Genomic DNA, 72,089 nt, shown 5'->3' on the forward strand with positions numbered 1-72,089 from the left:
GTCAATGGTTGCTCGTTCATTCAGCTTCTGGGTGTTACACGTATAAGAATCATGGGACATGTCAAAAGTGTGGGTAAAAGACTGAAATAGCTTTTTTTCCTTTACACGTACTAAATGGAAAAGGAGTAGATGAAGCAAGTGAAGGAGGTAAAGGAACCAAAGGTGGAGAGAAGATGAGATATTAAAAAAAATGTCGAAGGGAACTGAAAGAAAGGAGAATGAAATTGAAAGTGCCAATGCACACTGGCAGCCTTGCTGCCACCAGGTCTAAGCAGTAAGGCTGCCAGCAGGCATTTGAGGCCCATGAAAGACATTAGGACAGCACTGATGAGATAGTCATGATGTAGCTGCTTTGAACACGTGTATCCCCAGGCACTGATAGAGCACTTAGAGGACATCTGAGGGGCAGATCCATTAATAAGGATGTCTGGATGGTCCATGAGGACATTTGTTGCACTATCTGGCAGAGTTGTATAAGCATCTGGGGAGCTCTAAATACCTCAAATGCTTGGTCCAGGATTTGAACTCTGTCATTTCCTACAACAAGTGAGCTGGAAAGTGCTGCTACTGGGTAGCACCATTTCAAATAACTTTAAATTGGAGACAAGGAGGTAGCTAATGAAGAATGAAAGAGGAGACAGTGGAAATCTGCAGGTTACTGGGGGGAAATGGGGATTTTGACAAATCAGAAAGAAATTTGGAAAGTAAAAGTTTTTGGGAAAAACCCTGAGAAGTCACTTGGCAGGCCGTGTGGCTCTGTGGAGGAATCAATGACATGTATTTCAATCCTGAGAGAAGTTTCTCTAATCTAGTCTTAGAGGCATCCAGTGATGGAGCCTTCACAGACACCCACATAATCTATTCTGACGCTTCACAAATCCTTATGATAAAATCACAGTAATCTTCCTGACTGCAATTCATGTTCATTATCTCATGGAGAACAAATTATTACCTCTTTCTTTGTAACAACCTTTTATATTTTAGAATATCAGTACTGTGCCATATCTTCCCCCTAAAATTTTCTTCTTTAGGCTAAATGACCTAGGCTGATGCAAACTCTCCTCGTGTGCACCCATTTTCCCATTACTTTCCTCTTTACAGTCTTAGTTGTGCTGTATTTTTCTAAAGAATCCAGCAACTCAGCTGCAAAATTGCAGCTGAGACTTTCCAGCGCTGTGGAGTGGGAGAATTATTTCATTTATCTTGTGTGTAAAAGTCTCTCTTCTTCCTGGCATGAGTTTTGCCTTTTTTGCAGTGGCATGACATTTTTCACTTCTGTACACTTTACAGTTCACTTCAATTATCAGATTTTGTTGGGGGTTTTTTTGCTACTTAATTATTACTGTGTTTTATTTTCTTTTATGGGTCATGTTTTAACTTTTCTGACTTTCTGTCTATACAATCTACTAATTTGTCCACACAATCTACTAATTTGTAATCTAACCTAATTTCCACTTTTTTATGCTTCCCTTTCTGTTGTTGAAGTCACAGTTCAGCCATGGTCTCCATGCTTTTCTCTGCTCTGGGACAGCTTGTACCTGCTGTGTCATTTCCTTGAGGAAATGCTAGCTTTCTCTAAAGCTTTTTCCTCTTAGACATTTGTTATGTAAGGTCTCCCAGGAGATCTTACATACCAAACTTCTGAATTCAGTCTTTGCATTCTTTAGTTTTATTTTTCTGTTCTCCTTCATTCCCTTTCTCTTAGTTGGGCACTTTTTCAGTTCACGGTCACTCTTGCTGAAGCTGGTTTCTGCCCTGACTTTTCCCCAGCTGGTAAGACTCAAATGCACAAGAACAGCCCTCCTAGCTGCTTTCACCATTTTTCTGTCAAATAACTGTTGTGAGCGCACCCCAACAGTTAGGCAGACATTCTGGATCTGCTATTTGCTTTTCCTATATGTTTTTTAAAGCCCAGTCCTGTGGTTTAGATAATTCCTTGGGGTATTCAGGAAAAAAAACACATTCAAATGGTGCTTCTGGGCAAGTGGTCTGTATATACAGCCATTTGAATAGTGTTCTTTCTGCATTTTTCACCATGCAGCATGTTTAGCTCCTACCTTTCACACCTCAAATCAAGTGTTTGCATCTTTGATATGTGAAAGAATGCCACTCCCTTATTCATTCCCTAGCCAGCCCTTCTTGGACAACCTATTAGTATTCCAAAAATTGCTACATATCCCATCAAGTCTATGTTACTCCAATTAAATCAGAGTTTTCCTCTGCTTGTTTGTTCCCCATACTTCTTGCAATGCTACACAAACATCCAAGATGTTTGGCAAATAAATTAGTGTTCTTGAGCGACATATTGCCCCAATCCAATCCACCAGATGCCATTATTACATAAGATATAATTATACATAGCATGGGGGAATTGCAGCATTGCAGGCATGAAGATAACTTCATAAGGGAGGAAATGCTGCTGCTATATTCAGGCTTTACTATTGGTGATAGGCTTTTTATGTACAGCAGTTTCAACAGAATGACTTTGTTTTCTTGGAATGGCAGCCCAAGGTGGTAAGTCCACCTGAAGTGACACGGTGATTTGTTGAAATCAAGTCTTGGGTTTTTCTCCATCCCTTTCCCTTGATATCACTAGAGAGCCTTGATCTTATCACTGAACTGCACACAGATGTCCTGTCTCTCTTCCTGAAGTACCTCCCACACCCAAGCTGTTTGTTCTGGTTCAGTTCAGCACTTGGTTCCTCTTCAGTAACATACTTTGGCTTGTGTTCATGTCCTCTTTACTTCAGTAGGAGTTGAGCATGTGCTTAAAGTTAATCAGGTAGCCAGGTATCTGCCTGAAGAAAGAGGCATTTGCAGCCTTGTTTCAACAGCGTGCTATTCTGAGGTGTCTCTGAAAATATTTTAAATTATTCATTTTTTTCTCCAAAATTTCTCTGTCTGCTTTTTCTATAAGGGAAACAGCCTGCTTCTTAGCCTGCACACAGTGGTCTGTTTTCACTAAAACTGCATCAAACTTCTCTCTAACTATTTCCTTGCCAGGCCACAGTGTGTTCACTCACAGTGACCAGAAGCTTGTGATATGCAGGACACCCCTTGAGAAGCACGACAGTATTTCACTCAATAATATGTACTCATTATCCCATACCTTTCTTTCTCTCTGGTAATACACAGCTGAATGGTTACTGTTTTCTATAATCATAACGCCAAACGACCAGAACGATCAACTGCATATGTACCTTACAGTTTTGTGATTGGTATTTTTATGTTTTGGTGCTACTGCTTGGTGTACAGATAATTGAAGCTGACCTGGTTAGATGGTGGCTAAACCACTAAAAATTGGTATCTATTTGGGAGCAACAATGAAAACAAAAGAGTGTACTTGTTCTGAGATTACTCCAATAGAAATCAATTTCCGTAACAACATGTGGATAATGTGGATTAAAGGCATATTTTTATTTAACCTCCAAATTCATCAAATCCCCTAAGTCAAGAATTTTAACTAGAGCTTTAACTCAACATATTTAGGTGATTTTGCAAACTTTTATATCCATGGGATGGCAGTCACACAAAAAGAAACAGCTTTTTTCAAACTTTCCCCCTTGCAGTTTTACGATGCTGCTTGTTAAGATCTAATGTAAAGAAAGTCTAATGTAAGGGAAAAGTGCAGTGAATAAATTGAATGTTTGTTTATGTAAAAAGCCACAAAGTTCCAGCCAGGCTGTGTATTGTACAGCTTGGGGAACAGTTAGGAATTCAGCATTGATTCAGTGGATGTAAAGAAACCAAAGAATATGATCCCCAAAACACAAAGTTCTCTTTCTTTTTGTTGCTGTTGTTGCTATGAGACTGACATACAATACTATACAATACAATACAGAATTGAAATTCAGTAGTATCCATGCATCTGGAGGCTTTCTAACTGTAACAAGATTTATTTTGGGATAATTATATACCTGAAAAATGCAAAACATTTGTGGCTGGTTTTGAATGACCTTTTATTAAGAATTCTCAATGCTGTCCTTTCAGATAGCCACAGTATGTCCCCAAAGCTGAACCTGTATTGCAAATGCATTATGGCATATGTTGTTTCTCACTTTGTCCTCAGTGACATGTTACTTAGTCAATGTGAACAGAGTGATAAGGACTTGGTGCTTATCCAAGACTGGATGACTTCTTCAGGACAACTGCACAAAGTGACAGGAGGGAACAAAGAGCTGCTCTGTATTTGGAAGCACATTGGAGAATGCTGTCTTTCCATACATGATGGGAAAATTCTAGTGTCATCCACTGAATTATATTGCACTGAAAGTATTACACGCTGAAGAAACTCAAAGTATATGATGAACAACTTTTGCAAATAAATAATTCTGTACATCAGTTGTTTACTTACATTTTTTCCCTCCTATTATAGAGCATATTTGTATGGCTGAAAAACAATTTGAGCAGCAAAATTTGTTCATAATTAAATGTTCACTTTTTTTTTTTTTTGTATGTCATTTTATTGTTTTCACTGTGATTCCAGAACTGCAGCTTGAGGTAAAATTTGAAGGAATTGAAGTGAAAGAGAAGTAACTGAAGATATGACACTCCTGGGACAACACTGAATCATAAGACCAAACCAAAATGAAAAAAAAAAAAAAATTCTAAGTTGAATTTGAATCCTTGAAATAGGATTAAATGTTTTTATTTATAAAAGTGAACATCCTCTATATATCAATTTGTCAGTTTTATAGACTATAATTTCATCATCCTTGGAACATGATGGCTGAGAAACTAAGGTATGGTCTCAATTTATTGATTTCACTGCAGCAACCTTCATATCATTTCCCTGAGAAGGTCTGGGCCATTATTTGATGTATCACATCAAATGGCTGAATACACATGCATTGCCTTTGTTTTTAATGGAACTTCTAACATCAAAAAAGATAATGACCAGTGTAAGACTGATAAACAGGTACTATGTGTGCTGAACAAAAGTACCACTGTTGTTAAGTCTGTCCTCCACACTCTTTGTGGCATGCATGTAACTGCTATTCAGACTAACAACAATGATGTCCAAACACTTCCGATTACACTGTAGGACATACTTTTTACTTGGCAGCCAGGTTTTTATGTCTACTCACTTCCATGAGACTCAGTGGAAGTCTATATCTTCAGCACTGGTGTCACAAACAGGAGACTTTGGGTTATATGTCTTTATGTGTTTAAAAACCTTTAAAATTGAACGTACATTCTCAGAAGAAACAACCAAAAATATAATCTGTTAGCATAGGTTGAGAAATTTTCAGTGAATGGTCACACAAAGTTTCCCAGCTTGTGCTCTGCCAGAAAGAGTATAAGCTACAAGCAGTATTTCCTCACCCACACAGTATGGTTAGCAGGTACAGATACGCATTCACATACACAGCACATTTTGTGCATTGCAGAAGAGTTAAGTGTTTCTATGAAGAGTTTCAACTTTTTCCTCTGTCGACGTTAAATTTGTAAAATACATGGAAAAAACCTGCTTCTAATGTCTATTATTTTCATTACAGATTGTTTTCAGTGCTTTTACGTGTAATGCACTGAACAAAGATGACACAATAACAAACATTTAATAGATAGCTTCTTGGTGCACACAACCTTGACCTGTTTCTCTAGGAGCTCAGCAAATGTGTTAGTTATTTATGTCTGTACAAACCACTCTTAGCATTGCTTTTACAGCCTCATTAAAACTTCCACTCACTTCTCTTAGACCTTTTTATCATCTTGTGATGCAGTGGACACTGCAAGTCCATTTTTCATCAGTAACTTAGCTCAGGTATCAAAATGTTCCACTTAATCACAGTGGTAGTTTGTCTTTGCTGAGTAATATTACTGCCACATCCTCAGTTTACTTCAATTGATGAAAAATGGTTTGCATCTTACATGTTTGGGTGAGCACAGAAACAAGTGTTCAGCTACATATGTGATATATTGAACCACAAGAAAGGTAAATGTTGTTTGGCTGGAAGGTTAAATGCACACATTTAAGAGTGAGACATATTTGTTAGGGGTCACGTTATGTTCCACTTGATAGCAAAAAGAAAAAATACAAGCCCTTACTTTTAGTTGTAAACTCACAGATTTTTGATATGTTGGATAGATCAAGAGAAGCAAGAAACGGTTAACAAAAAATCATTTCAATGTCTGAAATGACTAATATGTCATACAAACCAATATGAAAGAGATTATCTTCCTCTTTGTATCTTAAGTTCTCCATATTATATGTATTCATGAAATCATAGAATATTTGTTAGAAAAGAAATTGACATTTCAACTACTCTTCTCCTGCAGTCTCAAGGCAGCATTACTTTACCTTAGGTTGGTGAAATCTGCTTATTTGCCTAAGCTGCTTTTAACGATCTGCAGTGCTTATGACTGCACATCACCCATAGATTACTTAGTCAAATGCTCTATCACTGACACTATTAGAAAGGTTTCTCTTATGTTTCTTTCTGCCACTTCAGGCAACTTTTTTTTTTTTTTTTCCTGCAATCACACTGCACAGTGAAAACAGATCATTTTCTTCCTATTTGCAGCAGCTTTTTCCTTTTACTGGTATTTTTGATTCACTCAGGGAGTCTTCTCCTTTTGTAGATTTACCTACTCTTTGGTTCAGTCAGTCTTTCCCCCATAGGTCATGTTTTTTAAGCTTCTGATCATTCTTGTTGCTCTCTTCTGGAACTTCTTCAATTGGCAAATGCTCTTAAAGTTCTCAAGCTGAGACCTTATTGACACTGAACCAAGTGAAGGGGCATTGCTTCATGTAATTGTAAATTACACTTCCGTTTGCACTCTGAAGTGGTATTTGCCTTTCTTGCCATGTCATTATTGATGTGTTTAACTTGCAGTCAGAAATTACCAATGTCCTTTGCCTTTGAAATGCTTGCTTCCTTATTTATATTCCATCTTTTATTTGTGTTGCTGACTATACCTGCGAAGATACTTTACTTGCACCTATCAAATTCCATAGTATTTAGGTAATTTTTTTCCCTTTCTCATGAGCAAGTTATCCTCTAATATACCTCTCTGCTTTCAAGGATCATGTAATCTGCTAAATCAACAAGCATACTATTTATTCTATTCTTTAGGATGTTAATGAAAATGTGGAAAATACTGGAGATCCCTTGTACACAGCTGCTTGATCTGTCCTTCCACTTTACTAATGAATTATGTATGACACTTTTTTCAACAAAATACTCTGTTTTGCATCCTTCCTGTAGTTATGGGAGCTAGTGCATGGTATCCTAGCTTGATCACAGAATAATAGAGATTGTATCAAAGGTATTAAAGACAAAATATACCTGGTACTCTTTCCACAAAGGCAGTTTTCCTGTTGATGAAAAAAATCAGGTTTGTCTTAAGTTTTTTGACATCAGTCTTGATTTTTAGTCCTCCATTTTATTCTAGTTAGTCACAATTATTCTGTTTCATTCGTATCTTTCTATGAGTTGAGGTAAATTGACTGATCTGTAATTCTTCAGCTCCTCTTTCCCTATCCTTTGAAAGAGGGTCATTGCAAATCCACTGTTGTTAGCTGCTTGCTACCTTACCTTTCTTCCATTATTTCTTGATGGTAACTTTAAATAGCCTTGACATTTAGTCACTCCTCCTTTAATTTTCCAAATATTGCACCCAGCTAGTCTGAAATATTTTGCTTCCATCTGAATCCTCCAACCTAAGTTCATTTACCCTAAGCCAAGAATTCTTTTAAAGGAACTGTCTAAAAATGATTTTAAAGAATCCAGTTTTCATGGCACTATTTTTTGATAGATTTTCTTGTGTGTTGGGTAACCTTTTCCTTAGTTCATACAACTGTTTCTGGATGTCCTAGATATCACCCATGAGATATGCTTCAGTTTGTACCTCGGCCTATTTGATTTGTCTCTGTATGCATACAGTATTTGTCTATATGCTTCATGTGATCTACTCTACTTGCCACTTTCTGTATGCTTCCTTGAGGCTGAAATCATGGAAGAAGACATCCAGATCTGATTCTGACTACACATCCCAATTCTTCCCTGCAGTAGATTAGGTTATCTTTCACACTTGTTTTTTTCCTTGGAGGAACTGCCAGCTTTCTTTAATCCCTTTTGTCATTAGACTTGCCTAACAACTCCCTGAGTTTATTGACATTTATTTTGCAATAAATGTTCTGTTTCCTTTATTTGTAAGGACTAGAAGATCTGCCATTTTTTGGTCACTCCTAAAATTGCTTTAGTTTTAAAACTGTAATTTGTGGAGAGCCTTCAGTCTACAATAGTCTCCCATCTACTTGCTTTCTTCATTTTTCTATGAAAGGGCATCCTGGGACCTTAAGGGACCCGCTGTGTCTGGCTCTGCCTACTCCACAAGTAAAGCTGAAAATTCTCTCTCATTAGTATGGCCTCTTTGTAGGGTGATTCTTCTGGTTATTCATAAAAATCCCTATTTATATTATCTTGTAGCCATGGCAACACTTATGCCTTTCTCAAGCTTTCTCATTACTCTTATAATTCCTGCACTCTGTAATTGAATAGAGACCTTTTCTTGTTATATACTTCCTCCCTTATTGACCTCTGTGGAGATTTAATGACCTTTTGTGTTACAGCATGTAAATAATCTCATGAAGTTTCTGTTATGCCAATCAGACATAAATTTCAAAATCTGATACTCTTTCTAGTCCCTCTCATTCGCCTTCTATTTACTTTTAAACGTCTACAAATTTATAAGATCTTTGGTGGATTGACACACTATCCTATTGATTCTCCTATGAAACTTGTACAGATAATCTAAAATCTCACTCCTACTTTTAATAATCTGTGCTAGATCAACATCAACAATGACAATATCTCTGTGAAATGTGACAAACTGGAAATGAATTCAGGCTTGTTAGCCTGGTCAATATAATGAAATCACGGTGATACTCTGATATGAAGTTCATAGCATAACTTTATGTGATACATTTTTCTGAGAGTGGACTTGACCTAGGGTGAAGTCTCCAAACTTAGTTTACTGTCTTCTTGTGGGTCAGGCATGGACTTGAACAATTCCAAATGTAGAATCAGCCTAGAGTTTCAATAAGTCTATGGGCAGGATAATAAGCACCAGAAAACTTCGTAACACTTTTAAGTGAAACAAAAGCCAGAATGTATTTCCTGGGAAGTAAACACAGAAGAAGCATCTTTTAAAAAGTCCTTGAACACAAAACACCTTTAGTTCTCTGTGAATCAAAACTAATTAGTTTTATAACCGTCAGTTTGATTAAGAACAATGTCATTTGTTTCCAGGAGCTCCTGTAATTTTTTTCTTTCTCTCTAAGCCTAACAGTGTTAATGTTGTACTTATTGTTTCTTAATTTTACTCTCATCTTCATGACACTGACTAATCATCCAAACACTATCTGCTACTGTGCTAGAGCCTCCTGGGTAATAACAGTGCCAGTGCTTGATAAGTGGCTGCCAGATGAAGTGTACATTGGTTCAGGAGAAGCTGTGCCAACTGTAATGGAAAAAGCAACGGATAAAGACAGAAAAAGACTATAAAAATTACTTTAACTTTTGTTTATTGAAACTGCACATATTCAAGTAAATAAAATGTTTCAAGAGGCAGTGCAGCCTAATTTTAATTCCCATCAAATGAGACAGCAACTGAAAGAATGCTATTTTTCTATATATCAAGCACACTGTTGGGACCTGTAGCAATTAAATCTTTGCTATATATTGCTATTTTATTATTTATAAAAGATGAGTTGGTAATAGAAGCCCATTTATGAGTGAAAGAATACACACAATTTAAAAACTTAACACAAAGCCTAGAAAGAAAGAAAGAAAGAAAGAAAGAAAGAAAGAAAGAAAGAAAAAGAAAAAAGATAGATCTAGAGACAGAATTGCAATGTCTCCATGTTCTTGATCAGTGTGGTGGTTAATCAGACAGAACTGCGGTGCAGTTAGAAGACTTGGGTACTTTATTTAAAAAAATGTGCTTTGGAGGGAGGAGGGATATGAAGGGGGCCAGTGAATTGGATTCTGTACATGAGCAGAAGATAACATCATCCACAGAAGCTTATGAATCCTTTTTTAAACAGCTTTGCATAGATTTAATGAGGAATAAGAAGCCTAGGAATGTTTCCTAATTGAATGTATTTGCCTTTGTTAGAGAAGATCCATGAACTCAAAGCACATTGATCATTCTGTACATGAAAGTCACTTAGTGAAGGACATCTGTACAGAGCACGTACAAAAGGTCTCCTGTTTTGACACTTGTTCAGGCCAGGGGGACAGTCATCCTAGATTCCTTGAATATTTAAATTACTGGGTTCTTCAGTAAAAGAAGTAGTGGCATGTACTCCAGGTTGTTCTGGCCTTTCAAAAGTTACTTTTGAAAGATTTACACTAGACTTTTACATTACTCTTCAACATATCGGGCACACTGGTCAGAGCTAATCAGTGTCCTTTTAATAGCTGCTCTGCAGTCTTATCAGTAAAGAGGAACAGAGAGAGAAGTTTCTGCTATAAGCACAGGAAGTCAGAACTAATTCAACAACATCGCAGTTTGCTATGGGAAGGCTGTGTGGCCTTTAAGTGAGGGCTTCTGTGGAGTTCATCTATGTTCTTAGCCAGAGAAAACTAGCTATATTTGTTATTAAAATGTGCACTAATATTTTCTTATTTGAGTTTTTAAATCAACAGATGACGAAGCTGAAACACTGGAGTAGATCAGACTCACTTCTATCTTTTTAAGAGTGTGGAAAAGTTCCAGAAGCAGCATCTGCTTAACTTTTTCCATTGCTTTTGTGGAAAAGGATGGGTTTTGCGTCACCCAGTGTGCTGGGTATTACACGTGTTATAAATTCAGGTCTCCTAATCCTACTTTTCTCCAAAGCAGCCACTCTGATATGTATATTACTAGGTAGCTGGAGTAGTTGTTATGTTGGACAGCTCAGTAAAGTGCAGCGAAGCATGTGACAATAGCCACAGATGTCCATCATTAGATGTTTTATTACTGTATTGAAGCATTTAATTTGTTTGCCTGCAAGGATAGAATCTCCTCTGGGCTTAGCAGATTCTTGATTTAAATGCCTCTGGGGTCAAGTGTATGTCATCGTAAAGTTCAGCAGCTCTATGAAGTCATCTAGTTTCCATCAATCAGTTTGACAGTATGCAGCTCCCTCCTCCACCACTTTTCCATTATAGTCTCTACACATATATTATTAAATGTTCTCTTTCCTTTTCTCTCCTCCGTTAATGACTTTTCTTATCTCATCAAAACTGCAGTGTGTTGAACTTTGTATCTGCCATCTCTTGCACTGAATTCTCTAGGAACAAATCCTGTCAAAAGTGCAGGAGGAAGGGTGTTATCATGTCTGCCTGTAACCTGTCTTTTTCCCTTGTAGTTTTTATTATTACGTTTATGGAAACTTTCATTAGTCACATACCTGTAATATCACTGAACCCTACTGTCCTCATGCTGCATATCCTTTGTACCTTAGCTTTGTATCCTTAGCTAGGCTAACTTCAGGATGGCAAAAGAGTCCCTCAGGGGACATCTTCGCTTGGTGAAGCCCCTTTGTCTGCATGTTCATACTCATGACGTACCCTGGTTCTTTTATGGTTGTGCAAAAATACCTTTAAAGCCTCTGCAACTGAGGTACAAATTGAAGCCAACATCAGGCTGTCTTCTATTCTATCTCATTATAGACAATTTTCACAGTGGTGGAAGGATACCAGCAGGAGCCCCTAAAGTCAATATTAAATCTAATTATAAATATGTATTTAAATACTCTTGAAAAGCAAAAGAAGGGTGGAATGACCTCATTTGTAGGTAATATAACATTTTTCAGATAATGTATCTAAAGCAGATAATGAAGAGAGACATAAGCTTCTTATAACACTGTCTGATAAAATGGCAGGTGAAGTGCAATGATGAAAAATGCAAAGCTTAGGAACACATCCTGTAGTGGCCTATCCATCTATTTATGAATATATACACACATTACATTCACAGCATGGGATCCCAATTTCACTTTCACTGTAATCACTATTCTGTGCTGGTATTGTGGCTATTAGGAACAATATCAAATTTTTCTGATTTTTTAAATCGATAATAGCTTTCCAAATAACACTCAGCCCAATCCTTCCAGAGACTATTTAACTATTAAAAGCATAAAATAAAAATTATTTCACTTTACTTGTGTGGGAAGACCAATATTATTTACTTTGACAAGTAAGGATTTTTTTTTTGTTGGTCTTACAAACAGAATAAAAGTGACGCTATCTAATTTACTGCTAACCAATGCTGACGTAATGTTATACACTTCTTTATACTGATTCTTTCGGTAAAGATTTCAGGACTCTGAATGTTACATTCCTTCCCTTGTTCTACACTATTAGGAGAAACTGAAATACTTTATTTAGATGAAAATTAACAAAGAATAGGTGGTGTTCTCCTCTCTGCTGCATTGTTTTGAATGCAAAGCTACTCTTATCACTGAGTTTGAATACTCCCTCAGCTAAGGCCAACTGAAATAAAGTTGTTTATTAGCATTTAGTAGAACCTGCATAAAATGGAACTGAAGTTCAGTTTCAACTGATTGGCTACTATGCTGCTGTCTAGTTTAGGCAACATTTTTTGAAGGAAACTACTGAATATGCTACTCAAATTAGAGGTCTATGTTACATAAGACATTGTGCCATGATGTGTTTTTAAAGTAATTTCAATGGTTACATCCTTTGCTCTGAATAAGACCTAGGTACTGTAGCCACACAGGAGCAATTTGGTCTCCACAATATTTAGAGGTTCCAGACGGAAGGCCAAGTATCAGGAATTTGGTATTGGAATTGACATATTTTCCCAGTGGCAGCTATCCCTTCTGCTCTTAACATACAATTTTTTACTGCATTTGTTTTATAATACATGATAAAATTTACTCTGCTGACCAGTAAATGCATTTCAATGATTTGCATTTTGGATGAAGTCTCTCCTTGTGTTTGTGTCAGAACACATAAAACAGGGTCTTCACAGCCCGATAAACTGGCACTTGACAATATGCTACTGGATGTCATAAAGTTATATTTTGCTGATTAATCCTCCTACCAGTCAGCATAGAATCATTGCTTGTTTTCTATCTAATTGTGTGTTAATAATCCAAGAAGACTTTTATGATTTCTTTTGGGTCACTTCAATAATTTGTATCTAATGGTACCATTTTTCCCTAATATTCTACCAAAGTTTGGCATTGGTCTTTCCCCATCTCTCATTTTTTCCTCAGTCAGTTGCAGTTTCTTTGTACTAGGGGAACCTTTTTGCTAAATCTTCTAAATGTACCACATGCTGTTCTGTTTCTTTAAAACTACAGAAGCACTCAGAGAGGAATCATGATAGGAAAAGAGAAAAAAACTTTAAAGATAAGGGGAGAAGGGGTAAGTAGATAGTGGCTTTGCAAAATATTTCCTTTATTCATGAAAGTATCTTGTTTGTGAGAGAAAAAAATATCTTTCTGCTCTTCTATATTTTAATTTTTACTAGTATCTGTTGATAATACTGATTAAGCACCTCTTTAAAAGTAAGAAATAGACATTGGAAAATGAGCTGGGTACACTGGTGCATAGCTTTGTTGTGCAGAGCACCAGTGTTATAGGTTTGTCGTACCTATGATGCCTTGTCAGAGGGGATGAAACATTGTAAGCTCAGTCTTACCCCAGGAATCCCAGGAATTCAGAAAATTATCAATATTAAAAAAAAGTCTGATACAGGACTGAATGAAATTTTAATTTAAGATGAACACAGATAGCAAAGGAATGATTCCCATCCAATTAGTTGCTAGGAAGCAAAAAATCTCAGTGCAAATCCCTGTGGCAAATCAGCGTCAGATCATGGTCAGCAATAGCTCTGACAATCTAGAATGCAATGATTAATTTACAACTGAGGAGGTGACATTTTATGTCAAAAGAGCGATTTTAGTATATCAGTGCCTTTTTGGCTCAAATGATAGTAATGGATTCCATTCTCCAGGAATACCTCCAGCTATCACAAGTGAATGCTTGGCTCTTTCAGGAGAAATGCTGGAATAAATCTAAATAAAATATCTAGTTGAAAAGAAGAAAAATGAGTTAGCTCTATTTCAGGTGGGACAATCATAGGGGCTTTAAAGAAAAAGAGATGATCTTGCCCGCTGATTACATGGGTCATGAGATACATAGCCAGAAATTATAATGGGCTTCATTGACATTTGCAATATGCTGTTTAACAAATGTAATGTTCTGAGAGTGTAGCAGTGCTCAAAAGAACATGGTTGTGTATATGCAATATAGAATGTAGAAAAGTAGAAATCAGAAAGTAAAGAAAGGTGGCCATAACTGCATAGAAAATAAGTTGCGGTTGTGTCCATGCTAGGCTCCCATGAGAAAGTGACCTTTGTAAGAAAATGACCTGCCCACAGCAAATTTAAAGAAACACACAAAAAAGTGCACAGCACTAGTTCATGATCATTCTAATCAATATACTATTACTGCTACTGCCCTAGGAGCTGCAGCATAACATTGAAGAGATAGGATGATGGATGTTGAAGAGATCCACAAGGAACATTGCATAATATTGGCCATGCAAATGAATTTTCAGATATTTTAAGCAGATTGTGTATTTGTCCTAAAGGTTGTTTATGTATGGAAGTGTGCTGTTCTATTACCAGAACCCACAGCCAGCAGCCATTTCTGTGGCGTTAGTCAGAGACTGTGCTGTAATAAGATCTGCACTAAGTGAGCTGAGAAAGAGGTCTTTGTGATATAATCTAAGACTGATGATAAAATACAATCGTCCCTTGGATTTGATCAGAGGCACCATATAGCTAAACTAGGCAGAGTTCAAGATTTTAAGATAGAAAAGATTATGCATTTGCTCGAGAAGGAAGATGAGTTTGGTAATGAACTGAGCTTCCTGTATACATTTCCATCACTTATCAGTCTTATGTGTGCTTTGTATAAACCCGTGTCTGCTACCAAATACCTTTCAGTATGTTAGGAGACTCCGCTGCATATTCTGTACAGACTGGAGGATGTAGGAAGAGTGATTTGCTTAAATGTGCTGCAACACGTTGCAATGTTCATGGATAGCTTTCAGACAGGCTTGTAGGTCTAGTCAGATGGTCACCACCACCATAGTTGAATGACATCTATGGTTTACAAATGCCAGTTTCAAGATGGTTATTGACATCCTTTCTCAGATGAACTGATACAAATTTCAATTTCACTTTGATGTGAGTCAGATGTGGGTTCTGGGTAACCGAGATGGTGTGTGCCTTTTGGCAGAGAGGTGTCAGTGAGGCATGGTCAGTTCAGCAGAAGACAACATGCCTGACTGCTGGCTGCCTTCAGCTGCTTCCATAGAAAGGCATCCGGACTTGCTGCTTACCCTTTCGGGCACTAATTCTTCATACAGTATTTTGGTGGCACTTAATGAGAGGTCAATGTTACAGAACTCTTAGCACAAACTGGTATTAAATAAGGAAATGTGTAAGCTAACAGATACTATAGAAAAAAACTTATAGTAGGAAGGACTTTTACCTCCTCTCTGGTTGCTGCCTCAAACCAGGACAGTTGCTAGTCACAGATATAATTAGTTGTCTAAAATATTTCACCAAGTATAATTCAAAATGTCTACTTGCAGCATTACACATCTGGATGTATTTTTCTTCAGCACATGAATGATCAGCAACGCTCAGAATATGGAAACATCCCATTTCTCATCACTCTTGTCTTTTCTATCTTCCTGTCTGCTTTCGTGTGATGCTTGGTTCATCCTGCATCCAAATTAAGTTGAAGCTTAGCCTCATTCTTCCTACAAGACTAACGTTTTTCCAGTAACTACCTCAGGGTTGAATGGCACTGTCACTGGAGAGAGACAGCTTCCTTTAGCATCCATGGTCTCCCATTCTTCTCAGGAACACTGTTATGGCTTCACACTTCATAATTTTTCTGATTTTTTTTTTTTTTCCCCACAGCATTTTAACCTATACACACTGCAACAGTTTTTTACGTAGTGACTACATACTCAGAAATTATCATCTCAGTTTTTTGTTGGACAACATTTCAGTTGCTGAGTTTCACATTATGGGTGCAAATAAGTTATTTCAGTAGTATCAAACAAGGGTATGATTGAAACACCTCCTAAAATCACTCTTTAATGTAGCCTCTAATCAGATGGGCATTTTCTAGAAGGCTGTGGGTATCCTGAATTCCAAATAATTATGGTCTATGAAATCCCAACAGTATACTTCCAGCTGAATTCTGTCCACCATGACACTCATATGGGAAAGTGCTTCAGGCACTTAATAATCAGAATATGTCTGCCTGCTAAATAGAGCTTCTTCAACCCCATGTGTAGCTTTGTGCCCTCTGGTGTCCATGTTATGGTTCAAGGTGTATTTTTTCAGGTAGGAAATGAAGGGTTTTGGTGTATATGGTCTAAACTTCAGAAAATATCCCCCCAGTGTTTTACTGTGATTATTTCCCCGTCCTCCAAATAGCATTTTGCCAATACACAAGGTGGTTTGCAACCCTAATTTTCACGTCCATAGTAAAAAAATCCTTCATTTCTTCATTCCTGCTATATTTTTGTTGACTTATAGAATTGAAAATATTGCTTGAGTAACTGCAGCAGCTAGCGCAAAGCAGTGATTAATTTCTCAGTCAGGTCCACAAACCTGACCAAAATCCATCTGTCAATTAGATATGTGCATGAAGTGTGTTAGGTTTTGGAAGTGCCCAGCCACCACATCTAAATAGGGGAGTACTTGGTTTCATTATGAAAAATACTTGGCAAAGATATAGTTTGATTAAAAGTTTGTGAAGGTGAACCTGTTTCACATTCCAGCAGAAAAGAGACTTCTGAGTGTTTCATTTCTCAGCTGTTGATGCTGAAAGTACAAGGGAAGATAAACGTTGCAGTGGAAAATCTCCTTCCAATTAGAGTATATTTTGTGGCTTGAAACATCATGATGCTTGGGATGTTTTGCTAAGCTGTCCTTATTTAGCCAGGATCCAGCCCAAAATACCAGCTGTGCAAACTTATTAGCACATCCTTTTGCTTACGGTGACTCATTACACATGGGCAACGTATGAACAATTACCCTTGTTAAAGAAAGTGCCATTCTGTTCAGTTTAATTATGTGAGATTTGATGTAGACCGATTATTGTTGCAAATGAGGACAGAGGGACAGCAAGAATCTAAAAACATGAAAGAAATGTATGCATATCCATAGAACTTCTACAGATCATTTTGCTGAATGGTAAGAACATTTCCATATTATTTTGCATATGTATTGCCTACTCTACCTAAATGACAACGTAATTTCTGCTAGCAGTCTATTGGAGCCGTTTGATTGTAATGTACAACATGCACTTTTGTGGTAAAGTTGCATTAAAAAAATAGCTTAAATTGTGGATTGTCAAGGTAACCACGAGAGACCCAGCAATTTCTTTTTAAGAGATGACTAACAGAGTAGGGAAGCTATGCTTACAGTGTCAGTCAGCCTAATTACAAGAATTCACTGCAGGTTTTGCCATGCCAGAGTAGAACAATTAAGTCTCCCATCATGCTTTCGGCAACGGATAATGCCTGATACTTGGGCTGGAGAAAAAATTCCCTTTTTACCTAATCAGTTCAGCAATGGTATACAAACAACCTCAAAGAAATGTCAGGAAGGTTTATCCCTTCCTGAATGAAATTCAGCATGAATGTCTACTTCTGAATCTTTTTCAGCTGAGATTTTCACCAGATCACCCAAGGTTACTGGTTGACTGGGTTGCCTTCGGCTCCTGGCTAGCTAAGTGAGAATTCAATAGGTCCTTCTAATGGCATGCTGCTAAGGGCTAGGAGGGATCAGCTTTCATTCTTTACTACCTAGCACTCTTTATAATCATTCACATCTGCATAAAAGCTTTGATGAGCACACTCCTCAAGATAGCAGTGATTTATCAGTGGTTTATCCCTTATTTTTACATGCACTATGCTATATTAAGTGACACTAAGATGATGAAGAACGATGACCTTTGGTTCCAATGTACAGGCAGTTTAATGGTAAGGAATAGGTAATTTTTACTGCAGAAAATTTCTTTATACATGAGTAAGCATTCAGATGAAATCTCTATCAGCTTGAAATAATAAATTAAGTGAAATGGAATTGTATTTTTATGGGTTTTTTCTACTCTTTTGAAGAGCTGGGCATCAGGAGTTTAAAGTTCATTACCACATTCATCCCACAAATGAATAAAGCTATATAGGAATCTTTGGGCTTCCAACCATTCAAAGTTTCTTTTCAATTATTTTGAGGAGTCTCTATTAGTAAGAGATCAGTACATGGACGACTAATCAGACAGCATATCAGAAAGAACTGAGCTCTTCAGCATGTCTTTTCCTCTATACCTCAAATTGAGTAGCAAAATGGGGAAAAGATCAAATATAATATTCCAGTATACCGAGATAAAACAAAAAATCTGAGCAATGGTCTGTAATGAAATTCTTTATATGTGCTTTAGATCCCACCATAAATTCTGCTCACTGCATTCCTTTTCCTCTATGCGTCATCCTATTGTTACACTTTGTAAAAGCTTGTTCTCTATTAGAGTATATAAGAATATAAGCCCTTTACCCATACTAAGTCCATGGTTTCCCTTAATTATATCTGATCCTGCACAACTATATTTAAAGCAGAACTGTTGCATGTAGGACAATTCTGTCTTTGAGCGTAAGGAGAGGAATATATTAGATACTGTTACTTACTACTATACAAACTTTACATCATTTTGGTGGGATAATCCAATTAAAACCTTCTGTCTGACACTTCCTTCAATTCCACTGTAAGAAGAAGTATGTATCCATTTTGGGTCAAAATTCAGGAAATGGTTGCTGTGATACTTGAGGCAATCCATTTACTAAGAAGGTTTACATAAATCTAACAGCCTTTTAGGCATTAGGGCTGTCTGTCCTTTCATTTAGGGTCAACTAAATCCCATTAAATTGCTAACCAGGCAGTCTAAACAGCTGTGATAAAATCCCAGTGCTTCTGCAAAAGAAACTATAGTTGCAGAGCTATCTGAAACTATGTTAATGCTAGTCAGTGGGCAAGATTGTTTCCACTGGAACAAAATGATGTGTAAAAGCAGGTCATTAAACACATTATCATAATACATAGACAGAAAGCGAAAATTTCGCAGACAGTATAATTCTGGCATTTTCTAACTTCTGCGATTCTTAGAAATTAATCTCTAAACAGTGTTTGGTTTTGTTTTTTTATTCCCCTAGACCTGCAAGTGGTGGTCCCATTGGAACATCCTTTTCATATGCAAAGACAACATGCAGGTACTTCATAAAGTATACAAGGACTTAGCTGCGTTATATAGGAATAAGACAAACAAACAAACAAAAATAAAAAACCCAGTGGAAACATTGAGGGATCAATTAATTTTCATTTGCATGGAATTTACTTGTAAAAATAAGTAAATTGTCGAGTGCTTCCTCTGTCAAGCAAAGAATTTGCAGTAGCCACAAAAAAAAAAAAAAAAAAAAAAAAAAAAGAGTATGGGAGAACCTGTTAGACATGGTAGAATTGTTCCTACAAGATTTTGGAAGTGCTAACCACTAACATATGTACTACTATTTTTATAGGATATCTATGGGTACTTGTGAAAGTTTCTCTCAGTTCAGACACAAATGTGTTACTAAACATTTCTCACATTATTTTTCATTATTGTTATTTCAGATTTCTGCCTTGAATATATAAGAATAAAAATATGAGTCTTTCTCTGCCTCTACAGACCTTTGTTTCTGCATTTAGTTTAGAGCCTTTTCCTCTTTCTAAATTGTCTCTTTCTTGTTTCTTATGCCACATCAAACTTCTGTGCTGGTTGGGTGGCACATGCTAACAGAGATGGCTGTGGAAGTGTGATAACAAATGTGATAACAAGTGTGATAACTCTGTAAGCAGTGTAACTGGTGAAGCCTGGCTTCCTATGGATGGACTTTTTACTGTTTATGGACCTCCTAACTCCACATGAAGTTATTCATGCTGCTGGAGTGCTCATACTCGCTCTGTCTTATATGGCTCTTCAATGTCTATAATAAAATTCATACTATGCACTTTTTCTTGTCAGGGCACTAATAGGGTCATTCATCCAGCTTATTTTCATGACACTTGTAGGTTGTTAATGTATCTGAAGCCGCTGTCCATCTGTCAAATTGGCTGAAATTGTTCAAAAGGTGTTAAATGAAAATATGGATAGACAGAGATGTATGTTTGTGTATAAAATCCCATGAAAAGTATGATTTCATGAGCCTCATTCCTTTTGATAGCTGGACTAAAAATGCAATCTAAGATAAGATACAGAGCATATTTTCCAGAGGAACCAGCTTTAAGGAAACATTGAAAAATGGGTGAGGGGGGGGCAGGGTGCTTCAGCAGCCTAAACATAAGAATCAGATGCTATTTTGGAAACCCAAGTGGATCGTACCTGGCCTCCAGCAGCCTCTCATAAATGTGTTATGTACCTTCTCTTTATAACTTCCTCTGCAGCTGTCTTTGATAGCTAGGTCATCTGAAAGAACAACAAATGCCTATGCTTAAGTGATTGAATCACTCCCTTAGAATTCTGGTTCTTCAAGACGGTGAATATCTTCATAGAGATAACTGCAAACTGCCTCTCTAACTGGTACCATTATGGAAATGACAGCAGTAATAGTCAGCATAACTTTGCCCCCTATCATCCCAATAGGGACATTGCAATTGAGGCTTCTGAAAACAAGGATTTGCAGATTTTATAGAGCTGAGCAGTATAAATATTTGATTCTGTTAATTGCAATTTCCTGGCCCCTTGTACAGCTCTTAATTTATTCCCTTCCTGTGAAGGCTGGTGTCACTGTGAGGCTACTCTTGATTATCTTTGAAAGATTGTGGTGACTGGGGGAAATTCCTGAGGACTGGAAGAAAGGAGACATTGCACCTGTCTTCAGAAAGGGCAAGGAGGAGGATCTGAGAAACTACAAGGCAGTCAGTTTCTCCTTGATCTCCGGGAAGGCGTTGAAGCAACTAATCATGGAAACCATTTGCAAATACATGAAAATCAGGAAGGTAAATGGAAGTAGTCAGCATGGAGTACTGAAGAGGAAAATGTGCTTAACCAATCTGAAAACCTTCTATGATGAGATGACTGTCTTGATGGATGAGAGGTTTATCTTGACTTTAGCAAGGCTTTCAACCCTGTTTCCCATAACGTCCTCATAGACAAACTAATGAAGTATGGACTAAATAAGTGGACAGTGAGGTCAACCAAAAAGTGCAGCTGCACTCAGATGGTTGTGATCAGTGACACAAAGTCCAGCTGGAGGGAAGGCACTACTGGTGTGCCACAAGGCTTGGCACTGGAACCAACACTAATTAACATCTTTGTTAGTGGCCTGGGTAAGGGGACAGAGAGTATTCTCAGCAAGTTTGTAGATGCAAAATTGGGAAATTGGGAAGATTGGTTGATGCACTGGGTGGTTTTGCTGCCATTTGGAGGGACCTTCAACAGTTTGGAGAAATGTGCACAGAGGAACCTTAAGAAGTTCAGCAAAGCGCAATGCCAAGTCCTGCTCCCGGGGAGGAATAACCCCATGCACCAGTACAGGGTAGGGGCTGAGTGGAAAGCAGCTTGGCAGAGAAGGCCTTGATGATCCTGGCAAAAAGCAAGCTGACCATGAGCCAGCAATGTGTCCTCGCAGCAAAGAAAGCCACAGCCTGCTGGGCTGCATTAGGAGAAAAGCAGGCTCTTGAGGATCTTATCAATGTGCAGGAATACCTGAGTGAGGGTGAGGCATGTACATAATATGGAGTCAGACTCTTCTCAGCGGTACCCAGTGACAGGACAGAGGGCAATGGGCACAAACTGAAATAGAGGCAGCTATGTTTAAGCATAAGGAAAAACTTATTTACTGTGAGGGTTGTGAAACACTGGAAAAAGTTACCTAGAAAGGGTGTAGAGTCTCCATCCTTGGAGATATTTGAAGCCTGACTGGACATATAGTGAGCAAGCTGCTGTAGATGACTGTGATGTGCTGGGAGTTGGGCAGGGTGATCTCCAGGTGTCCCTGCCACCTTGGCAACTCTGTGTTACCTGTGATTACAGGAAGTGAGAGTCTCTCAGGGAAAGCAAAAAAGATTACTGATAAGTTCCCATTGATTCCAACCCAGTACGGACCACTTCTGCACAGTCTCAGTTTGGATAGTCACAGTACTGCCATATATTCATGCCATATTCACCAGAAATAAATGAAAAAGATAAAATTAAGCCTTTGGCTTTGGAGGTATTAATACATGAAGAAGTGACGGAAATGCAAATTGGTGTCTGAATTTGCAGTGTATTAGAGGTACTTCAGTAACAGGCAGGGTATATTTTCTCTGAAACAAACACAATTGGTTGCACATTTCTAATAATGGGTATTAATATAGGCAACAGCCAAAGAAAAAGCAGTACAAGTCCAAACTCTTGCTAGTCTTATGCTCACTTAATCATGTAGTTGAAGAATTTTACTGTTGGTATTACCAATTTGAGGTCTAGGGCTAGCACTGAGAGGCCCTAAGGACAGAATTACATCTGGTAATGACTATATGTAATTGCTACAGAGGCATTCTGGACTAAATGTCTGGAATGTTTAAGATTCAAAAAGAATATTTTTGTAAGTCGTTTGCATGTATTTGACTGCATCAAAAATGGTTCTTAAAACTGGAGTGAGCAGGTTGTCTAAGCCAATTTTCTCAATGCCTCTTGAAAGTGCTCTTGGGGAGAGGACAGGGAAAATATATTTCAGAGCCAATCAGAAGTTGAGCAATAGCTGCACACATGCTGGGCATGAACCCCTTACTCAAATAGTGGTGCTTGTAATTTCAGTAAACACAGAAGGGGAAAATAGAAATTAGGCTGTTATGAGAAAAGCTGATTTCCATTTGCAGTCTAGCTACTCCTCCTGTTTTCAAAGAGTCATTTTAACTAAATAGTTGTTTTGCACTGGGAGATACTGGTCCGATAAGATCCCAGTAAGAAAGGCACTCAGACTCTGTAGAGTGTCCTTTAAAATGCTACTTATTAGAACTAACACTGTAAAGAAAGAAAGAAGAATACAGATAAACTTATATTCCTTTAGATGCTGGGAACCCTGAGTTGTGCAGCTTTGAATAGACCTCCAATCCACACACAGCACACCACACAGACCCCGACCATGGGAAGAGTGACCCCATTTTGGTCAATTGAGTTACTATAGGATTTTCTCACATGAGAACAATTCTCTTCATCATTTCTACTGTCAAACAGAAAGGATGCTCACATGAGAAATTCTTGCTGCCTTTTTGGATAAAGGCAAGAACAGCAAGGCATTGCAATCACTGGTACCCAGTGGGAGCAGGTTGTAGGCTCCCCTGTTGCAATAAGGCAGCTGACATGGTCCCACAGCCATCCCACAGAGGGATTTCTGCAGTCCTACACAGGTATGAAGGCCATGTTGGATGTGAAGCACAGCACGATGCATGACTGGTTTGTACTCAGATTAACTTTTTTGCTGATCACTAGCTCCTCAAGGTAGGATGGTTTCCTGGTCAGGATCACCACAGTACCAACTTTTAAATTTTCACCATAAATTGTTTAGAAAACATTTAGAAAACTTCTTACTTTGATTTTATTCATGAAGTGTCTATTTCATTTTTCTGGTGCAGTATTACTAGGTTATGTTGTATGGTATATAAATTTCCTGGGCAACTCCTTTCTTCCTTAAAAAGATTAGCTATTCTCTTCTAATAAAAGATGTTTATGAAAATAGATTTACATTCAATATTTTTAAATTGAATTTTGAACATATGTTCTTTTCAAAAGAAATAGGTAGAAGAATTAAAACATCAAATCCTCCAAAATGTACTTGATTTCAGGATTAGATTGACATAGCATGGGAAATTATGCTAATTGTAGGCCACCTCAAACAATTCTATTTTTCAAGTTGTACCATTCATTTAATTTTAGCTGTTCCAAAGTAAAATGCTGTTCTGATATTCTAAGTATGCGGTCTTATCCTAAGTTACTGAGCAATTATCAAAAAATAAAGAAACAAAAATTATTGATAGGAAAAAATATCATGCATTATGTGAAACGTTAAAGCTTCTCAGTGATTTTGAAGCCTGGCAATGAAGTACTGAGGTAAACTTTCATAGATGTTTTGTTCTCCCTGTATGAAAAATGTATGAAAGAAAAGAAAAAAAAAAGCTTTGCTAAGATTTATTAGCTTGTCACTATTAATTGCAGTAGATATGGTTGTTCTTTGATAGACTGAGAAAATCACTCCAGTGTAAAGACTGATGCTCCCAATGAAAATCAGTTCAGGTAACTCCATTTTAGCCTGTTTTGAAGATTTTTCTTATAGGTGAAAAGAATAAGAAACAAAGAAATCTAAGCAGGCAACAGAAAGACCAGAGGGAGGATTGGAAGAAGTATAATATTCTCCATGTAAAGAAAGGACCCTGGGCAATCAATGAAGACAACTTTTATAAAACTTCTCTTTTCCAAACACAGGACAAAGCAAGGAAAGTCTGTGCAAGGCAGCAGCCAAGGTAAAGACACCAAATGTGAGGCAAATCAGTATGTCGATTGTCACAGTTGGACTTTTTTTGCTACTGTGAAAGGACGCTACAAAACCTGAGCTGTGTTTATTGCTGGTTTAAAATAGGGACCTTTCAGAGGCTAGGGGAACATGCCAGTTGCTACAGAAATGGAAGTGTTCAAGCTGTGTTAAGCAGGATGAAAGAACAAAATTTTATTTGCTATCAAGGTGATTGCAGAAGTAGTGAAAACAGATAAAAAATAAAATCTCTAAGGGGTAAAGCTGTTGGTGTGTATTAAGCAGGAATGGGTACTGGTGGATTATAGATAGAAGTCACTATGAAGAGTTGAGAGTTAATTTCAGGTTAGCATAGATTTCTGGAGGACTTATCACTTTTGAGGCTGCAATTGGCCTCAAAAAAAAAAAACCAAAATGGCTGTCCTGTGCAGGAGGTAGTGGTGGAAATATCTCTTGTTCTTTGGCCTTTTCATGTTGCCTGAGGCTGAGCAAAACAACTGCATTGTGCAATATTGAGGGCCTTAATTATACTTTTTTTTTTACTCCCTATGATGTCCTGGTCTGAAAGAGCTGAGAGGTGCTTGACTGTGGAGATGCTGTCTTGACTGAAGTAGTAAATCTGTTCTGCAGCATCCAGACTGCTGGCACCCAAATAGGAAAGGTATGAGTGAGTGTTGGTGATTAGGGTTAATGAAACATTTCACAGTGGATGCCTTAGCCCTGAGAGCAGTCCATGGCCAGAGGTACCATTTCTGCTTCATTATGCACATGAACAAACTTCTTAAGTGAATGGCCCTGCCCATCTTTTGACAGTTGCTTTACTGGCAGGCAAATGGTAACGTATTGTGTTTCCTTAACACAGGAAAGAACATTGTCTTGGTTTCAGCTGGGAAAGAGTTAATTTTCTTTCTAGTGATTGCTGTGAAAGGAATGTCAATAATGCATACTGTTTTAGTTGTTGCTAAGCAATGTTTGTGCTTTTCAAGGACTGTTTTCAGCTTCCCATAGAAGCTGAGAAGGTGCACAGTCAGAACAATGGAATGGTCAATGGAATGTTCCCTACCATAGAGGTCATGCTCAGGACATAAATGGGGGTTGGCTGGGAGCAGGAAGATACTGCTCTGGAAGGTACCGATTCACTGGGTGGTGAGTGACTTGTGGTGGTGGTGGTTGTGTTATTATTATTATTGTTGTTGTTGTTGTTATTTTCCTTTTCTGTTAGTTTTCTACTAAACTGTCTTTATCTTAATCCAAGAGGTTTTTTTTTTTCTTTCCCTTTCACCTCCTTTTCTCCCTCTTCTCCCTGCCCTTCTCAGGGAAGGCAGAGAACTGCATGAGCAGCTGCATGGTCCTAGCTGCTGGCTGGGGTTAAACCACAACAGCATCATAGAGTTGTGCAGGAGTTATGCATTTGACTTCAGTTAAGAAAACTGAGTGTCCACTCTCACTGGGATTATGTGCTGTGTTTCTTAATCCGGGGACCAGATGTCCTTGAGACAGCTAGATCTCATGAAAGAGTATTATTTATATATCCATAATTAAAGGTAATGGTTCACAAAGTTGTTCAATCAACTCAAAACTTCCACAGGAAGGTGCCTCAAAGAAGCGACAATCATAAGATTATATTTTCAGGCTTCCACAGTTGTGCTTTAAATGAGCCCTTTCTTGTACCTACAGGAAACCTGAAGATTTGCAGCACATCACCATTAAAAAAAGTGAACTGACTGCTCGTGGAAGTAAAATAAGCCCTGTGTTACAGCAGTCTTTGAATCTCCAGTAAGATGACTCATCCATTCTTCACTTTAAAATATGTACATCACAGCCAACAAAAAAAAAACAACCCTTGAAACTTTTGTCATCTGAAGCATACTTTTTCATTGAAAGATCACAACAAGAACAAGAGGAAGTACCATGGTTAGGAGATCACACCTTTGTCATGTTTAACCAAGAACCAAAAACAAGGTAGTGATGCTTTTGTCTTCCACCCAAGCCAGAACTTCCTATCTTCAGTATAGTACACAGAAATAAAGCTGTTTCCTTCAGGTTTCAAAACAGAGGTCTTTGGTATATGATTCAAATTAAATAATCACTGGACTCAAAATTTCTCCTAGCAAAGAGTAATGACTGTGAGGAGAAAGCTCATTATTAATCACCAAAAAAAGTTTGAAGGAATGGCTAGTGGGGAGACCAAACAGCAACTTCAGAGAGCTGAGGCAACTTCTAGTTTGACATTTTTTGTTCTATGGCTATGTCTGCATTGACAACTACTGTAGTTGGATGTAGTACAAGGGAGACCGTAGAGCAAAACAGATGGTGCTGAGGACTAAGTCACAACTCTCTAATTATGTTGGGTCTTTTTTTGGTCTATATTTGTACTTTCATCCCCTATTTTGATTCTAGTCAGATCCCATGGACTGACTGTCCATTAGCAGTTGGATGGCATTAGCTGCACTCCTGGAGCACACTTTACCATTTAATCTCACCCAAAAGAAATGCAGTTCATGCACTCTATGACTCCATGAACTGAGTCAAAGCCCAGTAATGCAAGTGGACGCACTGAATTATGCAGAGAGGGGCCACTTCTTTCCCCTTCATAGAGTCATTCTTACACAGCTCAGCACTTCCCTCAGCTGAAACAAGCACAGTAATGAGCAATGATGGTAAGAAGAGGGTGTGTTAGTTCAGTCTGGAAGAGCCTGTGTCATCTCTTCAAGCAGTGGCACGTGTGCAGGTCATTGTCCCCAGCCTGCTGCCTTAGGCAGTTGCCTCCTATCCTATTCTTCAAGCCAAGACTGCCCATGTAATTGACTTCTTTTATAACTCAGAGTAAATAATTGTCATTCTTAACTCAGTACTGCTGTGGCTGAACTGACAGGAAATGTAATAATCCATATCATTTATAGCATTCCATATAATTTTATGAGTTTTCCTGTCTTCCTTGCAATTATAAAAACAGCCTTGCAGTGATTATTGTGTCAGATCCAAAGGGCAAAAACATCCTTTCATAGCTGAGACAATTCCCTTTAATCTGTTTCATTAGAGGCTCCAGTCATCATTTTCACCTTTAAGCAGCTTCTTGTGGTTTTAAGTGTTTGAATTTAGCAGTGTTGGTTCCCCAAACTCCAAATTTTCTAAACCCTTACAGATCAAATATTGAGTGTCTGGGTTTTGTTTAAGATTCATTTGAATCAAAACTTTCATTAAAATATTTGTTCAGCATTCTAGTTACCTTTTAAGCTTAAATTTCTGTGTACTTCCAAACATTTAGTTCTCTGCATGTGAGAATATCACAATGAAAGCTTGCTGACAGCATTTTTTGGTGTGACTGAAGCATAAGTCAGTCCAACTGAAAGTGCAATTGTATTTAAAAAGCAATGTCTTGCCAAATGCAGTTCAGAGAAGTTTCATAAATGTCCTGTTTAGTAATCTAGATAATTTGTTTGGAGATGGGTCTGTAATTTGCAGTAGAAAAGGAGAACGAAGTATATATTGTGTTGTTATGGGTTTTATACCTATGTAGTTTCTACAGGAGATCGTCAAAGTTGATCTTGTTTGTGAGATAGGGAATGGATGCCTTTATCTCTTGAAGTCTCTTACAAACATATGTTTTATGGTTTTATTGAACAAATAAATTTGTGATGCCAGGCCTGAAGAGGTGCTTTGTAAAGGACCAAGGAGGGAACTTTCTTCAGTCCTTCTTCTCAAATAACCACCACACTATAAATCAGTCTCTACTTCTTTCTCGTTCACTGATCTAGGAAACAACAAAGGAAAAAAAAAAGTTACTTTTTAAACTTTTCTACCTATAACTGGAATTTTAGAATATAGTACTTTACTGAAATCCTGTTGTTTATTCTGAACCTGGTTCCTACTACCTTCATTTGATGGCCACTAGTTCATTGAAAGATACAGAATATAGTCATGCCATTCATTATTTTATGCACCTTTACACGTATGTGTTCACATTGCAGGACCTCAGATAGAAAGACTGAGGGCTGAGGGCTGGAAGGAAATCTTTCTTGTCTAATACAAACTCTTTGTGCAGGCTTAATGTCCCTCTACTGACTCACTGTGAAAAGGAATTTTTTTCCCCAAAGATTTATAATTTGTCCAGATGTAGGTGGTTTTTCATTTAGTTTTTTAAGCAAGAATTGCAATAGGCCTATTCCTAATACAAAGGATGCACCTGACAAATTCTGAAATACAGCTCCACTGCCAAAATACTGGTAGGGGGGTGTTATTTTTTAATGTGGAAAACCCCCTATATTTCTCTAGTCTTGAAAATGTCTGAAATTTAATTGGAAAAAGTAAAAGTATGGAAAACAGCAAATGAAAAATTGGAAATGAAAATTTTAGAGTTCAGATCACAAGTATGCCAAAACTGTAAGGCAATTAAGAACTGCACCTCGAAAAAAGGACTATAATAGCCATAACGATAAACAAGGCTGCCAGCCTCTCCTCTTACTCCACCGTATTGGTTGCTTGAAAAATACCAGACTGAAACTGCAAAATTACTGTAGAAAATCATTAGCCTTGTTCATATTTGCCAGGCCTATTCTTCATGAATAATCAGCATAAAACACTTGCCAGCTAATTGTTTTAAAATGAGTTACTCCACCATTCCCCTGCCAGATACAGAATTGAAGAAATGATGAAGGGTGGTGATCACCATGAATGCGTTTCCCAAATGATACAGAGCCTGATAAAGTGACTTATGTTTAACTGGTCTCAGCTCCTGCTGAGTGTGCTACAGTTCACCCCGAGTTCATCAAAATCTCTTTTTGAGTGGGAACATGTTTTTTCTGTGGGGAAGTGTGCTGGAAGGTAAGCAGACAAATGTAAAAGCATAGAATTTGGACGAAGATTGCCTGGGTCCCAGCAAAGGCTGTGACCGAGTGGATGATTTCACTGTACTTCATCCCCGGGGGGAGAGAGCTCATGGCGCTGGTGTGCAGAAACATTGGCTTTGCTATGCAAGCAGCAGGTCGTTTGTTTGTGAACAGGAGCTGGGGGTGGCATGTTTCTGGTTCCCATGCCCTGGAAAATGACACAATCTTGTACAGAGAAGAGGATGTCTCCCAGTCTGTCTCTGCAGAAACGGAGAAATAAATATCTGATCTTTAACTATATTAAATTTAAACTTTAGAAATTCATAGAGGCAGACAATGATGCTTCTCATGTCTTCTTGTCCATAATGATTCCCAGAACAGGCCAACCATTTTCTTTGCTAATGAAATAGTTTGAGTTTGGTGCACATAGGCAGGAAAAAGTAGGAAGGACTGGAAATAAAGAAGACAGGAAAGAAGCAAGCAGTACTGGAGGTAAAACAGAGGTAAGAAATGATAGTATAAAGAGAGAAGAAGAGGAATGATGGAAAGGCAAGCAAAAAGAGACAAGAAATGTAATGAAATAATAGCAAAAGTACATTTTTATTAATGTATACATATTCTTGTATAAACATTTATAAATGTCAAAATATTTTTTTTCTGTCTACAACAACACACTGAGTGTTAAGAGTGAAGAAAGTAAATGGAAAGATCCAACAAAAGGAAAAATAACTTTGGGAAGATTAAAAATTGAGAGAATTCATAAGCAATATTATAAAAAATGTTTACAAATGTCAAAGCTGAGTGCAAAGTGTAACATTTGATTAAGGAACCTGAACGACAGGTCTTGCATTTTGGTGGCTTTCAGAGACCTCAAAACAGTTCTGAATTTTGTGAGGCAAGATTTTTGGGGTGCTCATCTGGGTGGAACTAGTGATAGAGTTGGAGAAAGTAAAAAAAGCTCTTGGACATTAAAACACCTCTACAGGTGTTTCTAAAAAAAATAAAATCAGTAATTAATTTCAGTCAAATTCAAATTGCAAAGAAGCAAAAATGGAAAAGCTTAAGTTCTTATTTGTGTCTGTACTAGAATTGATTTGATGGGGAACACTGAAGGGCTCCTCCTCAGAGCCAGAAAGGGCAACAAAAATGCTGTTGCTGCCTAATCCTTGCCAAAGCACGCAGCCTGCCTGCTCTCAGCCAGTAAGAGCATCAGTAGCCTCAGTGTCTTCCCAGGACAGCCTTGCAGGTACCACCACAGCGGCTGGGAGCCAGGGACTTCATGCACGTGTGTTTTTGTGCAAGTCGCAATGGCACCAAGAGAGCCTGGAAACCCAGGGTCTTGCCAGTTCAGTGGGGACATGCCAGTGGAAGTGTCAAGGAACTCATTAAACAAAGGATCACGGAAGCTGGGTTTTGCTCTAAAAAGTGCTTGAACAGTAGCACCAGCAGCAAAATCAGTCTAAGTGGATTTCCTCTACTGTTCCTGGCATTTTCATTGTGGGTCCAGACATCCCAGGCTGAAAGCTTTTGCTTCTGTTTTTGTCATGCAGCGCATTTGCATCAAATGCAAAATTTCCCAAATGCGTAGTTGGGAGAAATTTGCCATACTATTGCACATCTACTTCCTCTCCTTTCAAAAGGTTCTGCATACATGAAGCTTGTGCTTTTTCCCCACTTCTCCCTCAGTTTGTGAACTCATCCAACTGAAACAATAGGATTTCATTCTGTCTCTTTTTTTTTTTTATTTTGTTACAGAGGCAGAAAATAGTGCTGTCCGAAGGGTGAGTCTGTCCTGACATTCTTGCCTGACTTTGACTCTAAGGATCTCCAAGTTTCTTGCAGCTGCTTTTGGCAGCTTCATATGAGTGTACTTTAAATACTTAGACCAGCTTCAGATGGAAACAGCAAGTTTTTTTGTTGGCAAATTGTTTGCAGAGGCAAAACATTCAACCACAGAAGTGAAACCCCCATCTCAAAACGTATACTTTATAGTCAGACAGATAGCGTGGGCTGAAATAATCTCTTTTTCAAGCTCTCCATTCAAGCTCTCTGTCCGTCACCGTGTGAGCAGGAGTCTTGCTCAGTGGTGTTGTGTTCCCACCCTGAGGTGCAGCGCCAGCCTGGGGAGCTGCTCCTCCTGCACGCATGGCTCTCACCTTTGCTGATGCTTTCAAGCCACATCCTTTCTGTGCTGTTTTCTCCTTCTTCTTCTTGTCTTGTGTTGCACCTCACTGCTTTGTCAGTCAGCCCCACATCCCCCTCCCTTCATTTGTCCTGGATGTTTTGATTTATAACTACTGTTTGAGGATTTTTCTTTTAACTCTGCTCCCTTTTATGCAGTAGAAACATAACGCAGCGGAAGGAGTACAATACCTCTTTTGGAGATTTCCAAATTGCCACTTTTCTTTTATTCCTTAATTTGTCTATCCCCTGCAGCTTCAACAGAAAGACTGTTCATCTATTTAATTTCTAAGACTGCCACTCTATTTTATAAATCACATATCATGAGAAGGATGCCTCGTACATGCCTCATATCAATCCACACCCATTGGATCACCGTCAGGTCTTCTGGGAGACTTATACATTGTGGGATAATAATATAAATGATAGTCTTCCAGTGTAATGTACTTTTTCTAAATAATCTCTTCTCTCCTAGGCCCTCTTCTGCATTTTCCATCAGTTTTAGGACTGACTGTTACAGCAGCCAAAAAAGAAAGAATATTTTTATTTACCGTATGTAATCTTACATTCAAGCACTAGATTTTTATTTTTTTTCATGGGGCACAAGTATCAGCTTTCAACAATTAAACAAATGAAAATTCTCTAGTAATAAATATCCACGGTGATGTTTTCCAGAAGCTGGAGAGTACACTGTGTAAAGGACTAGTTGATGTGTGCAACATTTTTTTTATGCATTTCCCGGGAGAATTGACAGCTAGCATCTGTTAACAGATATGATGCTCTTAAAGGTAGCCTGCAACTGGTGCTTGACAATCTTCCCCCACTCCCATGAACTGCCATGTTAATAGGCTAAACCTTCAGCTGGAATAGTGTTTGGGCAATATACCATTACTTTATACCAAGTGAAAAATTAGCTTTTTGGCTTATCACCATTTCATCATCAAATTCAAAAATTCCCTGAACCACTGTTTTGTGAGACTTCATTTGAATCTCATGGTAAACAAGCCACTTACAGTGCTGTGATCAGAAACAGGCAGAGCATTGTGTTACTCATCAGGGCTCATGTTACCCTGGATGTTTAAGTATTGTTTGCTTCACGTCTAATGTTGATTTGGCCTTGGTATTAGCGATTCCTCATCAGCTCCGTTTGACTATGTGGTTACTCAGCCGCTGTGACAGGGATTATGAGGCTGGTCAGCTTCCACACAGTACGAACATCCCATTCCTGGATTATTATGGGCTTTATTTCTATGCTGGGATGCTGCCCAGGTGTGCGTTATCCCATTTTCTCTTCTTAATCCCTTATTTCCATCAGAGGAAAACACAGGGAAACAGACCATAAAAGAGTCGCTCAGTGATCAGGACAGATAACCGACCTAGGTTTAAATGGCACCAGCACTCCAGGGCGTGTGACGCTCTACAGCTCCCTGCAGTTTAGACATTGCTATTTTGTACAAGGTGGCAAACGATGCTTACTAATATGCTTGCTTTCTCTCACTTGCAGCCAAACATGGTCTGAGAGATTTTCCTTCTCACATTGGAATTACAGTTTCAAAGGAAGGCTCAAACCTTCTGCAAACAATTTGTATTTCCTCTGTCATCATGAAACACAGTAACAGATCCTTTTTTTCTTTCTAAAGTCTCTCTGGCAAATTTCTGAGGTGCTCAATTTAAGGCGTAAACACAACATTCTCAGAAGGAATACGTTTTATATGTTACTTCTGTAGCACTGTGTCTGTTACCTGACTGTCTGATGCCTCATTTTCCAACATTTTATAATTGGTTTGACTAATATAGAGGGACAAATTTTTTAAAATAAGCTTTTAAACCATGCAGTCCTCTCTAGACAACAAACATATTTTTTCCTCCCCCAAACATTAATTCCTGAGTTATACAGGAGAAATGATGCAAGGGAACCTTGCCAGTAAAAAAAAATAAAAATAATAGTGCTCTCTTATTGTGGAACAATGAGATATTTGCTGCAGCCTGTAAAAAAATGTGAGCCACATTTGCCTTCTCACATTCGCAGTGCAAAGGGATGTTCAGAAAAGAAAACCCTCTGAGGGTGGTACAGTTCCATGCTTATAGCGACGTTCTTCTCTGCCTCTTGTAATCAGAGCTGAACCAAAAGATTCACCTGTCTTCCTAGAAATGCATTCATTGTTGAACTGAATCTGTGAAATCCTTATTCACAGGCTTCAGGTTCTTCTAAACCCATTTCTATCACCTACCAGCCTGTGACACGTCATGGTGCGGTAAGGAACTGGCAGGACGTGAAATAAAAGCCTAGTCCACTGCTTCCTTGTTGTTCCTTCTAAATAAGGAAAATAATTCTCCAGGTTTCACTTGAATCTTTGATCTTTCTAGAACAACAGAGTTGAAAAACAGTGGGATCTTGCTGAGTTTCAGCTATAACAGTATTTCCTGAAAAAAATCCTCTATAAGTCTTTCATAGTCCTATGCAATTTTCTGTTTTGATCTCATCTCTATATCTGATGGCTGCCTCTGAGGAAAAAAAAAAACAAACCAAAACCACAAAAAACCTCACCACCATTCAAATAAAATTATATTCAAACCTCCAGATTCCTGCAGACAGATTCTCTGTGCTCTATAAGTATCCAGTCACCATTCCTTTTTCCCACAGAAAGAGCTAGGTCAATGTATTTTGATTGTATCTTTCTTTCATTAACAGGTACCCATTTGTCTCCTCCACTTCAAAATTTAGTGATAATTTTCAGATTCTGTTCCTGGTGTTCCTGGTACCCTGTTTATTTTGATTAAAAACTTAGAAAAGTCACAAGAGCTTTTTAGACAAAGCTCTAGCTCAATAGTGCAATTTTCATTTTTCTGACTTGGGTCTGGAAAAAATCACTCACTAGCACATCCCTCTTCACCAGAAGATTTTCCTCATTTTTACGTGTCCTAATAATATGAATGACAAGGGACACATGAACATTCAAGAGGGTTCCAAATAATGTTATTTTCATCTGGTTAAATGCATATTTAAGCACCAACTTACAGCTGTTCCATATGTAATTAAACTTTCTTCTATCAGATGTTCCAATATTAAGGCTCAGGTTCATTAGCCAAAGCAGTAAAGTGTATTATAACAGTTTAAAACAGCAGCGAACACTGAAATCTTATGGCTACCCATATTACCCAGACAAAATAGAGCCCCTTCTGTCCAGGCATTCAGATGGTAGATTTAGTGAGCACCCAGCCAGGCAATTATCCGTGCTAATGCACATGAACCTGCATCAAGGTCTGTAGATCATCAACAGAAATACTTTAGGCAAAAACAAATATCTACAGCAGCTTGGGGTAGGACGATCTCAGAGACAGGCACTGGAGAGACAGCCTGTGGAGTGCTGGAAGCCCATTCATTCATACTGAACTATAATTTCTGCGCCAGATACTAGCTGCTTCCCGAATTGCTACTACCTCACAGCACCAGTAGTTGCTTTACCACCACTTAAATCCCAGGGCACTAGTAACATATGAGTGCTTCTTTTAGTGTGTAATAATAACCTGCGGCTAGACAAGGACAAGCAAGGCCTTCAGCATCTGGATATGTGGGCAGCAGAGCAAGCCCCTTCACACAGTGATGGTTTTCTGGAGGCACTGACGGTCGTCTTACCTTTGTGTGACGAAATAGCCCAATGACAAGGTGCCAGTTGCTGACTGATGACTGTCACAGATTGCGTCCACTCCCCCATGTCTGTGTGTAGCCCCTGCCATCTTCTCATCCAGATCATCAGCTGTCTTTTCACAACATAGCTTTTGCAGCATTTCTTACATGATTTTCAAATCAGCTATGTTTCATCCACAGCTAAAGGAAGGAGCATGCAGAGAGCAAGGAACCTTAGTTTATGGGCTTGATTTACCTCTCTCCAGAGGGTTGGCAAAGATAGACAAATTTGCATCACCACCCACACCCTATACACACTCTGCCAAGTTAGTTTATCAGACCACATATTCTTTTGTATTTAAATGTCATGAAGACAATATGTATGATCAATGTTTAGTTGAAGGAAGTCCTTTCAGTGCAACACAACTATGTTTAGAGCAGCATTCAGTTCGGTCTGAAAGAGACCATACGTTTTAAGTAGCAAAGAAAGCAACAATACTCTGGAGAAGGCCAGAAAAAAATAAATGTTGGTATTTCCTAAATGTTCTGCTCAATAAAGATAGAGAGCCACTACTGTCATATGAAAAAAACCCCTGAACTCGCTATAATGCTGTCACCAAGCATTATGTAAAAACGCCCTAAATCTTAGCAATCCCAAAGGTGTAAAGAATGTAGAGGCCCTCTAACATATCCTGTTGCTCCCATTTTCCGCAAGTTTATTACAGAATGAAAATGAATGCTCAGTCATTGTCACATGACTCCTGGGACTGAAGTGTCCAAAGTAGTGTGGATTTTTGATAAAACTGGGAAAACTATCAGTATGCTGGGCAAAAGAATCAGGCTCCAATGTGAAGGTGGTCGTGGACCATTATGTCTCCCATCACTGGTTGCTCAAGTAAAAGAGCAAGGCATTTTGCTAAAAGAAAGGAAATCTGAAATTCTTCTTCATCGAGACCCAGATTTCTGCCAACAGAGGCACCTGCTAACCCCTCCCAGCACCTCTGTGGGTCACTGAACATGCCAGCCTGCCTGAATTCAGCCATCAGACAGGTTTCTCCTTATTCAGCTTCTGGCATTTTCTTCTTGCAGCTTCTGTCATCCACAAAATAATAATATAAACCTACACTGCTCTTGTCAGAGTTTCTTCTCCCCTTTCTGTTAAATAAGAAATGAAGGTGGGAGCTATATGGCTCCAACAGAGTTATTAAAACCAAGACTAGAGAGAGAAGCAACATCAATCTTAAAAGAAGTTTTGGGGGAGAAGGAGAATAGATGACTGCAACATTAGGATAATATCTGATGATAATAGACTTGCGGAGTTTGTGCATAGCTGAAACTTGTAGGTGCTTTTTAAGAATATCTGCAGCCATTCTTTAGCAGGAAGCATACACATGACAATCATAGTAGCCCACATTAGCCCCATCAACCAGCCTGGCTAACATCTGGTGTCAGAAGAGAGATGATTAGTTTTAGCATGTTCTTCAGAGGCGCAGGGGTCTCTGGTGGTAGCTGTTCCAAGGCAAAGCACAGAGGACAACTGCTAGTTTTAGAACTGTGATAAAATCTTCCCAAGTTTTCTGCCAGCAGGTAAATCAAAACCCAAAATTATATTCAGCCTGGAACAGAATACAGATGTTCCTCACAAACATGATAGCTATATTTCTAATATTAATATATATTTTTAGTATTTTAAACATGCTCTGATTGCTTGGTATTTGCAAAAATATGAAATTAAAATCTTCATTAAGGTGTGTGTTCACAGAAGGGAACATTTAAACAACACCTGTGCTTTTGCTGCTTAACTTTTAAGTAGTTGATTCAAACATTTCTAACCTTTCATTTTCATAGTGTTATATGCCATGAACTTTTTCCGTGCTTGGGCACTGACATTAGATAATTTTTTATGGTACTTGACTCTATCTAACAGCATAGCATTATATCAACTTTCTCTGTAAACTTATGAAGAAAACAAATGAAAATAAATATTTTAATATTTAAATGAAATTTTACATACATCTTTGTGTTTTATAGCTCAGAGTAATAATTACTTAACTGGATCTTGGAAAAATTTATAAAGAAATTAATTACTATTTTTAATAAAATCGTTGCAATGTCTGAAACTTATCTCCACAGAGATGATGATAAAATCATGTCTCCTGGTTTGTGGGAGACAATAAAAAGATAATTTAATTGAAGTTGGACCACAGATTTATACAGCAGAAGTAATTTCAGAAGAAATTAGACCTAGCAGGAACTTTTCAGGGGAGAACATTCATTTCATCAGAAAATATCACTTCATGAAAACCAGGACTTATAATGAGAAAAAAAAATTATCAGCATAGTTTTCACATCAATATTTTTACAGAGCTTCATCTTCCTGACATATCTGTATTGTATTTCAAGACAAGGTATTTTATTTAAATGTAAACTAATTACACCTTATTCATATTTAATTGTAATGGAAATCTTCAAAAATAAAAATTCAAACAATGCTTTGAAATTGCCTGAAAAATTTCTTTTTGACATAATTCCTGTTTCGTTTAATTTGGTTTATGATAAATAGATAAAAGATAAAAGTTATATCCAATGAATTAGCATAAGCATTCAGAGAACACTTTCCAAAGAATAATGAATTTAATGTTATACTAAAAATGATTACATAGGGTAATTGGAGTGAAATGCTAATTGCTTTTTTCTTTGTAAGTAAAGCGTACTTTTATGATAGCTGTTTCTTATTCTCAAAGGAAGATATCTGTGTGAAGTATAAAATAAAAATGTCCATTTAAAAGTAGTTGTTCTTTGGTGAGAATCCGAGACAACTGCACATAAAATGATTTACTGGGTCAAGATGAAATTGAAGAAAATGGGGGTATGCCTTATATAATCTTTTTATAATCTGCAGTAAACATCATAAAGTCAGCCCAGTAATCTACTTACTCCTTAGCATCTCTGATTTGATTTCCCTCTGAGGCAAGGGTCTGGGCAGTGAGGACCAAATTGCAGCTGCACAGTTCTGTGGAGTTGAAGAAACTCTTCCTTTCCCAAGAAATCTATTTAACTCATAATGATTTGTTCACCTAATCCCAAGGAGAAAATAAAACAAGCTTCTCTATAATGTCTTTGGTGGGTGGTGTGGAAGGTCTGCCTATTTATCATTTTATCTGAAGCTCTAGTTGAATAAGGTAAGAGATATTACTGAAACATATGTCTCAAAGGGTTTCCAAAACGGTTTAATATTGTTAGATCCTTTGTTATTTACTGTCAGTGTAAAAGGCAGCAAAAGAGAAAAAAAAGCCAGTGTTGTCTTTTAGAGAAGGCCTCACTTAAGTGTCTAGAGGGATATATGGGTTAGGAACCAGCTTTTATTTATCTTGAAGAAAGTTGAATATTCTCCAGCACAGTCTATGATCCACCACACTATGTTTGATCCTGTTCTTACAGGATCCTGTTCATCAGAGGAAATCTTGAAACAAGTCAATTGAGAAGGGTTAAAAGAGGAAGGCTTTCAGTTTCCAGTTGGGCAAACAAAAAAAAATCATCCATGGTACCATGGATATGTGTTTGTCTCTATATCTGTGCATGTGTATGTGTATATGTATATACACAGAACAGACACCTTTAAAATCTGCCCATACACTTTCCTCCAACTCAGGGGCAGTAAAAAATCACATGCCATATCACACTTCTTAGAATAATAAGCATGTACCACAGCTTTTCAGAAAATGAAGTAGAAGCAAATAAATTGCAGAATGGGACTTGGAAATGTTCGCATTATTTCCAGCTTTATAGTATGCAACTAAGCGAACTATGCAAAAAGCTTACTGGTGTACACTGCAGTTTACTTCCAGATAATCTCCCCCTGTCTCTAATCCTCCATTTGTATCTATATTATATCCCAAGCCTGAATCTCCCTCTCTTATCTGAAGATTCTTCCTGTATTTTGCAAGGAAATGACTTCCATCAATTAGCTGCGTGAGTAGGTTCACTCTCTGGCACAGTACTGCACTTCTAAAAATTCTAAGCTCCTGGTCTTTACCAGCTCTGGACAACATGCAATCATCTGTTTGTTGTACAGAAGGGAAATGCAAAGCTTTTAGCATCTTAGCTACATTTTTCTTAAAAAAAAAGAAGAAAAATAATACTATTAGTATAATCCGTGTCCTACCATTTCAACTGGCCTCCACTGAATTAAAATACTTGCTCTGGCTGCTTTTATCCCTGTCCTTTTTTTTTTTTTCTTATTTGCTGCGTCCTTGAGCTACTCTTATGTCTATGACATATTGGGCTAAATAAAGTGCTCTGTGCAAAAATAATTAGATTTCCATGTAGCAAGTTCTGCTGCCCTTTACAGTGCAAAATAATAAAGAATAAAATGGGCAGAAATTTTGTATTGATGTGGAATCTAGTTTTACCATGGTAAATTCATTTTTCATATTTCATGATTAGTCAAGAATAAAAGAGATGGAAAAATGTCTGGATCACACAACTGCGTCACTTACAATAACAAACACAACTGAAAAACCCCTCCCCTTTCCCAGTCATATACAGTAAAGGGAAACAACGAGAGGCTCAGCTCTTGACTGAACTCTTGGAAATATCACCATATCCATAAGAACTGTTAAAATTGAGTTTCATGATCACATTGGATTCACTGTAGATAATAAGTGATCTGCCTCATGAATATAGAAGAACTCCTATGTCCATCACACATATCACTTCTCTTAATTCAAAAGCTGTCACTGTACAAGAACTCACTGTGATTTTTGCATTTTATCTGCTTTAAAATACAGGCTGAAAGCCTTTCCTGAAGTAATTTCTAGCTGAATGCTAGATGAGAAATTATCAAAATAAAACTATTGACAGTATTGATGTAGGCAAGGGGAGTCCTTGCCTGATAAAGGAAAACAGTGTATGACAGTAACTGTTCTTTCTTGTGGATAAAGATGTTTCAGCAGACAAATAGCATTTAGAGTTCTAAATATGTTTTTGGCAGCTTCCCTCATCAGAGATCATTGAACAAATCAAGATGTTACTGGAGAAAAGGATCATCATTTTTGTTGATTCATAATTCATGAAAGGATGGAAAAGGAAGAGCAAAAGGTCAAGTTTATCAATAAAGACAAGTTGCTAGAAGAATTTCAGAGAGATGTATACGTTTCAATGCATACGTAACTGATCTATAAGGATGTAGATAGTGAGAGGGCAAAATTTACTGTTACTATTTAAAAATATTACAACTAAATCTGTCTTTGAAGGGGTGAAGGCCATGCTGAATGAGTCAATAAAGTGATAGAAACTCTGTGCAGTCCACTAGGAAATACTGTAAATGGGAAAAAGCAGTCTGAACTAAACATAACAATAATGACATTAAAATAACTCTCTGCGTGGTCAGGGCAAATAGTTCTGTGAGAATGTCAAGAGAGCCCTCAGTTATTGCTAAAAACCCCAGTAAATAGAGTAATATGAATGATTAGAAGGGGACTAGAGAACAAACTTATTGTCTCAGTTTAAGTGCCTATGGTTCAACTGAATATTCTTCATATTCTCTATCTGAATGAGCCTATGGCAAAGTAGGAAAGCCATGCAGAAGGATAGTAAGAAAATGGCTTCTAAACTTCCAAGGAGACTTTTTTATTAAGAACTCTTCAACCTGGTAAAGGACCCCACAGCTCAAGCTGAAAATTACAGGAGTCTTTAATGCAAGAGGTGACTTGGAGGAGGTGATAGGAATGCTTCTGTCCTGTTTCTCAAAATACAAGAAGTTACGGGTACCACAGCAGGTTTACAGGGAAGGGTAGGAAACAACGCTACATATAGCCTACATAGCTCTTGACAACTTTTTTTTTTTTTTTTTTGCTTTAGGATGTTTTGGTGGACCTATATATAAAGATATACAAAGAAAACTAAGGCCATTCCATGAAGCATATGTCTACTCTGTCTATACTTCAATGTAGTGGTCTGGATACAGCTTCCACAGCAGAAAGTGCTGCTCCATGCTGGTCTTCAGTCTTAAGACTGTCTACAGGCATCTGCTCTGCTGTTGCCAAGGGCAGGATACAGTCTATGACTGACTGCTTGTGTGGGGCAGTGCCTTTTCTACTTCTGTATACTCTCATCGAAGGCAGTGTAAAATTCAAATCACGTTTTAAAATTATAGTATAGTGACTTACTATTGCTTTGCTGGCCTGTAAGATTTAACTCGTTAGGGCACAGAATATTAGGTGTGAAAGGACACATCTCAGACTGATAGAGCTGCCCATTAGTGTCAGCAAGAACAGAGTGTGAAATGGTATTTCACACTGCAACACAGAGAGCTCCAGAAAAGCTTTCTTTACTGCAAATACTTCATACCACCATGGAAAAGCTTGAGGAAATTACAACACAGAAACCCACTAACATTTGTTCATAAAATTTGAGAAATAGCCTACTGTAACACACGCAAGGTAAGAAGCATTTGTGCTTTAAAAGGTTTTAATATGAAAGATATACATTGAATGAGACTTTTAGATTATTTTTTTCTATCACCTTTCTATCCTCACTCTGGCATGTCTGAGTTTATAAAAATGTATATTTTTTATTGGACTCATGGCACCTGCTGAGAGCTCCTTTCTCTGGCTGTAGTAAACAGCTAACAGGTAAGCTCAGAAGTGACAGATTAGAGAAATAAAAGACATTTCCAGTACCACAGCTATTAATGACAAAACATATTGCTAACAGTAAAACACTTCCGTAAAATCAAGTGCTTTTTAACTTGGGGCCACCTTACGCCTCAAAAGACATTCAAGTAAGCTTATTTGGATTAAAAGGATACTGAACATGCTCTGCTGATGTTTGCTTTAAGGAGTCTGTGGGAGCAGTTCACAGTAGGCAGGAAGATTGTTCCAAATACCAGCTGAGGACAAATGTAAGTTTGGACTTTTAGAAGACAGCACATGAAAAGGGTGAATGGCACTCGGAGTGGTCTCTGGGGATGCCTTTAGACAAAACATACATAATTTCCTCCAAGATAGATAATTCTTTCAAAACCAGTAAAAAGTTCAAAACGTGCTGAAGTGGCCCTGACAAAGCTTTAGATGTGAGTGGCACATCCCCTTTCTTCACAATTTTAGAGGGGATAATAACAGAGAAGAAAGACTGTGCAAATATTTGAAAGAACCTTTGTAACCTCTTAGGCTACATGTAGCAGCCTGTGTCCTCTTAAGATATTGGTATTGCAGAACAAAGCAAATGACAGTTTAGTGCCAGTTATTTTCTTATGTGAGCAACTGTCTCAGGGCTGTATTTCTCTTCTACACCCTGCCTCAAGTTCCTGCAACAGTAACCCACTCTTGCTATGTGCACATCATGGAAACGTGTGGCCCAAGTTACCAAATGCATATATTTCTTATTAAGAGTTGCCTTTATTTCATTACAACTTCATTTTATGTTCCATTACCCAACAAAACTGAGCTGTGATATTATAGGATGTATCTTAAGCACCAGTTTTTCTAGACATAAAGTCTCAGAACTAGAAATGAAAAGTTCACTCTCTATCAGTTAGCACATAAGTTAACACTTAGGAAATTGAGATTGCAACTCCGTTCTCTGACCTGCACTGCCCTTATCTTAGCACAGAATTTTCTTCAGTGTCATGTACTCTGGACAAGTTCTTGCAGGAACCACCAGGATAGCTACACAGAGAGTTTGTAAAGAAAATACAATTAAAATCTATATTGCAAGGTGATTCGGAGGTTTGGGCTCACTAACTAGGAAACTTCTCAGGGTTGGTTGATGAGAATGGAAAATTTTAGACTTCCTGCTTGTTAGAGCAAGTATGTTAATAGGCAATGGAACAAGTCAGGTAGAGAAGGTGTTAAGAAGCCAGAAAAACATAGACTTTAAAATATCCTGTCAGCAGTAGTTGAAAAAAATAGTGGAATTACTTTTCCCGTAATACACAGAATGAATTTGAACTGGTCCATTGAAAGTCAGTCTGCTCTGTGTTTAGGACTCAACCAGTCTGTTAAATCACATTTTAGATACAACTCTTCATGTGTCATTCAGTTGTCACTAATAATTTGGCCAGCATGAAACATTTTGATCATATTGCAGGAGGGAGATTGAAAACTAATTGAAGTGGAAAAACATATTCCTTCCACTGGGGAAATAAGGGAGGAAAGAAATATTAGGTTTCGTGCTGTCATTCTCTGAGCCTCCAATTTTAATAAAACAGATGCTTTATAAACAATCAGATTTGAAATGTAGCTCAAAGATTAGACTTTTGCCGTTTTTTCCAAAAAAAATGAAGGATAACAGCAATGTTAAATTAGCCACGTCCTGAATCTTTAACGTAAACAGGAAATATATTATCTTATACAAACTAGTAAAGTAGAAATAAAATAAATTACAGAAGTACAAACTGATACTTATCACATAGAAAAACTAATTTCTGAAAGGCCGTTCCTAATATCCTATGAAAATCACTGTTCATGCTTAATACTGACAGAGATTCAGATTTATATATGCACAGGGTAACAGCTGTAATTTTCTATGAGATGCCTGGGGGCTTCTGCGTTGTTCTTAAAGTATATGGGACTTCTCATGAATGAAGGGTCAAGGTTTGAGCCCAGCGTGCTGCACAAATGCTTTGAGGCGTGCTATGCTAGCAGGCAGATGCCACCAGTTCCCAAGGGAGCTGGGACTGGCATGGGAGGCGGAAGCAACTAAAAGCCTGTTCAGACGTGCTGCCACAGGAGAAAAAGTCTTCCAGGTTTTAAACAACACTGAGAGAAATTTTTGGCTGAAGTGCATTGCTGCATAACTTAACAGACATTGGAGGTTGGGGTAGGATAACATTGGTCTACTGTGTGAAGTCCTGAACCACACTAAAATCACTGCCTTTTGTTACTGATGAGAGCATGTATTACACTCAAAATCTTGGTTATGGGCAAGACAGAAATACACATTATACATATACATAAAGCCAAGAATTTACTGTTAGTGTAGTGGAAATCTTCAAATCTAGTCATTATTACTCCAGATCTGAATGTGACAGAAAAAGAAAGAATAATATACAGTCAGAATTTTTATACACACAATTCTTAGCTTCCACCCCTTTTTCTGGTGTTTATGATTGCCCTTCCCCTGCTCATCTGGGTCCTAACAGTCATTTCAGTCTAGTGACAGTGGTGAGGTGTCACAGCAAGTTGCAAGCACCTGGAGTCCTTTTCTGGGACGAATGTAGTGCTCATTTTGCTGTTTTCTTTTTTCTCATTCTAGGATACTCTTGGAGTAATTTCTGTGTTTGCTATCATACTTTTAAGCCTTTTTTCTTTCTTGTTTGATCTACAGCTCTACATTATGCTTGAATGGTCTATATAAGATGCCTTTTACGTATGCTACATGCCATTTCTTTGTTCTCTTTGTGACATTTAAAACCAGTTTTGTCCAGTTCTGTGGTTTTCTTAACTGACTATGGGTGAGTTTATAGTATGTTTATGGGTGAGTTTAAAGGTATATTTATAGTCATGGGATTTCCAGTATCAAGTGGATGCTCCATCTTTTACCACCTCATGACTGTCATCCTCCTGTAGCTTCACTGCTCAACAGCCCTGCTCTTGTACCAGGCCTGTATTTCTCTACACTACATCATTATGTCAGAGTTAGAAATACCCCATTCTATGTAGAAAAATTGTAATTGCTGCTACGTATGTAAACCTGTGGTTGTGCCATAACAAAGAATGTCATGGAATTGTCAGAGTTGAAAGGGACCTCTAGAGATCATCTAGTCCAAGTCCCCTGCTAAAGCTTGATAAAAATAAAATAAATTAGCCATAAACATCAGGTCAGTTACAGAAATTATTGTCACAGCTGAAACAAGTAAGACAAAGCTGCAACAGGTCAAGAAAATTTTGGACTGTGTATGCCTGTCAAGCCTCAGTCCTGAGACTTGGCAAATTCATTACAAAACTTGTGGCCCGTTACTAGCAATGGCAATATCGTATTACAGACGATTATGTTCTGGGCAGAGTGAGACTTTTATTTGTGTGCAACTTTATTAGGCACTGGCATTTGTTATGGTATTTATTGCATGGTTTAATTAGCTACAGAAACTACTGCATAGAAAAGAGGTTTTGCACACAAATTAAATGGCTGTTTGGGAACTGCAATAGCTCTGCAAGATGCAACAAGTAGCAGACTTTGTACAGTTTTAATGCAGAAGGGAGAAAGAAATGCAAGGGTCTATTTCAGTGCCATCATTTGCAGATGATCAGTGAGTAAGCCTAAATTCTGCAGTTGTGAGCCTTGATCATGAAGCCTTTCTCCCAAACCTGCAGCACCACCAAGGCCCCAGTTAGCACTGCATAGTGCATCAGGTCTCTGAGCAGGAGTCGTCCGTCTTGGTACGAAATCAGTCAAATTCATTTACTCTGTCAGGGCTCAGACCACTTCTTGCTCAAGTTAACAGAAAGCCTTTTATTAACTTTAGTTGCATCTGGATAGTTCCCACATCGACACTTGGAGAGATTTGGCAGTTATATTTACTAATCCATTTTGCACTAGCACAATGAAAAATAATGAACAGTTATTTGTTCTCCACAGCTGTAAAACTAAATCACATAATAAGCAGATCTTAAAGGATTTCCAGTCATAACTGATATGTGGAACAAGCCTGAAAATGTTTTTAAACCTTGAAAATAAAAATATTACTGAAAGTAGACTTATAAGGCTGTAAAATCTCAAGATGCTAGCATAGAATTAGGAAAATAATACTTTAATATTAATAAACAATAAAGAATTCTAAAGAAATCATAAAGGACCATACCGCCACCTGCTTTACATCTTTATTGCTCAGTTAACATTAAGGAAGCAATATAGCTCATTAGATGCTCTAAAAGTATAAGTTCAAGAGAAAAATAATGCATAAATAATCTATATTTCTCCCTGAATCTTTCTGTTCCTAAGGAGTCTGAAAATCCATTTCTATCATAGTGATTTTTCAAAGGCTTATTTTGATTTCATACAAGGAACTTACTGTTCATCTTGATGAATTGCTCATTTTTCGACGGATCAGAATTCTTATGCAACTGTAAATTGTAATTAAAATGTGTTGCTGTAAACAAAAGGAGTTCAACTGGGTGTTCCTGTTCTCTTCTTACTCCTTCAGGCGTGCAGCAAATTCAAAGTCATCTTCAATTCCCTTTCATTGCTTCCTTGGCATTGAGATGCTGGTATTATTATGTGAGTTGTCTCCCAGCATGTTCTCTATTCCCTGGTGGATGAAAGCTTGCTGAGGTGAGTAGGAACACAAACCTCATTCCTGCTATCTGAGTAGCACTGACATAAATGATAAATGTAGTTTGTAGGATTAGTATTATCAAAGTACAAAAATATCCAAGCAGAGCTACACCTACACATAAGAACGTACCATCTTTACATTGGTTTCTCCCAGAAGAAATATGTGAGTGAAGCCATGGAGTTTAAAAATTTGCCTGTTGAGGTGGGAGCAGAAAAAAAATGGAGTTTCTGGTCTGCTGGGATATGTGTCTGCACTGCATCTCTCAGACATCACCTAGATATCTTTGAATGGCAGCAGTTCCCGAGACACACTACCAGGCTTCCCAGTTGCTGTAGTTCTTTTGAACCTTATTAAGAAAAGGATTGAGGTACTTTCAGAGAACAACCTGAGTAATTTTTTTTCTCTTGAAGTTCTCTCTGCAATGGCAGATAGGACCAAGTGGCTAGGATGGTGGATTCAAGTGAGCCTGGGACACGGAAGACAGAAAGATTCAGCACAGCAGACAGGGAATCTCTGAACTGTTACACACACCAGCGTAGTTCCAGATTAGAGTACATGTTGCCTGCTTCTGGAAGAAAAGTGAATGAGGTTGAAGCAAGATGATTATTTGTTTTGTGGAAAAATATTGACATTCAGTTCTGAAAGGTACAATGAGAAGTAGGTGTCCTGCAGCATGAATGGTCAGCAATGATATGAAACCAAAACTCTGTTAAGAGAAGCTTCCACCTCAGCATTTATCATAAACTAAGGAAAGCACTGCCTTTATAGCCTTAAAAGCTAAAGAGAGAAAATGTGATGTGATCTTTTGCTCTTTGTCACTGGCATTTGGCCATTTGCTCTGAGATCAGAAGGACTATTGAGACACCTCTGTATACCAGCCTCCATCATCTGTTTAATAAAGATTTAAGCAGTGGTCTAAAATTTTATTCTGTCTCAAGAAAATATTTCTCATCCCCAGCCAATCACATTAAAAAAAAAAAAAAAGTTGTTTACCTGAAATACAAGAAAAAAATTTTACGACATTTTAAGACTTTTTTTCCTGAAAGTTTCAAATTGGTTGTAAAACAGTCTAATCAAAGTCTGTCCCGTCAGGAGAAGGAGTCCTCTTGACTTAACTGCTTTGCAGCTAGGCTTTAAGACTCAGAACAATAAGTATATAGTCCATTATTTGTCAAAAAGTAGAAGCTTCAAAGTGGTCTCCTTTAAATTGAATTAATTTGGCCCTTTCTAAAGCTGCACTGTTAGTGCAAGGAATGGAACAGGCAATTGGGATTGTTTTAAATGCCATAAACCATTCTGTTTGATAGGAAGTCATAGAATCATGGAATCATAATCATAGGATTATAGAATGGGTTGAAAGGGACCTTAAAGACCAAGTTTCTCCTAACTTGTTTCCAAACAAGAAAGGCTGTAGAAGTTAAATCCCAGGTTACTCCCACCAGTGAAAAAGCCTTCAATACCATCCTACAGCCCTTTGTTTCTAATAAGAAAGTATCTTGCTGGAAAAGAATAGGAAGCTACATTGTTAGACAAGCACTTTTAAATCATACCCTTTGGTACTCAACTGGGTTCTGGCAGGAATAGGAAAAAAATCTCATTTTCTCCTGTATGCAAGTGGTCTGTGGTAATTCTCGTGTTTTTCTCTGTATCTTTCTCAAGTAACAGAGATTGTTGGGACTAGCCAGCCAGGGCTTTGATGTGAACCTGCCTCTCCTATAGCAGTTTCTAAAGAAAGTCTCAAGACCTTTAACCATATGTCGTGGTTTTGGCTGAATTTACCAAAACCGAACCGGCAGATGGCCCTTCCCCCCCTTTCCCCCCCCTAAAAGAGGAGAGAGGAGGAGAAAGAGATAAGGAGATTCAGAAGTTTAGAATGAACTAAACTACTTTAATGAAAAATTAATATTAAAATAAAAATAAAGAAGAAAAATAATGAAATAGATACAATATATACAAAACCGTATCAAGCTCCCAGGATGTCAGTTACATCACCGGCAGGCACTGGGGAAGTCCCAGACTGGACTCAGTGATGAATGGGAACTGGATTCCAGCTCTGGAGTCAGGAACACACGGATCGGGATCAAAGGCAGATGAACAGACAGAGTCCTCTCTGGACGTCGGCCATCGCAGGAAAGGGGCTGACCCTTTGATCCCTCAGCTTTTATACTGAGCATGGGGCAGATGGGATGGAATACCCTAGTTGGTCAGGTTTGGGTCACCTGTCCTGTCCGCTCCTCCCCACTTATGTGACCCCTCTACGTTTTTTCTGTTTCCGACCCTCTAAGGGGGCAAATAACGAAATTGGCTGACCTTGGTTGTTATAGCAATAAGTATAAGCAAGGGCCTCCCTGCATACCATTCCTTGGCATGGAGCACAAACATTGGTCTTATCACTCTGAGAACGAGCAGTTTTCTCCACAATATGCCGTTAATTTCAGAGAGTTAGAGGAGGCCTAGCTAGGATGTAAAGTTACAGAACAGAAAATTGGTTCGGTTTTACTTCAAACCGGGACACCATAAAAATCCAAATATTATTACATGAAGAACAGAACAATTTTCAAATAACAAAAACTCAAAGCAAGAAACATAAAATGGAAAGTAATAAAAAAGTTACTAAACTTTATGCATCTCTCAGCCCACAGGGCATGGCCTTTCTTCTAGGGAGTTACACAGCAGCTTCCACATGGCAGCAAACTACTACCTACAGAATTTCTTTCACCCTGTCACCCTTTCCAGTCCCTGAGACTGAGCCTACATGGACACATCAAACAGCTCTAGGCAACCCACCTGAGCACCGGGAGTCTGTCATTTGCACAGCCAAACTGCTGGAGCGGTCACTGATTGGGCTCCAGGCCAACCAAAGCCATCCGTGACAAACCCCAGGTGTGGCTCCAGAGCTGAAGAGCATTCCCAAAAGATACACTGGACTCAGCCACCCTCTTTCAGAGGGTCAGAGAGTCTGATAGGGCAGGCAGGGACTGGTCCGTGCCTGCTGAATGCAGTGCAAGAGAATGGCATCACAAATATTAACATAGGCTCTCTCTTAAATCTCTGCAGAGCCTCTTAGCCTTGGCCACCCCACAGGAGCTGGTGAATATCAACTCCACATTTCCCCTGCTGATTAGCCTACAGGGTAATCTCTTTCTCCAGCCTGGGTGCTTCTAGCTCAGTCAGTCTTTTTTAAATTGACCTGAAAACGTAGCGGACAGAAATCAAATAAGCAATTGCTGTTTCTTTATATATATATATGTATTTTTCAATATATATATATAAAAATATGTACTTTATATACATATATAGAATATATAGAATATGTACGTGTATTTATATGTATATAAAATCAAAGTGAGTAGTGAACAGCGTGGGCCAGCTTTGCAACGCAGAGAATACCTGCAGCACATAGCTCACTTACCTAGGCTAACACTGAGTGCTGGCTTTTTATAAATAAGGAAATTTTCTCCCAGGCTTCATAGACATTGTATGAGGAAACACAGAAGGAAGAAGAATTGCTGTGTCAGACATGATTTGCCTACTGGGATCATCTCACTGTAAGTTTTCCAGCCATGAAGAAGCCTAAGGCACTGATTACGCTTTGGTCTGTCTTTGCTTCTACCTACAACAATTTGAGAACTGAAACATCTGGCTTAAATAAATCTTTAGATATTATGAAGTATTTGTGTGAACCTGATTGATCTGTGGTATGCAGAAGATCAGACTAGATGATATGATCTTCCCATTTGTCTCTTTCTTCAGCAAAACTAGGAAAATATGACACCTTCAGAAAGGTATGTTTGAAGCTCAGATGAAATCCCTTTGTGATGTAACTCTTCAAGGAGGTCTCTGGGCCAACCTGCAGTTACATCTCATATGATTATCATAAAACAAGCATCTACTTCCAGTGAATATTCAGTTAGGGGAGAGAACACAACAAAAGAAAAGGCCAATATACCTCGCTTGTCAAGTCAGAACCACCCACTGTGAAAGCTAAGGAACACTTTTTCAGGACTCTGGATTTCTGAATAAGTAAAAAGAGAAAGAAAAAGAAAAAATAGAGAAAGCCTATAATAAAGAATTCAGTATAGAGGACAGAATCTTAACAAGATTTCTGAGCATATGTACATGCATTTTATATTAATTTTTCTTTTTCCTCTTTCCTGAATCTGCTCTGACATTTAATGAAGATAAAAGAATTTTAATTAAAAAGGAACTTTTAGAAAAAATGAAAGGGTCTTTTAACAAAAAGTTAAAAGTGGGAAATTGTGTTGCAACTGTAGCAGAGCACAAGTGTTCACTGCATTTTAAAGTGGAATTATGTAGGTTTAAAGAGAAAACAAGATTAAAAGCTGACAGAACTGTCTAAAAACAATTCTCTTTAAAGGTCAATGTATCCATTATTCAGGGGAACAAATATTAACTCAATTTTTAAGTGGTCTAACTTCTTTCTTTTACTTCTATATTTGTTTCAGGTTAATGATTGTCTAATGCCTGAATGTAGTACAACCATTTTTCTTGTCTTTAGTCTAGGTTTGTGTCTGATGACACAAAACTGGGAGGAGTGGCTGACACACCAGAAGGCTGTGATGTCATACAGTGAGACCTGGACAAGATGGAGAGTTGGGCAGAGCGGAACCTGATGAAATTCAACAAGGGCAAGTGTACGGTGCTGTACCTGGGGAGGAATAACCCCATGCATCAGTACGGGTTGGGGGCTGACCTGCTGGAGAGCAGCTCTGAGGAAAAAGACCTCCTTATTTCTTCCTCTCCTCTCTTTTTTGGGGGAGGGGTGTGTGTGTGCTATTTGTCAGCCTGGTTTTGGCAAATTTGGCCGAAATCATGACAGTGGACAACTGGGTGATCATGAGCCAGTAATATGCCCTTGTGGCCAAGAAGGCCAATGGCATCCTGGGGTGCATCAGAAGAGTGTGGCCAGCAGGTCGAGGGAAGTTATCTTCCTTCTCTACTCTGCCCCGGTGAGGCTGCATCTGGAGTACTGTGTCCTGTTCTGGGATCCCCAGTTCAAGAAGGATGGGGAACTGCTGGAGAGGGTACAGCAAAGGGCTATGAAGATAATTTGGGGACTAGAACATCTCTCTTGTGAGGAAAGACTGAAGTACTTGGGTCTTTTTAGTCTGGAGAAGAGAAGACTGAGGGGGGATCTGATCAACACCTATAAATACTTAAAAAGTAGATGTGAAGTGTATGGGGCCAGTCTTTTTTTCAGTGGTGCCCAGTGACAGGAAAAGAGCTAACAAGCACAAACTTGAACATAAGAAGTTCCACCTAAACATGAGGAGGAACTTCTTTACTTTGAGGGTGGCAGAGGACTGGAACAGGCTGCCCGGAGATGTGGTGGAATCTCCATCTCTGGAGACGTTCAAAACCCACCTGGACATGTTCCTGTGCAACCTGCTCTAGGAGGACCTGCTTTGGCAGGGGGGTTGGATTAGATGATCTCCAGAGGTCCCTTCCAACCCCATATAATTCTGTGATTCTGTGACTCTGTTTCCAACCAAACAATAAAAAAAGAGCATACATTGCACATCGTAGTGCAGAGAATGGGAAAGATTATTCCTATGGTAGAACTTAAACTTAAAAAGGATGCAAAGCAGAAAGTGGGAAAGGATTTAAAGGGGAAAAGGAATGAACTGAAGTCAGAAAAGGATCAAAGGAAAGAAAAGATAGGGAATGCATAGGTAGAGAGAGAAATTTTTGAATGCTAGAGATTTACATTTCTCCAAAAAATTGAAGCAACTACATGAAAAGAGAAGAAGATAAAAACTATTAGTGACATGAGAGAGCAAATTTTTTAGGTCTTGGGCATGCTGAAACTACAGAATTTTAAACAGTTGATATATTTTCCTTAGTGCAGCTCAAATTTTGAAACCTTAAAACAAAGCTGTAAAACATAAGAAGATGTTTGGACAGCTCTGGAAATAGTCCCAGAGTAGTCAGGTGAATTTCTACTGAGGGACTGGGTTGCACGTGAGGACGTGTTTTACAGGAGTTATTTTTAATAACTTTGGAAAAAAAGATAATTGAGAGGCAAAAAAAAAAAAAAAAAGGGGAGGGAGTTTGAAAACCTTGGTAAAGAAGATCCTGTGCTTTGGAGGGAAGTCAGAAGAAACTTTCAGAAAGGTAAAATTAGGTGAGAGAAATCCTGGCACCAAATGTGGGAGCTGTACAGCAACAGGACCAGCTAATCATTAACATCCCCTCTGATGCTGCTGGCAGCATGTCTAGAGACACACTAACAACAGAGGGTTTGCTGCTAGGAGTGTGACACATGGCTCAGGTGTTCCAAACACTCATACATACTGAGTGACAGTGTTAAGAAAAGGGACACTGTGGCTTAAGGAAGCTCTTCAAGTCTGCTCCAACAGGGAAGGCTGCAGGCAATTTAGCAGTCGATGCTTTTGTGCTTCTGCCTGAAAACAGGCATTGATGGAGCACTAAGGTGAAAAGACTCTTTAAACAGAAACACTGAGCATTTGGGGAGAAAAAAAATGACTGAGATGAAGTAGGGGACAAGAACGGCAGACTGACTCATACAGTACTTAGAGACTTCTATACACACATGTATACATCCACCCACTGAGTTTGGCTTGGTAAGACCACCCTTGCCTATTTCTATAAGCACCAATGATCACACCTTCACTGAATTAAACGTAAAATGTCTTCTATTTATTGAATTCTAGGGGAACTTCTTTTGTAGTGAATGTCACAGTGGGACATCCTTCAACACTGTACAGTGCTTGATCTTTGATATTTTTAAATGGAAGAAGGAGACAAGATAGCAAATAGTTTGTGTTGCAACACAGAAGAGAAGACTTTTCTTCTGTACTGTAAAAATTCTGACTGCTCCTGGTAATATCCCCTAGAGGCATACAACAGTGAGTTAAATTAACACTGACCAGAAAAGAAAAGTGAAATAACTTTCTAAAGGCATGAGTAGCATACTTAGAAAAGGACGTATAGTAGAGGTACTCAAGGCTACTTTTATTCCATTTTGCTACCCTTAACTTTTTCATTTGTTATGCATTCTTAAAATGCATATGTCTGTGTGCGTTGTTCCATAATAAGAATATTTCCATGCTTACTCACATTTTTCTCAATTTAACAATGTATACTGTGATTCCCCTGAAATTTGAAAGATGAACTGATTTTGAGTTCACTGCAGACATCCCTCACAAATGGCTTTTCAGCACTCTGTGCACAAAAAGACCCTGATTTCCAACAGCCGTGTTGGATTATTTGTACTTATTTAAACTCCATGAAAAATGCTACTGAATCAGAATAATGCAGAAAACTAAAAAATGTACAAGGCTGTGGAGGACCAAACATGATTTCTGACATTTCATTGGGCTTTGTAATCAAGAAAGATATAGTTGCTATTCCACCATATCTATAGAGACATCAGTCAGAGTTCTTCCTGCAGAGTATTGACTAAAAATATACTTACACAGTGAAACACAAATGAGCATGTCATCAGATTGACTCTTACCACTTGATTTATGGTTCCTAAGAATAAAATATTATAATAGACCGTAGTCACAGCTGTCAAAAACTGTATCTTCTGAATTATTCTGACTGTGACCAGAACCAGGGACTTTTCCAAAGTCCTGTACATGTTTGTTTTAGGTTATATATACCTCCAACACACTAAAATTGATCAGTATGAGGAAAGAACATATGGCTCTTTTAACATAAAAATTAATTAATAATATAAAAAACAGTGAACTGTACTTTACACATGATATTTTGAAGTATTGAAATGTTGATATCAATTAGTCCTTAAAAGAAAAAATTAAAAGGGTATAAAATTTTGTTGCTGCCATTGTTCTCGCATGGATAGAAGTAGGAAATATTCATCAAATCTTTTGAAAAGCAGAAAGGACAACAGTGAGACCATAGAATCATGGGAAGGCTAGAGTGAGAAGAACCATTATCCAGTTGTGGAATTTCAAACTTTAGTGTTGGGGCAAATTTATTTTGAAATATAATTCAGTTCTATTCAATGTCCATTGCTCTATTTCCTTGTCAACTTTATGTTTAATTAAAGGAACCATTATTATGTAATTCATTTTGATAACTCAAAACTGTGAGGCGAGAAAGAGCACTGCTACTTTTATTATTGTTTATTTTTTCTTTTAAAATGGTTACTCTATATAGCTCTCTTTCAGTTATGAATGTGTTTACCTTTCTTGAGAATTTCAAATGCCAAAATATCCTGCACCAAATCAGTGACTCAGTCAATTATTGAATGTACTGAATTAAAGCCACATTCCACTCTTGCTGTGCTCACTGAACATTGCTATTAAAGGTATCATCTGCAGACCTTTGACAGTCAGTACAGCTCATGTCATTCTGTTTAAATTACTATAATCCAGATTGAGGTTTATAATTTGTACTGGTCTTCAACACAGAAAATGGATGAAGACTTCAGGTTTTGTTACCTTTCCATTGTTAAAAAATAATTTAAATAACAAGACTGTCTGCATTATACTAAGGTTGTACCACTTCAGTCTAACTCTGTACACTTCAGTTACACTAATTCACAGTAAGAAGATAGAGATAGTTCTAATGGTTAGGACAGAACAGCAGTATATTTTTTTTCTTGCTTCTCTTTCTGGCTCTGTTCTCATCCTCTGATCCTGCTTACATTGTTTAATTTCTGTAGTCTTGAATTTCCTCTGCTGTGCACACTGTGTTATCACCTAGATCCTTGCAGGGAGGATTTAAGGCAGAACTAATGCAGCCATACTGGACATGAGAGGTGAGAGCAGGGGCAGATTAAATAGCTACATGACTGACTACCCTTCATGCTGTAAAGAAGGTGTGTCCCATGAAGAATTTCAAACACAAGGGTAAATATCACTTACATGGGAATTCTTGGATCACACCTAGCACTATTGTTATTCTGTGTACCCTCTGCTGTATGTAACTACACACACTATGAAAGGCAATTTCTTGCTCTCGAGCAGTTAGACTACCTACAGTCTTGGCCAGCTGGGGCCCTGGTTTCCCCAAGGTGGTAAAGGACCCCTGGCCTGAGGCTTACAACGTGCACCCAACCCCTTGGGGAACTGAAGCAGGCAGGCTTCACAGAGGGATTTCTAAAGTTCAGACATAATTGTTTTATAAAACCATAGAGAGTTAGAAACCTCTGAGAAAGAAACAAACAAACTAGCAAACTAACACCAGAAATTCAGCACATTATATCTGCTGCTTTATATCACTGTCACTGTAAGTCCCTGGGTTGGTCAAGAGTTAAAATCTGCAAAGTCCTTTCCAACTTCTAGATCTGGTCTACTGTCATGCAGCAACAGAAGAGCTTCCTTCTCATGGATGATCATATAGCTTTTTTTGTTTTCAGTCAGTTAACATTTTGCCCAGCTGTAGCCTTACACAAGGTAATATCAACCCTGACACTTATAGACTTTTTTATTTCACTGGGAAAAAGTAAAGTAGAAATTAAATGCTTTAAAAAGCTGTTCATCTGCGGGTACCAGTCCAGCTGTTGTAATAAAACAAAAAAAGAAAAAAAAAAAAAGATTATAGTGAAAACTGCAATGAACAAGGCCGTTGAAATATAGCATGCTGTTCACAAAATAAAATGGTGCTCACAGGTGTGTTCAGATGGTTCCCAGCTTGTTGATTATGGAAAACTGAACAATGTCACCATTGATAATGGATTAAGTAGCAAAGAAATGGAGCTGAGTTGAGTTTTGTTGGGAAAAAAAAAAAGATCATATACAATTAAAAGTGTGGGGTTTTTTTAAATTTTTCTGACCAGGGTAAAGGTGATCTTCACCTTCTCACTAAAATATAGCTCTAATCACAATAAATCAATACAAACTGGTCTAACAAACTGTGAGGTTTGTTTCTTTCTAAAATATAAAGCTAGTTTGATCTTAATTAATTTGAATGTCAGAGCAGGAAAGGGGAAATATTAATCCATTCACTTTTCTTCATTGAAGTTTGGATGTAAGACAATGCATGTTGTCTAAATATGCTTTTATGGTTGTTCAAATCCAATACAATGATCCAAGTCCCTGTCAACATGCTATTCAGAAAGTATATATTAAATGCTTTTAGAAAAGAGAATGGTTATGGAGCCATTTCTGGATATTAATTTTCTTTCTAATTGCTTACTAATAAACTGTACAGAATGATTTCTTTTTTTTCTGATTTAGTATCTGTTGAGATCACTCTAGTTATGTTTATCATTATCACTGCATTTTGAGAGCCGGAATTGTTCGGGGTTTTTTGCTGTCCAGACACTGTAAAATAACCAAATACCAAAAAATAAAAAAATAAGCAGAAAGGTTATATTTGATACAAAGAATTTGCAAGTTAAATCAAAGAGATAAAAAAAGCAGATGATGAGTATTGGGAAATACTGATACAAGATTGACTAGTTAACTAGTTTAAAAGTCAGGATACTGGTAGATTGATACTTGAATTATACAAATATCTTGGACATTTCTTGCTCAAGTTTCATAACTGGCGATGGAAGAAAGAATATATGGATGTCAATGGTTATCTCCTGCTAGTTACAGGTAAGTATTTCCCTGTTAATACTGTTAAAATAAGAAACTGTTGCTGTAATTGTCAAGGTGGTTTTGATAGTTTGCTTTGGATAACATGTGCCAAAGTATCTTTGTTGGATTATTCGTTAACGGTGAGACACCCCAGGTGTTACTCTTCCCCCAAGGCTGTCAGCCAGTGAGCAGTCACAGTGGAGTCTGCCACATAGATAATGTATGCTTTCATTAGCTTTTTGTAAAATTAGCCAGTTAATTCTGAGCACAGTAATCTGAAATTTTTGGGATTTTGAAGAATACCTTGATCCCAGAAGTATTCTTTTAATCTCTTTCCTTTCAAATCTTAGTGCTGTTTCAAATATTGTCCGTAAGGTATATGGATATTCTTCTTCATCTAGTTTCAAATGTTGAAATATCTGTCTTGATCATCCCTGTGTTATTATGGAAATGCAAACTACTTTCAGTTCAGTCATGTATAAAATATATACAGCTTTTTAAATTGTATAAAAAGTAAAATTGTGTCATGGCTTTACCATAAAACATCTGTATTGATGTAGATATCACAAGCTGGGTAAAACGGTATTTCTGTGCTTGTTATAACGTGTTTCTAAATACCAAAAACTGGAGCAAACCTCCACAAAATCAGAGAGAGAAAAGGAGAAAAAAAAAATCCTGTAGACAATTTCTGAAACAAAATATTACTTGATATGAGTAAAACAGCAGATTATGTACCAGAATCTGGACATGCGAAGACGTGAGTTTTGAGATCAGAAGTGTTTGTAGAAAGAAAGATAAGGAAAGGGAATTTGTGTCTTTTTCCCAGGGCCATTTCACACTCCGTAAGTGGAAGCTCAGCGTAGTGAGAAAACAATTCCATCAGAAACAGGTTACTACCTTGAGGGAGCAGCGTGATAAACCATAGCTCCCTGACGCTCACTGAAGCACCTCTTTACTTCCAGAAGCAGTGTGCCGCGATCAGCTGAGACCTGTCCACTTCTCATCTGTATAAATATTGAGGCAGTAGAAAACTACTTCTTCTGCTTAGACAGGGAAGTGAGGCACAGAAAGGCTAGGGTCAAATTGATCTTCCCACAGTTTTAGCCAACTAATGGATATCTAAGCTAAGCTGATTTTTAAGGCTTCTTTTATTCTCAGTGATGAATAGTGAAGGGAGACCTTGCCTCAATATAGAAGTCTCATTACTCGTAGAGGGTGACTACACCATGAATCTGACTTTCAGTGATTTACCATCTTTTTACTCTGATTGGTTTGCTCTTTTTCATGTACTTGTTTTTTTTCTTCTCTTTGTTCTTATGCATGTGCTAAAAGGTACAAATGATAAGATCAGGAAAAGCACATATTAATGCAAAAAGTCTACTAAATTTAAGGAAATATTTAAGTTTAGGCAAGCAATCTTGAAGATGCTCATTGTGCAGGACTCATTCAAATCAATGGAAATCGTATGCTCGGAGAGCTGCAAAAAGATTTATGAGGTCTAATTATAGGCAGCTTAATCGCTTCTACTAACAGCACTCTGAAAAAAAAATCACAATCTTTTCTAGGACTGCAACAATTGATTGAAAAATCCCACTAGAATTTTTTGAAACAGAAAAGAAACTTTTGGTATTTCTTGGATTAGGAGGCATTTATAATTAGTGGCAGATTATGTTACATGGAAATAAAGTTTTCATAGCAGTTTTCAGAAACTTTCTACTATCCAAAACCAGAATATAACTCTCTGTAAATGTTAGCTCTTCCTCACAATAATATCTTCCAGTGACATGAATTACAAGCTCAAGATGAACCAAAACAGTGCTACTCTTCCAGTGCAAACATGATGCTGGAGTACTTTGACAATACCCTTGTATTAGTTTGGGGAAGAAATCTCTCCACTTTGTTGGCAACAACAGGGGTTTATCTGGGGTAGTGTGCAGTCTGGAACAGTTCTGGGAAGCCTTTCCAGGAAGGACATTGACTGGAGAGAGTGCAGGAGAGATAAAGAGATCATAATCTAGAAACTTTAATCTGTGAAAGCAGACTGAATGAATTCCATGTTTAAAGGTAGGCACTTATTTGTGGAACTTCACCTGTCTCCCTTGAGTTCTTAGAACAACAGCTAAAGACATTAAGATTGCTTTTGTCAGTTCTAGAGACACCTCCTGTTTTAGTGACAAACTTCTCTACTGTGGAAAGTTTCTTATCAAAACAGCTCTTACTTGTGCTTTTTCAGTAATTTACAGATTATTTCTGAATAAAATATCTAGCAAATAACATAACTGGAGGGGGCAGACCATGACAAATTCCACATGATGAAAAAATTGTGCTGGTGTTAACTTGCTCTTAGACACAAAATTTTGAGCTTACTCTTAAAGTAAAGAATTTTCTTTGGAGCACATTAATTTCTCTTCAGAGGTACAGAATGAACAGAATGGTCTCCTCATGATCACTGTTGAATGGTCACTCATGATCAAGTAGTTTCTTTGATTTGAAGACTGAAAAATAAAAACCAATGTGAACTATAGCTGGAAGTCTTTGAAAATTGACAGAAAAATTATTAAGTGATAAAGCATGTCAGCATGTACCAATGTTCACCACATGAGTCCAGCTACCACCTCTATTTGCTTTTATAGCGAAAAAGATTTCAGTTTGCAAAATATCACATGGTCATAATCAGATGCCCTAAGTCAGATTCCCTGCTGTTGGGAAACAGCTGGGTGCGAACAGATCGCAGAATGAGCAGTAGCAGTTGTTTCATTTTCACCCTATAAAACCAAAGTACTTCAGAGAATTTAGAAATAGATATAGTAAAAATGTTTCTAATTTAGAAAAATTTCCATAAAATAGAGGATACTTTTTGATGAAAATTGTTGTAAAAGCTCTTTTATTGTTTTGTTTTGTTTGACTGTGTCTAGACTGCAGGGACTAGATAATGCCATCATTATTCATGTTCAAACAAGGAACTTTTTTCAATGGAAGTGGTCCTGGAATTATTTTATTTTTTTAGTCAGTTACCAGATTTTTTCCCAAAAATAAGGAATTGTCAAAAAGCCAAAGGGAATAATGAGATTGCATAATTTAGGAAAAGTCTTATCTGGAAGTCAAAAGACAGTGTTCCATAATGCTACTCTAATTGTATTTACAGATAGAGAAATCCTAAAGCACTCACACAGGTGAAAGAGTAAAGATAATGGCAATTAGTTTGTTCCAAATGGAAAAGGATAAAGGGAATTTTGATTTGTTTGTGCTGAACAGCTTGTCTTCAGATAGACCAAAGCATGTCTTTTCCTCCAAACTCTACAGGTAATGTAAAGAAGGAAAAGGCCAACACATTCTTGTCTCTGCAACTTCTCTTTTGAAATGTAGCCCAATGATGATGGGGTAAAAGTATCTTTTTACTTCTGCCTCATTTTATCGGAGAATCTTGAATGGCTTAAAATGCTCTTTCTCCACCTGAAAGGCCCTATTCTCTCGACTTCATAATTCCTACCTCTCATATTTCTATATGACAGGGATTCAAACAATACTAACATTAACTGGAGTGAATGAGAATTTCTGAAGTCTGGTGGCAGTTTTTATTAAGTTTAGGTGCATATCACTGATGCTGAAGTGTGGTCTTTGGCAGTTAATCATCTTGACTGGAAAAGTTAAACTTCCTTCTCTAATAAATAAAGAGCATGAAGAAGAAAACCATAGCATCTCACTATGGGCAGCATTTCCAGACCAAGGGGAACAAATGCTTCCCCAGCAAACCACCTTTAGATACAGAAAAGTTTATCTGGCTGGTGGCAGAAAAGGTATTTCTAGGCACATGGCCCAGTAACTGCACAAACCAGCCCAATGTAATCATACCAGTGACCCTGAGGTAAGGAGCAGATCTTTGAAGTCTTTCCTGGTAAGGAATGAAATTAAGTGAGGCACTGGCAGGACTCTATTGTCTTTAGACAGTAGACATATTTCCTTCTGCTTCAACCCACCTCATCACAACTTCTCTGGGCAACCTGTTCCAGTGCCTCACCACCCTCACAGTAAAGAATTTCTTCCTAGTATCTAACCTAAATCTCCCCTCTTCCAATTTAAAACCATTACCTCTTGTCCTGTCACTGGACTTCCTGACAAAGAGTCCCCCTCCAGCTCTCCTGTAGGGTCCCTTCAGATATTGGAAGGCCTATATAATAAGATAAAGGAATGTCTTTGGTCATTTCATTCCTCAATCATTCAGCAATTCTAGATCCTTGCTCAGTACTGTATTTCCAGAAAAAACTTTCAGACCAACAATTTGCTTCTACTTTTAAGCAACTTGCTTTTCACAGCTTTTTTGATGTCTCTAGAACTGATGAGCCAATTTTTTGGTTTTGCTTTGTTTTTATGCCCTGAATCCAGATAGTGAAAGATGTCAAGTGAAAGAATAATCCTGTTTTCATCTGCCTTTACACACAGTTCTATATTTGAAATTTTTCTGCTAAAACAAAAGAAATTGAAACTGTTTTGTGAAAGTAAAAGAAGCTGAATTAACCTAATGGTGAAACATTTCATGCTGTCATTTTCATTAATTTAGTCACATGGTACCTATTATTTTAAGCTATTTTAATTTTAATGTGGTGCATCACCCTTAGAGTTGGCATTTAAGGAAAAAAAGTCCTAATATTCTAGTCTTTAAAAAACAAGATATTGAATACATAACACCCATTGGATTTAAATCAGTCTGTGGGTGTTCAAAATTTCATTGAAAGGGGTTTAGTCACTACAGAATCTGTCTCTCACAGAAGTAGCAAAGAAACAGTGGCAGTTAAGGAAGAAGAGAAATGTTCTATTTGAACATTCATCAAGAAATATGTACAAAATTAAATTGTGCTGCATAAAATTCAGAGTGGATGCAGAGTAACACTAATGTTCATGTCAGGTACAGTGGAAATCTCAGAGTGATTAAAAACCGGTAGTGAGAGAGAGAACATTGCTTGGCGGTTTCATATGGAGGAAAGACATTATTCTTCATAGATTATATAAATTAAAAAAATCTTAAATTTAAACAATGTAAAAGGGAAATGGAGAAAGACTGATAATACAAGCAGTTTTCTCAATAAAAAGAAAGCTTTGGAGAAAAAAGAACCAGGTTGCAGTCTACTGAATTGAGTCTTTGCAAACTACACTTTGTAGTAATTTTGGTACCAATAGTTTTAAGAAAAGTCGATCAATATTTTGAAAGAATGACAAATGTGAGTGAGGCACGTGTAGTGGAGTGATTGAGATGCACCAAGTTGAGAAGAAGCAGGGCTCATTCTAGGAGTAGCCACAGCAGGTTGTAAAGACCTCTGCCCCATGCTCCACTCCTGATGATTCTTGTACATCAGGTAACGTGTCTGCTCACAGCTGTGGTGCTCCTGGACAGACTCTGCAGCGCAGAGCAAGATTCATTCTTCCTCTGACAGCTTTAGAGGATGAGACATGTTTGCAAGTCCTCTTAAAGACAATGCATCACCTTACAGGTCATTCTTTTTCCTATGGATGGCAGTGTCTCACTGCTTTGTAGATGTTTCTGGGACTATGGGCTGGCACACCTACCCAAAGTCTCCAAGAATATCCTTTCCCGCAGTATAATATTTTAGAATATTATTATAATGTTATCCTCAATAATAATAAGGATCATAACCCAGGTTCATTTCTCCTAAATTTGCTAGTCTCACTTCATTTTTGAGGATTATGATCCTTAGGGAAATCCAACAGTCTTGGCATTTCTCCTAGGTTGGAGAGCACTTGGAAAGATCATCCATTGGGTGAGAAGACAAGTTTTTATATCAGCTGTAGTATTGATTGAGTTTTCCCAGATGTAAGTGAAAACATTTTGGTAAAATGCAAAAATTGAGGTTCTTTACTAGCAGATTCTTTCCAATAACAAATTTTAAAGTAGAAAGTTTAAAATATGAAGGATACCAGCTGATAACCATAATGGTCCTTTGTGAAAATGTGAGTACATGAATATGTTTCTTTTTCCTTCTTCCTATGTTCTTTTTGTGAATATCCTTCTTTTTTTCCTTGAGGGAAAAGCACATTGATTGATTCCAAACACTGCTGTAGATTGTCATTCGTATGTTGTACCTCTTGTTCTTTCTGGAGATACGTTTCCTAGATTGTTAGCTTATTTGTTGCATTCTTCTAGACTGTCATGGTTCTTCCTAATATCCATTTTAACTTGTTTGTCTGGGGGTTTTGTTTCTTGCTTTTGATGTCAGTGCTCAGAAATGGGATAAGTCAACTCTACTATACTTAATCTTTGTGAGGAAGACATAATACGGATATCTTGATATTTCATGAGCCACTCAGATTTTCAAATATTGTCCTTCCTATTACGCTGTGTGTACACTTTAATGTAAAGTCTCCAAATTACAAACTTCACACACATAAATAAGCCACCTTCAAAGATTTCTAAATTCTCTAAATCTCTTAAAAAATTCTAAATTCTCTAAATCTCTTATTTACCCAGTTTTTTAGTCCAAACATTAAATCTAGCACATTCTGCAGTTTCCTTAACAGCTTTTCTGACCACTCTAAGGTACACAGCAAGCTTCTGGCAAATAGATTGGGAGCTCCCCTGTTAAGTGTTCACCTGTTTTCAAGACATCTTGGAGAGCCCTTGAATTGTTGTTTTCTAAAAGTGTGCCAGCATTTGTAATTTTCTCCAAATAACTCAAAAAATATACAAAGGCTCTTAGGTGCCTGGCAGAGTTCCTCTAGACATTAATCATCGTACAAATCAGTCTGTCCAACACTTCCCAACCCACATACAGCTGTGGCAAATGGCGCAGCTAGTGTCTAGGCAAATCCCTCCCAACCATTTTACTGCGACAGAAGTAATTAACTCCATTAGCATGACTGGATCTGTCTACACTTAGAAATAATCAACCTAATTGCCATGCTAAGAGAATGAAACCTTTTTGATGAAAAAAAGCATCTCAGAGGCACGTGTTGGTTGGTAATTTGGGGAAAAAAATAGCCTGTTGGGTAAAAAATACATTGGGACAGAGCTGAAATATACTTGTAATAACCCCCAAAAGAATCTAAAACAAAACAAAAATTTCTGAGTTGTTTTAAATCCTAAAGCGAATTATCAAAATATATTAAAATTATCATATGAATAAACTACAAGAAAAAGGTTTATTTTCCTTTCACGAATCCACAGCTTTTCAGTTAAAACAATTCAGAAAGTACTCAGTATCAAATGAGCAAAGGTTCAAATTCTGTCTAAAATGTGTGGTCTTGCAAAGGGAACACAATACCTGAGAGCTCAGTGCCTGAGGTATCCAGCTTTCCCTCCCAGCCATAGCTAGTTTTGGGTACAGCCATATCCAGTCACATAAGCCGAGCAGCCCCGGAAGACGTGAAAGTGGATTTTTAAGTAAGAAGCATCCTCCTGGGGCTGCCCTGTAGATCACTATTATATTTAGAGCTGTGTTTTGTGCTATCAGACATTGTTAAAGATTTACACCAGCACCTTTGCATAGATCTGGGGAGGAAGGTCTTTTTTAGATATTCTTACAGGTACATAGGTACTGCTGAACAAAACAGGGACAGAGAGCAAACTTAAGCACTGTCTGCTGATTATCCATACTCTCTAACACAGTTTTGGACCTTGCAAACTAGTACCCAGTAAACCACTAGTACTCAGATTTTTCTACATGCCAAACACCTAGGCATGCAACACATACTCCAAGATTTATGTTAGAAATCATAACAAGCTACTCACATTATCTCAGAAACTCTGAATTGACAGAAACACCCTCAAAAATGATAGCATATTGGGCCTAGACAGATGGTATTAGAACACTGGAGATAGTGTTGGTCAGTTTGTGCTTCTTGGTTTCAAGGTCAAAGAGTGGTCCTTAGCTCTATTTTATTTAGTAAAATAAATGCAGCCATACTTATTTTCCTTCTCAAATGTTTGTATATCTGATATCTCTTGTCCAGAACCACTGCTACAAACCTTACCTTTTTACTCATTTCGCATAGGAGAGACAACGTAAGGTAAAGATACCAACCTGATAATCTTGCTGCACATAAGGCATTACTAATTCTGGTAAAATATTGTACCCAAAGGCTCTGTGTTTCCACACTTACTGAGCTTCATATTAAGACTTCCACTACCAGATCTCTTGCAGTCCTGCTCCACCACTTCACCTGTCACACATAATCTGAAAGCTAATGTGACTTGTGGGCATGATTTTAGAAAAATGGATACTGGGGGACTAATGAATTGGCAGCTGTGGATAAGGACCACGGCAAAGTCCACAAAGCCATGAATACAGTAGTCATGTAGAAGCATAAAAAGAAAGTGAAAGTATTTTTCATAGCTGAACACCAGAAAAAGGCATTAAAATTTTTGAAATGTTTGATTTGTATCATAAACTACCAAAAAGCAATTTAAAATATTTTTGATATGTCATTCTTTCTCCCTAACTTTTGTGTCATTCTCCTTCATTCGCAAAAACAAAAAAAATTTTAAAAGAAGGTGGAAGGGAGAGAAAAGATAAAAAAGAAGATCAGGAAAAAAACCTAAAAATTAAAACTTTCAAATTCAAGAAGTAATGCAAAAAATTCATGCTCTCCCAAAACGTTATATTTTAGACACAGTCTTTTATTTTCCTTCTTCTGACCAATTCACAGCATTAATTCAAACTACAGGCTGAAAAAATCTACTCAGTAATAGAGCAAATCTTTCAGAAATCCTGTCCCTAGACCCAAATCAAGCACATATATCAGACAAGACTTAGAGAAGAATTTATTCTGTTATCTCTTCACTAAATACCTGATTATGCCACCTTTCATCGTATTGAAAATTTATTGATTTCAGAGACACTGTCAGTAATACATTGAATTACCAGCAGATTAAGGCAAAAAGGTAAAATGAGGCTGCTAGAAAAGACATAAAGCTGAAGGAACAGCCATGACATGTTATTAACTCCAATCTTCATCTCTTCAGCCTACGATATGCTTAATTATCCTGATGTCAGGAAGCATTATTTTTCTCCTTTCACCCTTGTATTTTAAATCTTCTACCTCTGGTACACTTCATTATTTCCTTTAATCACAATTACAGTTTTTAAAACCCTTGTTTGCATACCTTCCTGGCTTCTGTCTTTAATAGTTTGGAATTTTGAGAAATGGAGAGAAAGAGAAAATGCATAGTTAATATATACGAATACATATGTCTAATGGAAGATAAATCACTATGATCACTTAATCGGGATTTAATAAGAGGTAATTTAGATGGGGCAAATGATATGAGAGTACACTACATTCATTTTGAAGTAGCAGTCATCCAAACTCACTATGTCACAACAGACAAGTCACATAGAATAAATTAGCAAATATCAAATACAGCTCTCCTCACATCAAAAGAAATGGCTGAATTAACATCAGGCTACTGCAACAAGGACAAGAAGCATCCAGCTGGCTCTTGAATTATACAAAGACACATTATCATCTCATTATGACTGTGAAGTAATAACTGAGAAAAGCTAATTTCAAGTGACGATACATAAATATTCAAATTTTATTTGTATGTCCTGAAAATAGTGATAAGTAAGAAGTTGAAGAGATTGGACTCTATAAAGAAAATTATTTAAAAAAAGAAAATTTACATTTACCTCTTGAAATTGCCTTGAATTACAAACCATACGTTCTGTAAAAAATCAAATGTTTTCGTCTTCAAAGAGTACTTTTTTAGTCAAAAGTCAGTTAAAAGAGAATAGGCAGAAACTGCTTGTGAATATCTGTTTGAGTAAAATAAGGTTTTTTCTAATGTTCTTTAGGACTAACTTTATTCACACATGAATCATGATTTTTTGATCAGGAGAGTATTTAAAATATCACAAATGTTTGGTCAAGACTCAGTTTGCATTCATGTTTGTGTATCTACTCTTAATCTTTTCCAAAGGTGAAGATTATTCTAAACAGAGAGCAGAAATAACACAATGTAAATTAAGTACCCCATAGCATAAATAGCAAATTACTAAGTACACATTTATAAAGTGATATATGCGAGAGGCACCATGTGGACAAATCCCAGGCTAAGCTCCACAGGCAAAAAACCATACCTTGAATCACAGATGATAAACAAATGTATCATCGAAGCTTAATCACTAATTATTCATGACTGGAAAACGTGATTTTGTTTGTCAAGCTGACTGCTGTGAGTCATTTGCTCGCTCTGACTGAGCGGAAAAACAGTCAAGACATCGCTGCTTAAGACAGTATTTGCTGAAGTCAGTGGGATTATGTGACCAACGAACATGGGGAGCTGGTCCATATAACACTTTCCTACAATGCTACCATTAATTTCTAAACTTGTGCCTTCGATTTATGCAAATTGATTGACTCCTTGCAGATTGACTTGACTTGTAAATTGATTGACTATTTTGCAGAAGGCTCTATTTGGTTGTTTACACAGAAATGGAAACTCCTCAAGAAAAAATGAAAGCTGTATGAAGGGCACAGATCAGGCTAAGCCCCAAATGCACCAATCTATAGTGGTCTGGATTCCTGTGCATTTGAAGGCAACAGATAAACCTGGTGGCTTGTTGTCCTGGCACCATCCTGAGTCAGGGATGTACCTGAGCTCTGGATGCTCTGGTATTCACCCAGGGGATACTGCAATAGAATTCATCTTATGTGGCTGAAGGAAAAACAGAAATAAAGCACAGAGAAGGACTAGCATTTGTGAGGCATTCAGACCCACAGAGAACCCTGGCATAAATTTTATATCCACTTGTGGGTCACTGTCTCTGCAGAGCGTGGTGATGTACCAGAGCTAGGGCTGGCACAAGTGTATCATCACTTTTTCACACAGCAGAGCGTGTAGCAAGAGACAGAAGTGATAAGGCAGTGCAGGGTGTTCATCCACAAGTTAGGGATACTGCAGAGTGTGGTAAGCGCTGTCACAATTAGCTACACAGCCATCAGAAGATGACTGTTGCCTTCCTGGTTCCAATGGCAAAACACCAAGAGGACATGCTATGGGAAACTGTAGCCCCTTGTGGGGCTAAGTCAAAATACATCCATAATGTCACAGCACGCTCTGAGGTTGGAAGGCGGTGATATTTCCCATCAGCCCAGAAGTTTTTACCTGGCTCTGGCTGATGACATAGTGCTTAGATCAATTTCTGTGGGTAATTTATACATTTTATTTTTACTTCCTCACTCTCAGATGCATTTTTGGACATGAACTGTGGGTTAGATCAAACCCTACATACAGGAAGTTATGTAGATCAGAAATAAAGTTTCTGCATCTTTCAGCTTCTCTGGTTCTCTGGGAATGGCTCAACCTTACATTCTCTACTTATTTTTCAGACACCTGACAGAAAAAGAACACTTTAAGAGAACGCTGAGATGCTTTTTACCCACGCTCCTCAAAGGAATTGAAGGAGAGAGGTACTGAAACATACACCACAGTCTAGTTCTCATTCTGTTGAAATACTACAGGGTGCATACATCTGTCTGAAGTGGCACATCATTCCCATTGACTCATCAGATGATACTGTCAGTCTTCAGTAGAAACAAAGTAAGTTAAAGTGCAGTGAGTGCCAAGATCAAATAGGCCAACTTCACAGTTATCATGAATCCTAGTAAGATCTGTTGTTGCTAAGATGCACATGTAATGAAAAAAAAGTGAAAAAGTTGGACTAAAGATTCTGAACTGAAAATTAAAACTCACCTCAATACTTCAGGTTAAGAATTTTTTCTCCATCAAAGTGAGATAAAAATATCTATTGAAACATAATAACAGAAAAAACCTCCACTGTTCATTTAGTAGGTACTTTTTACGAAGGGAAGATACTTGTATTGATTTTTTTCATTTTGGGGCATGGACATGCAATATTCTACTGCAAATGATCCTGATATCTGTTTTTAACCTTTTTACCTGACAGTTCCAGCCAGAAGCAGTAGCAATGTGTAGAATTGCATAATGGATGTTTTCAGACCTGACAAAACTTTTGCGTTGGAAATGTTTTTGAAGCACAGGTTTTGCACAATGCAATACTCCTCTTTCACAACATATGGATATAGGGTCTTACATTTATTAATAAAATAAAACATGGAATTTTAATTAAATTTATTGTAATGTCATTTTCTTATATGGATCTACTTCATTTCAAAATGTGTTATTCAAAGCACTGCTATTATATAGGTATTAACTCACTTTGTTTTTGTTAAAGTAATTGACTGGTTGATTGAAAAACCTATAAGGTATACAGTGAAAGAGATGAGATTAAAAAAAAATTAAAATTATTCTAATTTTAGTGTTATACTAAGGTTTGTTTAGTATAAAGAACAAACAATATAACACATAACATAACAAAAAACAGGATTAGTATAAAAAATCCTTGATCTCAGAAAAATTTTTTTTCAGATTTCTCAAAAAAAAAGATAAAGATTCATATTTATTGATGATAACTCTTGTGAGAGCAAAACACTCATCCTTTTTTTTCTCTGAAAAGAGGCCTTGAAAATTTCACGTGTAACTTTGGTGTCAAATTGCTCTTGACTTTTGGACTTTTCCTTCTGCGTTATATCTTCCTGGCCTTATCAATTCTGTCTGCCATTTGCAATATCAAACATTCAATTTACAAAGGTATTTCCTAACCATATAATAATAATGAAAGAATTATCTAGGAAATACCTATTGTATGTTTCTCAAGACCATTCAAAGCTCTATTCGTTAATTTGAACAGCTTCACATTTTGAAGCTGACCTCTGTACATACAAAGTTACTCATGTCCATTCAAAATATTACAAGTGCATGTGAACCTTAGGATGTAAAACTGTCCAAATGAGCAAAACCAGTCTTGAAAGAAAATAGGAAATTCTCATTGGATATTTTATGTGCACATTGGATATATCAATGTGCACGTGTAATATTGTCCTATACAATACTTTGCCTTTGAAAGCGAGGGTTGTCTTCTTTATTTCAGCTCATTTTTATTCTATATCAGATAGGAAATACTGACTGATTCAATGATGTTTTAGAGATGATGCTCAGCAACATCTATCCTATCAGTTGGATTCAATTAAAAACTGATTGCTGATATTACAGTGGAAAACATGTATGCAGAAAAGTATAAAAGAAAAAGGGAGCTATACTGCATCGTCTTAAAAAAAATACCATACATTTTTGAAGCCTTTAAAATATTTCCTAGTGACTATTACAGAATCCAAATATTAGCATATTATGTTTGGTAGGTATCGTAAAACTATCTACAAAATTGAGAATCTTTTTTATAAAACAAACTGAAATATATATTAATTTTAGCAACTAAGAAAATTAAAAACTAGCTTAATCTATAGGTGGGTTTTTTAGAAGAAAATGCAGAATCTTCAGAAAGATTCAATTAGTATTTTCTGGAAAAAGAAAGCCATGTGATTACTAGATTGTACTACATTGCCAGAAGTCCAACTGCCAATGAAGCACAGCATCTTTACTCATATTACCAAAGGCAGTCATAAAAGGCAATGCCAAATATTTATATTCACTATCTTCTTAGCAAATCTCTTACTACGATTTCTACTGTTGAAGCTCAAATGGCAGACACCTATAGAGATAAAAAATAAAACCAAAATATTTTTGTGAAGATTAGAGCCTAAATAAGCTTGAGGCTTAAAGATTTCTAAAGTAAGAGATTCAGCTTTAACTCTACATGTGTGCATACTAGACCCATGTAAAGACAGAGAAAGAATAAATTCTTTAAGAGAATTTATAGAAACAATTGATAATTTACACTACATGTCTATGTTTACATTGGCTTCTATGTAATTTTAAATGCACAGTTTGCATGCCTTCTCATTCAATATTCAGGAGCTACTATGCAAAAGAAGACCTACAAAAAATTCAGACCAGGTCACTTTGGTGAGGTGTCTACCTCTTCATCAGTCTTCTGTGTAAATTAAACAGACAACCTAAAGCGGTACAAAGGTCAGCCAACTGAATTTTCTTTGCCAGAGGAAGGACCTAGAGAAGACAGGAATCTTGGCGTAAACTCGAGTGACAAGCAATACTGCTATCTAGTGGCAAGTTTTTAGTCCTACACTGTACGAGGTCACGGTGACCTGCTAAACCTGTCCACAGAGTGGCCCCGCATTTGATTCTCTAAGTCAATGTCGCCGTCATCTCCCAAAAAAGCACACAAGGGAACTGCTCTCTTCCACTGCCCCGTTATGTCTCCTCTTCAGTCTGGTTTGTTTGGCTTTGACCATGAAACATTTGCTAGCAGAAGAGAGCCACAAGGGTCCAATACAATTTATGTGTCACTTTGGGTATATCTAACCTCCTCCATTTCATCAGCCAGAATATAGATGTAACAATTTTTACAAACAAAGTGTTGTATGTAAGGTATGCTTAATTAATGTCTTAAAATTACTTTAAGGTCCACAGATGGTAAATGATATAATGAAATTAAGTATAAATTTGTGACAGTAATTTTTGGGATAATAGTTCCTCAAATCCCTGAAAGCTTTTGACTGATGTTTTAAATTAAAAAGAAATGCGTAGGTAGATTTGTTTTTCCCCAGTTTCCATCTCCTCCCACATGTTCTTTCCTTTTAAAAGCACACTAGATTTTTTTTAAAACTCTAATGTGTGAAAGACATGAGATGTGCTACTCCTGTCTATCTGTAGCTGTCCTAAATTTTTTGAGAGCAATTATATTATAGTACAGTTCTTGTACATGTAATTCATGGCTCAAACTTGGAAAAAGAAGAGGCAAATTAAAACAAAATAACCTTTGAAATATTTACCTACAGTCTTGGCAAATTAGTGTTTTTTTTTTTCTTTTGCACATTTACATTTCAGGAAAAGACACACATTTGAAAGACAGTACTTTCTGGCTAAAATAATTCTGTTTCTTCCCAAAGTTTGTCTTGGAATTATGAACAAAGCTCTAACTAATTGAAAGATAGGTTTATTATTAGCAAGTAGCAGTCGAAATTAAAACACTATGAGTTTCAAACACTGAATATCCATACATGAGTTTTAAGGTCTTCAGGAAAAT

Source organism: Numenius arquata, chromosome 2 (genome assembly GCF_964106895.1).
Source record: "Numenius arquata chromosome 2, bNumArq3.hap1.1, whole genome shotgun sequence".
Taxonomy (NCBI): domain Eukaryota; kingdom Metazoa; phylum Chordata; class Aves; order Charadriiformes; family Scolopacidae; genus Numenius; species Numenius arquata.